Raw genomic sequence first — 72,089 nt, forward strand, 5'->3', positions numbered from 1 at the left:
AGTGGATTAGACAGGAAATCAAAGAGGAAATCAAAAGATTCCTAGAAACGAATGAAAATGAGAACACGAGTTACCAAAACTTATGGGACACAGCAAAGGCTGTGTTAAGAGGAAAGTTTATAGCTCTACAAGCATTCCTCAGGAAGGAGGAGCGAGCACACATAAGTAACCTAACCTCACAGCTTAAGAGCTTGGAGAAGGACCAAAAAAAGGAGCACAACCCGAACAGGAGAAAGGAAATAATAAAACTCAGAGCAGAGATTAACGAGATGGAAACCCAAAAAACAATCCGAAAGATCAATGAAACCAAGAGCTGGTTCTTCGAGAAAATTAACAAGATCGATAAGCCTCTAGCAAAACTCACAAAGAAAGGGAGAGAGAAAACCCTAATAAACCGAATCAGAAATGAAAAGGGGGTCATTACAACAGAAACCACAGAAATTCAGAGGATCCTCAGGGAGTACTTTGAGAAGCTTTATGCCACGGAACATCAAAACCTCGAGGAAATGGATAAATTCCTAGACTCCTACAGACTCCCAAGGCTGAACCAAGAAGACCTGGAATACCTGAACAGACCTATCACCATCAAGGAAATTGAAATGGTAATAAAAAGTCTCCCCAAGCACAAAAGTCCTGGCCCGGATGGATTCACTAGTGAATTCTTCCAAATCTTTAAAGAGGACTTACTCCCAATGCTCTTTAAGCTTTTCCACGAAATTGAAGTATCAAAAACACTTCCAAACAGTTTCTACGAAGCAAATATCACACTGATACCAAACGCAGACAGAGATACCACAAAAAAAGAGAATTACAGGCCGATATCCCTGATGAACACAGATGCAAAGATCCTCAACAAACTACTAGCAAATAGAATCCAACTACTCATTAAAAAGATCATACACCATGACCAAGTAGGATTCATCCCAGGGATGCAAGGAAGGTTTAACATTCGGAAATCAATCAACATAATCCACCATATCAACAAAAGAAAAGATAAAAAGCATATGATCATATCAATAGATGCAGAGAAAGCATTTGATAAGATCCAGCACCCCTTTATGATGAAAACCCTAGCCAAAATGGGTATAGAGGGGACCTTCCTCAACATAATTAAAGCCATCTACCACAAGCCTACAGCAAGCATCATCCTCAATGGGGAAAAACTGAGAGCCTTCCCTCTAAGATCAGGGACGAGACAGGGATGCCCACTCTCTCCACTGCTGTTCAATATAGTACTGGAAGTACTTGCAATAGCGATTAGGCAGGAAAAAGATATTAAGGGCATTCAGGTAGGAAAGGAAGAAATCAAGCTCTCACTATTCGCAGATGATATGATACTCTACTTAGAGAACCCAGTAACTTCCACCAAAAAACTCCTAGAAACAATAGACTCGTATAGTAAAGTTGCAGGTTATAAAATCAATACCCAAAAGTCCATGGCTTTCCTATACGCAAACAGTGAGAGAGAAGAAAGCAACATGAAAAAAACAATCCCATTCACAATTGTGCCCCAGAAAATCAAGTACCTAGGAATCAGCTTAACTAAGGAAGTAAAGGACCTGTACAAACAAAACTACAAAACGCTACTTCAGGAAATAAAAGAGGACATGAGGAAATGGAAAGATATCCCCTGCTCATGGGTTGGGAGACTTAACATTGTCAAAATGGCAATACTACCGAAAGCATTGTATAAATTCAATGCAATCCCTATAAGGATACCCATGACATTCTTCAAAGAAATGGAGCAAACACTCTTGAAATTTATATGGAACAATAAGCCCCCACGAATAGCTAAAGCAATTCTTGGGAAAAAGAAAATGGGAGGAATCAACCTCCCGAACTTCAAACTGTACTACAAAGCAGTAATAATTAAAACAGCATGGTACTGGAACAAAGGCAGAACTGCAGACCAATGGAACAGGGTTGAATACACTGACATCTCTCCTCAATCATATGCTCATCTAATCTTTGATAAAGGTGCAAGTAATGTGAAGTGGAGTAAGGAAAGCCTCTTTAATAAATTGTGTTGGCATCACTGGACGGCTACATGCAAAAAAATAGGCTCAGAACTCTGCCTAACACCATGTACAAAAGTAAGATCAAAATGGATTAAAGACCTCAACATCAGACCAGAAACCATAAGGTACATTGAAGATAAAGTTGGCAAAACCCTCCATGACATTGAAGCTAATGGTATCTTCAAAGATGCCACGCCACTGGCCGAGCAAGTGAAAACAGAGATAGATAAATGGGACTATCTTAAACTAAGAAGCTTCTGCACCTCCAAAGAAACAGTGACCAAAATACAAAGACAGTCTACAGAATGGGAAAGGATATTCGCCGAATACACATCTGACAAGGGGTTGATATCCAGGATATACAAAATACTGGTTAAACTCCACAAGAAGAAAACATCCAACCCCATCCAAAAATGGGGCAATGAAATGAACAGAAACTTTCTCAAAGAAGAAATCCGAATGGCAAAAAAGCACATGAGAAAATGCTCTACATCATTAATCATCAGGGAGATGCAGATCAAAACCACAATGAGATACCATCTCACACCTCAGAGACTGGCCCACATTCAAAAGAACAAAAGCAACCGATGCTGGCGTGGATGTGGCGAGAAAGGGACACTCCTTCACTGTTGGTGGGAATGTCCACTGGTTCAGCCCTTCTGGAAAACAGTATGGACAATTCTCAAAAAATTAGAAATTGAGCTCCCATTTGACACAGCAATACCACTCCTGGGAATATAACCCAGAGAGGCAAAAATGTATAGTCGAAGTGACATCTGCACTTGTTTGTTCATTGCAGCACTCTTTACAATAGCCAGAAACTGGAAGAAACCTGAATGCCCAAGAACAGATGACTGGTTAAAGAAACTTTGGTACATCTACACAATGGAGTACTATGTAGCTCTTAGAAAAGATGAAGTCATGAAATTTACATACAAGTGGTACAATATGGAAAGTATCATGCTAAGCGAAATGAGTCAGAAAGAGAGGGATAGACATAGAAAGATTGCATTCATCTGGGGGATATAAAGTAACAAAGTATGAGATTAATACCCAAGAATAGCTGAGATCAGCACCAGGAGGATTACTCCATAACTTAGAGGCCAGCCGGGTATCCTAGAGGTAAGGGCTGTTCAGATAGAGAAGGGAGCACCAAATAAAGGATATTTGGAGGATCCTCCCAGGAGGGGAGATGCATGTCGAAAGTAGACTATGGACTGAACATGTTTGCCACTCAATGCCTCTTTTGCAGACCACAACACCCAAAAGGAGAGAGAGAACACAGGGGATTTCCCTGCCACAGAGACAGGGAGGATGGGGGAATGGGGGTGGGAGGGATATTATCCATGGTGGTGGAAAATGGGCACTGGTGGAGGGATGGGTATCTGATCATTGTATAATCACTTAATCACTTAACTTCCCGTTAGTCGTCGATTTGCTCGAGCGGGCGCCAGTAACGTCTCCATTTGTCCCTGTCGCGTGCTAGTGTAGCCCAATGGCATCTCTTCGCTCTGGGAACATGGAGGGCCTCAAACCGATCGTTCATGATCTTGACAAAGAAGTCTGACCATCTGGTAGGTGGGCGGCCACGCGGTCTCTTGACATCCCGTGGAATCCAATCAGTAACAGCTCTAGTCCAACGGTCGTCTTTAAATCTCATTACGTGACCAGCCCATCTGATTTTCGACACCTTGGCATATGAGACAGCGTCCCTGACCCTTGATCGTCGACGGATGTCAGAACTCCGGATTCGTTCTCTCATTTGAGTGAAACGTGTTATTCCAAGCATAGCTCTTTCTATTCTTCTTTGGGAGACCTGAATGGCGTTCTCATCTTGTTTGCGTAGGGCCCAGGTCTTTGAGGCATATGTTAATGCAGGAAGAACAGTGGAATCAAAGAGATGTGCCCGGAGCCGGAGGTTCTTCATCCTCTTAGCTATTTCTTCGACGTTCTTGAAGGCGTTCCAAGCTGCTCTCTTCCTCCTGCGCAGCTCGGGTGCCAGGTCATTTGTCATGTTGACCTCTCGACCTAGGTACACATAGCTGTTGCATTCGGAGATGGTCGTTCCATTGAGAGCGAATGGGGCGTCAGGAACAAGGCTGTTTCTCATAAACATTGTCTTCGTAAGATTCAGCTGTAGTCCTACCTTTCCACACTCACGGTCAAAGTCGGCCAGCATTTGTGCCGCTTGGCTGATGTTTGCTGTTATTAAAACAATGTCATCAGCAAAGCGGAGGTGGTGTAGTTGCCGACCATCTATCTTCACTCCCATTTCTTCCCATTCCAGTCGTCGCATGATGTTCTCGAGGGTGACACTGAAGAGTTTCGGTGAAATGGTATCACCCTGCCGCACCCCTCTCTTGACATCAACGATCACTTCTTTGTAGAATGGTGAGATCCTGGTAGTGAATCCGCAATATAGCTCACGGAGGATCCTGATGTATTGGGCTTGAATGCCCTGATTGGCTAGGGCTTCAATGACCGCTTCCGTCTCAACAGAATCAAAGGCCTTCTTTAAATCAATGAACGTTAAGCAGAGCGGCATCTTGAACTCCCGAGAAACCTCAATGAGCTTGGTTACCGTGTGGATATGGTCGATGGTGCTGAATCCTTTGCGGAACCCTGCTTGCTCGCATGGTTGTCCTTCATCTAGTGTTCTGCCAATCCTATTCAGGATGACTCGAGTGAACAGCTTGTAGATGACAGACAATAGGCAGATCGGGCGATAGTTGCCAATGTCATGGATGTCTCCCTTCTTGAACAGTAGTACGGTCCTGCTGGTTTTCCATTGGGACGGAACCTTGCATTCAGACAGGTAGCGAGTGAAGAGCCGAGCCAGTGTATTGATGAGTACTGACGGCAGGTTCTTCAGGTGTTCAGGTCTGACCTTGTCTGGGCCGGGTGCTGTTTGCTTCTTTACCGACGAAATGGCGTGTCGGATTTCGGAAGGGAGAACGTTAGGAACGACATACCCATCCTGTGGAATTTGGTATGTTGGCAAGTGGACATGGCTATCGAAGAGATTTGAGTAGAAGTCATGGATAATCTTCTCCATTGCCGTTCTGGAGGATGTGATGGATCCATCAGGACGTCGGAGGGCAGTCATCTTGCTCTTATAGTTGGCGAAGGACAGGCGGGCCTTACGAATACTTTTCCCGGCTTCTGCCGCATCTACCAGTACTTCTGCTCTTCTCTCTTTGAGGTCTTCCTTGATCGCATCTCTGCACTGCTTTGCAAGCTCGGACGTTAGCTTGCGGTTGCCTGAGGCATGTGCCAAACCACGCTGGCGAATTAGCTCAAGAGTGTTCGAAGATAGGCGACTTTTTGTGGCTATCTCTCTCTTGGCGTTCCTCGCACATTCATGGAGGTGCTGAACCAGTCGATCGTATTCCTCGTCAATGTTGTCAACAATGGCATCTTCCCATGTTGCCGCAATAGTACCAAAGAGTTCCCAGTTGGTGGTCATTCTGGGAGTTCTCTTTTTGAACTTTGCAGCCCTTTCTCCCCGCTCTGTGAAGTAGAATTTTGCACGAAGGAGACGGTGGTCCGATCCCGTTCGAAATTTTGGGACAACAGCGACATCAGTCAGGCAAAACCGTCGATTGAATATGATGTGGTCTATTTCGTTGTGGAATCGTCCACCGGGAGACTCCCATGTCCATCGTTTAGATTCTGCCTTCTGGAACTGTGAGTTACCATGGATGGTCTTGGTCGACATGATGAACTCTGACAGTCTCTCACCCTGTTCGTTCCATTCTAGGCCATGGGTCCCGATGTGAAGTTCTTCAGCTGATCTTCTCGGTCCTATCTTGGCATTAAAATCACCCACAATGATCTTGTAGAAGGTGTGGTCTTCTTTATAGAACTTCTCTAGCTCCATGTAGAACTTCTCGATTTCTCTTTCATCATAATGAGATGTTGGTGCGTAGACAACGAAGATAGAAACTGCAGGCAGTGAGCCACATCTATTCAAATGTAAACGTCCGATTCGGGTTGTTAGGCATTCGAATGAATCAATGCTCTTGGCCAAGTTTGTGTTGACAAGGAAACCGACGCCTCCAACACCTCTTTTATCGCATGTTCCGAGGAACAATTCTTCTCCGGTGTCAAAAACAGCATGGTAAGATTCGTGCCTTCTTGTCTCGGTCAGACCAATGATGTCGTACTTGATCATTCGCGCTTGTACCATCAGGTCCTCGATGGATCATTGTATAATTGAAACCAAAGCACAAAAAATTGTAAATCTACAACTTTAAAAAAAATAAAATAAAATAAAGGGAAAAAAAAATCCAGATCCCGGACGAGAGCAGTGCAGTCTCTGCCCCCGCGCCTGGGTGTTCCTTCCCAGAGTCCCTTGGAGGGGAGCGGGTTGAGCTTTCCTCCCCTCCCCGACCAGGGCTACGGCAGCCGAAGACCTCCAGGACCAGCCACCACCATGCTGAGACCACTCTCCGCACACATGAAGGTACTGGCAGAGGGACAAAGCCACGCGGGTGCCGGGGCCAGACCTCCAAGCCTACTCGAATTGGAGTCGAGCATCTTCCACCCAGATCCTCCAAATTCCAGTAGGCGGGGGTCACATCTACCACCTGGCCCCCTGGCGCCGTGTAATCCCATCAGCGGCCAAGACTCAGAGACTATAAAATCCAGATCCCGGACGAGAGCAGTGCAGTCTCTGCCCCCGCGCCTGGGTGTTCCTTCCCGGAGTCCCTTGGAGGGGAGCGGGTTGAACTTTCCTCCCCGCCCCTACCAGGGCTACGGCAGCCGAAGACCTCCAGGACCAGCCACCACCATGCTGAGACCACTCTCCGCACACATGAAGGTACTGGCAGAGGGACAAAGCCACGCGGGTTCCAGGGCCGAGACTTCGAAGCCTACTCAAATTGGAGTCGAGCATCTTCCACCCAGATCCTCCAAATTCCAGTAGGCGGGGGTCACACCCACCACCTGGCCCGCTGGCGCCGTGTAATCCCATCAGCGGCCAAGACTCAGAGACTATAAAATCCAGATCCCGGACGAGAGCAGTGCAGTCTCTGCCCCCGCGCCTGGGTGTTCCTTCCCGGAGTCCCTTGGAGGGGAGCGGGTTGAGCTTTCCTCCCCGCCCCGACCAGGGCTACGGCAGCCGAAGACCTCCAGGACCAGCCACCGCCATGCTGAGACCACTCTCCGCACACATGAAGGTACTGGCAGAGGGACAAAGACACGCGGGTTCCGGGGCCGAGACCTCCAAGCCTACTCGAATTGGAGTCAAGCATCTTCCACCCAGATCCTCCAAATTCCAGTAGGCGGGGGTCATATCCACCACCTGGCCCCCTGGCGCCGTGTAATCCCATCAGCGGCCAAGACTCAGAGACTATAAAATCCAGATCCCGGACGAGAGCAGTGCAGTCTCTGCCCTCGCGCCTGGGTGTTCCTTCCCGGAGTCCCATGGAGGGGAGCGGGTTGAGCCTTCCTCCCCGCCCCGACCAGGGCTACGGCAGCCGAAGACCTCCAGGACCAGCCACCACCATGCTGAGACCACTCTCCGCACACGTGAAGGCACTGGCAGAGGGACAAAGCCACGCGGGTTCCGGGGCCAGAACTCCAAGCCTACTCGAATTGGAGTCGAGCATCTTCCACCCAGATCCTCCAAATTCCAGTAGGCGGGGTCACACCCACCACCTGGCCCCCTGGCGCCGTGTAATCCCATCAGCGGCCAAGACTCAGAGACTATAAAATCCAGATCCCGGACGAGAGCAGTGCAGTCTCTGCCCCCGCGCCTGGGTGTTCCTTCCCGGAGTCCGTTGGAGGGGAGCGGGTTGAGCTTTCCTCCCCGCCCCGACCAGGGCAACGGCAGCCGAAGACCTCCAGGACCAGCCACCACCATGCTGAGACCACTCTCCGCACACATGAAGGTACTGGCAGAGGGACAAACCCACGCGGGTTCCGGGGCCAGACCTCCAAGCCTACTCGAATAGGAGTCGAGCATCTTCCACCCAGATCCTCCAAATTCCAGTAGGTGGGGGTCACACCCACCACCTGGCCCCCTGGCGCCGTGCAATCCCATCAGCGGCCAAGACTCAGAGACTATAAAATCCAGATCCCGGACGAGAGCAGTGAAGTCTCTGCCCCGCGCCTGGGTGTTCCTTCCCGGAGTCCCTTGGAGGGGAGCGGGTTGAGCTTTCCTCCCCGCCCCGACCAGGGCTACGGCAGCCGAAGACCTCCAGGACCAGCCACCACCATGCTGAGACCACTCTCCGCACACATGAAGGTACTGGCAGAGGGACAAAGCCACGCGGGTTCCGGGGCCAGACCTGCAAGCCTACTCGAATTGGAGTCGAGCATCTTCCACCCAGATCCTCCAAATTCCAGTAGGCGGGGGTCACACCCACCACCTGGCCCGCTGGCGCCGTGTAATCCCATTAGCGGCCAAGACTCAGAGACTATAAAATCCAGATCCCGGACGAGAGCAGTGCAGTCTCGGCCCCCGCGCCTGGGTGTTCCTTCCCGGAGTCCCTTGGAGGGGAGCGGGTTGAGCTTTCCTCCCCGCCTCGACCAGGGCAACGGCAGCCGAAGACCTCCAGGACCAGCCACCACCATGCTGAGACCACTCTCCGCACACGTGAAGGTACTGGCAGAGGGACAAAGCCACGCGGGTTCCGGGGCCAGACCTCCAAGCCTACTCAAATTGGAGTCGAGCATCTTCCACCCAGATCCTCCAAATTCCAGTAGGCGGGGGTCACACCCACCACCTGGCCCGCTGGCGCCATTTAATCCCATCAACGGCCAAGGCTCAGAGACTATAAAATCCAGATCCCGGACGAGAGCAGTGCAGTCTCTGCCCCCGCGCCTGGGTGTTCCTTCCCGGAGTCCCTTGGAGGGGAGCGGGTTGAGCTTTCCTCCCTGCCCCGACCAGGGCTACGGCAGCCGAAGACCTCCAGGACCAGCCACCACCATGCTGAGACCACTCTCCGCACACATGAAGGTACTGGCAGAGGGACAAAGCCACGCGGGTTCCGGGGCCAGACCTCCAAGCCTACTCGAATTGGAGTCGAGCATCTTCCACCCAGATCCTCCAAATTCCAGTAGGCGGGGGTCACACCCACCACCTGGCCCGCTGGCGCCGTGTAATCCCATCAGCGGCCAAGACTCAGAGACTATAAAATCCAGATCCCGGACGAGAGCAGTGCAGTCTCTGTCCCGTGCCTGGGTGTTCCTTCCCGGAGTCCCTTGGAGGGAAGCGGGTTGAGCTTTCCTCCCCGCCCCGACCAGGGCTACGGCAGCCGAAGACCTCCAGGACCAGGACCAACATGCTGAGTCCACTCTCCGCACACATGAACGTACTGGCAGAGGGACAAAGCCACGCGGGTTCCGGGGCCGAGACCTCCAAGCCTACTCGAATTGGAGTCGAGCATCTTCCACCCAGATCCTCCAAATTCCAGTAGGCAGGGGTCAAACCCACCAACAGGCCCCCTGGCGCCGTGTAATCCCATCAGCGGCCAAGACTCAGAGACTATAAAATCCAGATCCCGGACGAGAGCAGTGCAGTCTCTGTCCCGCGCCTGGATGTTCCTTCCTGGAGTCCCTTGGAGGGAAGCGGGTTGAGCTTTCCTCCCCGCCCCGACCAGGGCTACGGCAGCCGAAGACCTCCAGGACCAGGACCAACATGCTGAGTCCACTCTCCGCACACATGAACGTACTGGCAGAGGGACAAAGCCACGCGGGTTCCGGGGCCGAGACCTCCAAGCCTACTCGAATTGGAGTCGAGCATCTTCCACCCAGATCCTCCAAATTCCAGTAGGCAGGGGTCACACACACCAACAGGCCCCCTGGCGCTGTGTAATCCCATCAGCGGCCAAGACTCAGAGACTATAAAATCCTGATCCCGGACGAGAGCAGTGCAGTCTCTGCCCCGGCGCCTGGGTGTTCCTTCCCGGAGTCCCTTGGAGGGGAGCGGGTTGAGCTTTCCTCCCCGCCCCGACCAGGGCTACGGCAGCCGGAGACCTCCAGGACCAGCCACCTACATGCTGAGACCACTCTCCGCACACATGAAGGTACTGGCAGAGGGACAAAGCCACGCGGGTTCCGGGGCCAGACCTCCAAGCCTACTCGAATTGGAGTCGAGCATCTTCCACCCAGATCCTCCAAATTCCAGTAGGTGGGGGTCACACCCACCACCTGGCCCCCTGGCGCCTTGTAATCCCATCAGCGGCCAAGACTCAGAGACTATAAAATCCAGATCCCGGACGAGAGCAGTGCAGTCTCTGCCCCCGCGCCTGGGTGTTCCTTCCCGGAGTCCCTTGGAGGGGAGCGGGTTGAGCTTTCCTCCCCGCCCCGACCAGGGCTACGGCAGCCGAAGACCTCCAGGACCAGCCACCACCATGGTGAGACCACTCTCCGCACACATGAAGGTCCTGGCAGATGGACAATGCCACGCGGGTTCCGGGGCCAGACCTCCAAGCCTACTCGAATTGGAGTCGAGCATCTTCCACCCAGATCCTCCAAATTCCAGTAGGCGGGGGTCACACCCACCAACTGGCCCCCTGGCGCCGTGCAATCCCATCAGCGGCCAAGACTCAGAGACTATAAAATCCAGATCCCGGACGAGAGCAGTGAAGTCTCTGCCCCCGCGCCTGGGTGTTCCTTCCCGGAGTCCCTTGGAGGGGAGCGGGTTGAGCTTTCCTCCCCGCCCCGACCAGGGCTACGGCAGCCGAAGACCTCCAGGACCAGCCACCACCATGCTGAGACCACTCTCCGCACACATGAAGGTACTGGCAGAGGGACAAAGCCACGCGGGTTCCGGGGCCAGACCTCCAAGCCTTCTCGAATTGGAGTCGAGCATCTTCCACCCAGATCCTCCAAATTCCAGTAGGCGGGGGTCACACCCACCACCTGGCCCCCTGGCGCCGTGTAATCCCATCAGCGGCCAAGACTCAGAGACTATATAATCCAGATCCCGGACGAGAGCAGTACAGTCTCTGCCCCCGAGCCTAGGTGTTCCTTCCCGGAGTCCCTTGGAGGGGAGCGGGTTGAGCTTTCCTCCCCGCCCCGACCAGGGCTAAGGCAGCCGAAGACATCCAGGACCAGCCACCACCATGCTGAGACCACTCTCCGCACACATGAAGGTACTGGCAGATGGACAAAGCCACGCGGGTTCCGGGGCCAGACCTCCAAGCCTACTCGAATTGGAGTCGAGCATCTTCCACCCAGATCCTCCAAATTCCAGTAGGCGGGGGTCACACCCAACACCTGGCCCCCTGGCGCCGTGTAATCCCATCAGCGGCCAAGACTCAGAGACTATAAAATCCAGATCCCGGACGAGAGCAGTGCAGTCTCTGCCCCCGAGCCTGGGTGTTCCTTCCCGGAGTCCCTTAGAGGGGAGCGGGTTGAGCTTTCCTCCCCGCCCCGACCAGGGCTAAGGCAGCCGAAGACCTCCAGGACCAGCCACCACCATGCTGAGACCACTCTCCGCACACATGAAGGTACCGGCAGAGGGACAAAGCCACGCGGGTTCCGGGGCCAGACCTCCAAGCCTACTCGAATTGGAGTCGAGCATCTTCCACCCAGATCCTCCAAATTCCAGTAGGCGGGGGTCACACCCACCACCTGGCCCCCTGGCGCCGTCTAATCCCATCAGCGGCCAAGACTCAGAGACTATAAAATCCAGATCCCAGACGAGAGCAGTGCAGTCTCTGCCCCCGCGCCTGGGTGTTCCTTCCCGGAGTCCCTTGGAGGGGAGCGGGTTGAGCTTTCCTCCCCGCCCCGACCAGGGCTACGGCAGCCGAAGACCTCCAGGACCAGCCACCACCATGCTGAGAACACTCTCCGCACACATGAAGGTACTGGCAGAGGGACAAAGCCATGCGGGTTCCGGGGCCAGACCTCAAAGCCTACTCGAATTGGAGTCGAGCATCTTCCTCCCAGATCCTCCAAATTCCAGTAGGCGGGGGTCACACCCACCACCTGGCCCGCTCGCGCCGTGTAATCGCATCAGCGGCCAAGACTCAGAGACTATAAAATCCAGATCCCGGACGAGAGCAGTGCAGTCTCTGCCCCCGCGCCTGGGTGTTCCTTCCCGGAGTCCCTTGGAGGGGAGCGGGTTGAGCTTTCCTCCCCGCCCCGACCAGGGCTACGGCAGCCGAAGACATCCAGGACCAGCCACCACCATGCTGAGACCACTCTCCGCACACATGAAGGTACTGGCAGAGGGACAAAGCCACGCGGGTTCCGGGGCCAGACCTCCAAGCCTACTCGAATTGGAGTCGAGCATCTTCCACCCAGATCCTCCAAATTCCAGTAGGCGGGGGTCACACCCACCACCTGGCCCCCTGGCGCCGTGTAATCCCATCAGCGGCCAAGACTCAGAGACTATAAAATCCAGATCCCGGACGAGAGCAGTGCAGTCTCTGCCCCCGCGCATGGGTGTTCCTTCCCGGAGTCCCTTGGAGGGGAGCGGGTTGAGCTTTCCTCCCCGCCCCGACCAGGGCTACGGCAGCCGAAGACCTCCAGGACCAGCCACCACCATGCTGAGACCACTCTCCGCACACATGAAGGTACTGGCAGAGGGACAAAGCCACGCGGGTTCCGGGGCCAGACCTCCAAGCCTACTCGAATTGGAGTCGAGCATCTTCCACCCAGATCCTCCAAATTCCAGTAGGCGGGGGTCACACCCACCACCTGGCCCCCTGGCGCCGTGTAATCCCATCAGCGGCCAAGACTCAGAGACTATAAAATCCAGATCCCGGACGAGAGCAGTGCAGTCTCTGCCCCCGCGCCTGGGTGTTCCTTCCCGGAGTCCCTTGGAGGGGAGCGGGTTGAGCTTTCCTCCCTGCCCCGACCAGGGCTACGGCAGCCGAAGACATCCAGGACCAGCTACCACCATGCTGAGACCACTCTCCGCACACATGAAGGTACTGGCAGAGGGACAAAGCCACGCGGGTTCCGGGGCCAGACCTCCAAGCCTACTCGAATTGGAGTCGAGCATCTTCCACCCAGATCCTCCAAATTCCAGTAGGCGGGGGTCACACCCAACACCTGGCCCCCTGGCGCCGTGTAATCCCATCAGCGGCCAAGACTCAGAGAGTATAAAATCCAGATCCCGGACGAGAGCAGTGCAGTCTCTGCCCCCGCGCCTGGGTGTTCCTTCCCGGAGTCCCTTGGAGGGGAGCGGGTTGAGCTTTCCTCCCCGCCCCGACCAGGGCTACGGCAGCCGAAGACATCCAGGACCAGCCACCACCATGCTGAGACCACTCTCCGCACACATGAAGGTACTGGCAGAGGGACAAAGCCACGCGGGTTCCGGGGCCAGACCTCCAAGCCTACTCGAATTGGAGTCGAGCATCTTCCACCCAGATCCTCCAAATTCCAGTAGGCGGGGGTCACACCCAACACCTGGCCCCCTGGCGCCGTGTAATCCCATCAGCGGCCAAGACTCAGAGACTATAAAATCCAGATCCCGGACGAGAGCAGTGCAGTCTCTGCCCCCGCGCCTGGGTGTTCCTTCCCGGAGTCCCTTGGAGGGGAACGGGTTGAGCTTTCCTCCCCGCCCCGACCAGGGCTACGGCAGCCGAAGACATCCAGGACCAGCCACTACCATGCTGAGACCACTCTCCGCACACATGAAGGTACTGGCAGAGGGACAAAGCCACGCGGGTTCCGGGGCCAGACATCCAAGCCTACTCGAATTGGAGTCGAGCATCTTCCACCCAGATCCTCCAAATTCCAGTAGGCGGGGGTCACACCCACCACCTGGCCCCCTGGCGCCGTGTAATCCCATCAGCGGCCAAGACTCAGAGACTATAAAATCCAGATCCCGGACGAGAGCAGTGCAGTCTCTGCCCCCGCGCCTGGGTGTTCCTTCCCGGAGTCCGTTTGAGGGGAGCGGGTTGAGCTTTCCTCCCCGCCCCGACCAGGGCTACGGCAGCCGAAGACATCCAGGACCAGCCACCACCATGCTGAGACCACTCTCCGCACACATGAAGGTACTGGCAGAGGGACAAAGCCACGCGGGTTCCGGGGCCAGACCTCCAAGCCTACTCGAATTGGAGTCAAGCATCTTCCACCCAGATCCTCCAAATTCCAGTAGGCGGGGGTCACACCCACCACCTGGCCCGCTGGCGCCTTGTAATCCCATCAGCGGCCAAGACTCAGAGACTATAAAATCCAGATCGGGAACGAGAGCAGTGCAGTCTCTGCCCCCGCGCCTGGGTGTTCCTTCCCGGAGTCCCTTGGAGGGGAGCGGGTTGAGCTTTCCTCCCCGCCCCGACCAGGGCTACGGCAGCCGAAGACATCCAGGACAAGCCACCACCATGCTGAGACCACTCTCCGCACACACGAAGGTACTGGCAGAGGGACAAAGCCACGCGGGTTCCGGGGCCAGACCTCCAAGCCTACTCGAATTGGAGTCGAGCATCTTCCACCCAGATCCTCCAAATTCCAGTAGGCGGGGGTCACACCCAACACCTGGCCCCCTGGCGCCATGTATTCCCATCAGCGGCCAAGACTCAGAGACTATAAAATCCAGATCCCGGACGAGATCAGTGCAGTCTCTGCCCCCGCGCCTGGGTGTTCCTTCCCGGAGTCCCTTGGAGGGGAGCGGGTTGAGCTTTCCTCCCCGCCACGACCAGGGCTACGGCAGCCGAAGACATCCAGGACCAGCCACCACCATGCTGAGACCACTCTCCGCACACATGAAGGTACTGGCAGAGGGACAAAGCCACGCGGGTTCCGGGGCCAGACCTCCAAGCCTACTCGAATTGGAGTCGAGCATCTTCCACCCAGATCCTCCAAATTCAAGTAGGCGGGGATCACACCCAACACCTGGCCCCCTGGCGCCGTGTAATCCCATCAGCGGCCAAGACTCAGAGACTATAAAATCCAGATCCCGGACGAGAGCAGTGCAGTCTCTGCCCCCGCGCCTGGGTGTTCCTTCCCGGAGTCCCTTGGAGGGGAGCGGGTTGAGCTTTCCTCCCCGCCCCGACCAGGGCTACGGCAGCCGAAGACATCCAGGACCAGCCACCACCATGCTGAGACCACTCTCCGCACACATGAAGGTACTGGCAGAGGGACAAAGCCACGCGGGTTCCGGGGCCAGACCTCCAAGCCTACTCGAATTGGAGTCGAGCATCTTCCACCCAGATCCTCCAAATTCCAGTAGGCGGGGGTCACACCCAACACCTGGCCCCCTGGCGCCGTGTAATCCCATCAGCGGCCAAGACTCAGAGACTATAAAATCCAGATCCCGGACGAGAGCAGTGCAGTCTCTGCCCCCGCGCCTGGGTGTTCCTTCCCGGAGTCCCTTGGAGGGGAGCGGGTTGAGCTTTCCTCCCTGCCCCGACCAGGGCTACGGCAGCCGAAGACATCCAGGACCAGCCACCACCATGCTGAGACCACTCTCCGCACACATGAAGGTACTGGCAGAGGGACAAAGCCACGCGGGTTCCGGGGCCAGACCTCCAAGCCTACTCGAATTGGAGTCGAGCATCTTCCACCCAGATCCTCCAAATTCCAGTAGGCGGGGGTCACACCCAACACCTGGCCCCCTGGCGCCGTGTAATCCCATCAGCGGCCAAGACTCAGAGACTATAAAATCCAGATCCCGGACGAGAGCAGTGCAGTCTCTGCCCCCGCGCCTGGGTGTTCCTTCCCGGAGTCCCTTGGAGGGGAGCGGGTTGAGCTTTCCTCCCCGCCCCGACCAGGGCTACGGCAGCCGAAGACATCCAGGACCAGCCACCACCATGCTGAGACCACTCTCCGCACACATGAAGGTACTGGCAGAGGGACAAAGCCACGCGGGTTCCGGGGCCAGACCTCCAAGCCTACTCGAATTGGAGTCGAGCATCTTCCACCCAGATCCTCCAAATTCCAGTAGGCGGGGGTCACACCCACCACCTGGCCCCCTGGCGCCGTGTAATCCCATCAGCGGCCAAGACTCAGAGACTATAAAATACAGATCCCGGACGAGAGCAGTGCAGTCTCTGCCCCCGCGCCTGGGTGTTCCTTCCCGGAGTCCCTTGGAGGGGAGCGGGTTGAGCTTTCCTCCCCGCCCCGACCAGGGCTACGGCAGCCGAAGACCTCCAGGACCAGCCACCACCATGCTGAGACCACTCTCCGCACACATGAAGGTACTGGCAGAGGGACAAACCCACGCGGGTTCCGGGGCCAGACCTCCAAGCCTCCTCTAATTGGAGTCGAGCATCTTCCACCCAGATCCTCCAAATTCCAGTAGGCGGGGGTCTCACCCACCACCTGGCCCGCTGGCGCCGTGTAATCCCATCAGCGGCCAAGACTCAGAGACTATAAAATCCAGATCCCAGACGAGAGCAGTGCAGTCTCTGCCCCCGCGCCTGGGTGTTCCTTCCCGGAGTCCCTTGGAGGGGAGCGGGTTGAGCTTTCCTCCCCGCCCCGACCAGGGCTACGGCAGCCGAAGACCTCCAGGACCAGCCACCACCATGCTGAGACCACTCTCCGCACACATGAAGGTACTGGCAGAGGGACAAAGCCACGCGGGTTCCGGGGCCAGACCTCCAAGCCTACTCGAATTGGAGTCGAGCATCTTCCACCCAGATCCTCCAAATTCCAGTAGGCGGGGGTCACACCCAACACCTGGCCCCCTGGCGCCGTGTAATCCCATCAGCGGCCAAGACTCAGAGACTATAAAATCCAGATCCCGGACGAGAGCAGTGCAGTCTCTGCCCCCGCGCCTGGGTGTTCCTTCCCGGAGTCCGTTGGAGGGGAGCGGGTTGAGCTTTCCTCCCCGCCCCGACCAGGGCTACGGCAGCCGAAGACATCCAGGACCAGCCACCACCATGCTGAGACCACTCTCCGCACACATGAAGGTACTGGCAGAGGGACAAAGCCACGCGGGTTCCGGGGCCAGACCTCCAAGCCTACTCGAATTGGAGTCAAGCATCTTCCACCCAGATCCTCCAAATTCCAGTAGGCGGGGGTCACACCCAACACCTGGCCCGCTGGCGCCGTGTAATCCCATCAGCGGCCAAGACTCAGAGACTATAAAATCCAGATCCCGGACGAGAGCAGTGCAGTCTCTGCCCCCGCGCCTGGGTGTTCCTTCCCGGAGTCCCTTGGAGGGGAGCGGGTTGAGCTTTCCTCCCCGCCCCGACCAGGGCTACGGCAGCCGAAGACATCCAGGACCAGCCACCACCATGCTGAGACCACTCTCCGCACACATGAAGGTACTGGCAGAGGGACAAAGCCACGCGGGTTCCGGGGCCAGACCTCCAAGCCTACTCGAATTGGAGTCGAGCATCTTCCACCCAGATCCTCCAAATTCCAGTAGGCGGGGGTCACACCCAACACCTGGCCCCCTGGCGCCGTGTAATCCCATCAGCGGCCAAGACTCAGAGACTATAAAATCCAGATCACGGACGAGAGCAGTGCAGTCTCTGCCCCCGCGCCTGGGTGTTCCTTCCCGGAGTCCCTTGGAGGGGAGCGGGTTGAGCTTTCCTCCCCGCCCCGACCAGGGCTACGGCAGCCGAAGACATCCAGGACCAGCCACCACCATGCTGAGACCACTCTCCGCACACATGAAGGTACTGGCAGAGGGACAAAGCCACGCGGGTTCCGGGGCCAGACCTCCAAGCCTACTCGAATTGGAGTCGAGCATCTTCCACCCAGATCCTCCAAATTCCAGTAGGCGGGGGTCACACCCACCACCTGGCCCCCTGGCGCCGTGTAATCCCATCAGCGGCCAAGACTCAGAGACTATAAAATCCAGATCCCGGACGAGAGCAGTGCAGTCTCTGCCCCCGCGCCTGCGTGTTCCTTCCCGGAGTCCCTTGGAGGGGAGCGGGTTGAGCTTTCCTCCCCGCCCCGACCAGGGCTACGGCAGCCGAAGACATCCAGGACCAGCCACCACCATGCTGAGACCACTCTCCGCACACATGAAGGTACTGGCAGAGGGACAAAGCCACGCGGGTTCCGGGGCCAGACCTCCAAGCCTACTCGAATTGGAGTCGAGCATCTTACACCCAGATTCTCCAAATTCCAGTAGGCGGGGGTCACACCCAACACCTGGCCCCCTGGCGCCGTGTAATCCCATCAGCGGCCAAGACTCAGATACTATAAAATCCAGATCCCGGACGAGAGCAGTGCAGTCTCTGCCCCCGCGCCTGGGTGTTCCTTCCCGGAGTCCCTTGGAGGGGAGCGGGTTGAGCTTTCCTCCCTGCCCCGACCAGGGCTACGGCAGCCGAAGACATCCAGGACCAGCCACCACCATGCTGAGACCACTCTCCGCACACATGAAGGTACTGGCAGAGGGACAAAGCCACGCGGGTTCCGGGGCCAGACCTCCAAGCCTACTCGAATTGGAGTCGAGCATCTTCCACCCAGATCCTCCAAATTCCAGTAGGCAGGGGTCACACCCAACACCTGGCCCCCTGGCGCCGTGTAATCCCATCAGCGGCCAAGACTCAGAGAGTATAAAATCCAGATCCCGGACTAGAGCAGTGCAGTCTCTGCCCCCGCGCCTGGGTGTTCCTTCCCGGAGTCCCTTGGAGGGGAGCGGGTTGAGCTTTCCTCCCCGCCCCGACCAGGGCTACGGCAGCCGAAGACATCCAGGACCAGCCACCACCATGCTGAGACCACTCTCCGCACACATGAAGGTACTGGCAGAGGGACAAAGCCACGCGGGTTCCGGGGCCAGACCTCCAAGCCTACTCGAATTGGAGTCGAGCATCTTCCACCCAGATCCTCCAAATTCCAGTAGGCGGGGGTCACACCCACCACCTGGCCCCCTGGCGCCGTGTAATCCCATCAGCGGCCAAGACTCACAGAGTATAAAATCCAGATCCCGGACGAGAGCAGTGCAGTCTCTGCCCCCGCGCCTGGGTGTTCCTTCCCGGAGTCCCTTGGAGGGGAACGGGTTGAGCTTTCCTCCCCGCCCCGACCAGGGCTACGGCAGCCGAAGACATCCAGGACCAGCCACCACCATGCTGAGACCACTCTCCGCACACATGAAGGTACTGGCAGAGGGACAAAGCCACGCGGGTTCCGGGGCCAGACCTCCAAGCCTACTCGAATTGGAGTCGAGCATCTTCCACCCAGATCCTCCAAATTCCAGTAGGCGGGGGTCACACCCATCACCTGGCCCCCTGGCGCCGTGTAATCCCATCAGCGGCCAAGACTCAGAGACTATAAAATCCAGATCCCGGACGAGAGCAGTGCAGTCTCTGCCCCCGCGCCTGGGTGTTCCTTCCCGGAGTCCGTTTGAGGGGAGCGGGTTGAGCTTTCCTCCCCGCCCCGACCAGGGCTACGGCAGCCGAAGACATCCAGGACCAGCCACCACCATGCTGAGACCACTCTCCGCACACATGAAGGTACTGGCAGAGGGACAAAGCCACGCGGGTTCCGGGGCCAGACCTCCAAGCCTACTCGAATTGGAGTCAAGCATCTTCCACCCAGATCCTCCAAATTCCAGTAGGCGGGGGTCACACCCACCACCTGGCCCGCTGGCGCCGTGTAATCCCATCAGCGGCCAAGACTCAGAGACTATAAAATCCAGATCCCGGACGAGAGCAGTGCAGTCTCTGCCCCCGCGCCTGGGTGTTCCTTCCCGGAGTCCCTTGGAGGGGAGCGGGTTGAGCTTTCCTCCCCGCCCCGACCAGGGCTACGGCAGCCGAAGACATCCAGGACAAGCCACCACCATGCTGAGACCACTCTCCGCACACATGAAGGTACTGGCAGAGGGACAAAGCCACGCGGGTTCCGGGGCCAGACCTCCAAGCCTACTCGAATTGGAGTCGAGCATCTTCCACCCAGATCCTCCAAATTCCAGTAGGCGGGGGTCACACCCAACACCTGGCCCCCTGGCGCCATGTATTCCCATCAGCGGCCAAGACTCAGAGACTATAAAATCCAGATCCCGGACGAGAGCAGTGCAGTCTCTGCCCCCGCGCCTGGGTGTTCCTTCCCGGAGTCCCTTGGAGGGGAGCGGGTTGAGCTTTCCTCCCCGCCCCGACCAGGGCTACGGCAGCCGAAGACATCCAGGACCAGCCACCACCATGCTGAGACCACTCTCCGCACACATGAAGGTACTGGCAGAGGGACAAAGCCACGCGGGTTCCGGGGCCAGACCTCCAAGCCTACTCGAATTGGAGTCGAGCATCTTCCACCCAGATCCTCCAAATTCCAGTAGGCGGGGGTCACACCCAACACCTGGCCCCCTGGCGCCGTGTAATCCCATCAGCGGCCAAGACTCAGAGACTATAAAATCCAGATCCCGGACGAGAGCAGTGCAGTCTCTGCCCCCGCGCCTGGGTGTTCCTTCCCGGAGTCCCTTGGAGGGGAGCGGGTTGAGCTTTCCTCCCCGCCCCGACCAGGGCTACGGCAGCCGAAGACATCCAGGACCAGCCACCACCATGCTGAGACCACTCTCCGCACACATGAAGGTACTGGCAGAGGGACAAAGCCACGCGGGTTCCGGGGCCAGACCTCCAAGCCTACTCGAATTGGAGTCGAGCATCTTCCACCCAGATCCTCCAAATTCCAGTAGGCGGGGGTCACACCCAACACCTGGCCCCCTGGCGCCGTGTAATCCCATCAGCGGCCAAGACTCAGAGACTATAAAATCCAGATCCCGGACGAGAGCAGTGCAGTCTCTGCCCCCGCGCCTGGGTGTTCCTTCCCGGAGTCCCTTGGAGGGGAGCGGGTTGAGCTTTCCTCCCTGCCCCGACCAGGGCTACGGCAGCCGAAGACATCCAGGACCAGCCACCACCATGCTGAGACCACTCTCCGCACACATGAAGGTACTGGCAGAGGGACAAAGCCACGCGGGTTCCGGGGCCAGACCTCCAAGCCTACTCGAATTGGAGTCGAGCATCTTCCACCCAGATCCTCCAAATTCCAGTAGGCGGGGGTCACACCCACCACCTGGCCCCCTGGCGCCGTGTAATCCCATCAGCGGCCAAGACTCAGAGACTATAAAATACAGATCCCGGACGAGAGCAGTGCAGTCTCTGCCCCCGCGCCTGGGTGTTCCTTCCCGGAGTACCTTGGAGGGGAGCGGGTTGAGCTTTCCTCCCCGCCCCGACCAGGGCTACGGCAGCCGAAGACCTCCAGGACCAGCCACCACCATGCTGAGACCACTCTCCGCACACATGAAGGTACTGGCAGAGGGACAAAGCCACGCGGGTTCCGGGGCCAGACCTCCAAGCCTACTCGAATTGGAGTCGAGCATCTTCCACCCAGATCCTCCAAATTCCAGTAGGCGGGGGTCACACCCACCACCTGGCCCGCTGGCGCCGTGTAATCCCATCAGCGGCCAAGACTCAGAGACTATAAAATCCAGATCCCGGAAGAGAGCAGTGCAGTCTCTGCCCCCGCGCCTGGGTGTTCCTTCCCGGAGTCCCTTGGAGGGGAGCGGGTTGAGCTTTCCTCCCCGCCCCGACCAGGGCTACGGCAGCCGAAGACATCCAGGACCAGCCACCACCATGCTGAGACCACTCTCCGCACACATGAAGGTACTGGCAGAGGGACAAAGCCACGCGGGTTCCGGGGCCAGACCTCCAAGCCTACTCGAATTGGAGTCGAGCATCTTCCACCCAGATCCTCCAAATTCCAGTAGGCGGGGGTCACACCCAACACCTGGCCCCCTGGCGCCGTGTAATCCCATCAGCGGCCAAGACTCAGAGACTATAAAATCCAGATCCCGGACGAGAGCAGTGCAGTCTCTGCCCCCGCGCCTGGGTGTTCCTTCCCGGAGTCCCTTGGAGGGGAGCGGGTTGAGCTTTCCTCCCTGCCCCGACCAGGGCTACGGCAGCCGAAGACATCCAGGACCAGCCACCACCATGCTGAGACCACTCTCCGCACACATGAAGGTACTGGCAGAGGGACAAAGCCACGCGGGTTCCGGGGCCAGACCTCCAAGCCTACTCGAATTGGAGTCGAGCATCTTCCACCCAGATCCTCCAAATTCCAGTAGGCGGGGGTCACACCCAACACCTGGCCCCCTGGCGCCGTGTAATCCCATCAGCGGCCAAGACTCAGAGAGTATAAAATCCAGATCCCGGACTAGAGCAGTGCAGTCTCTGCCCCCGCGCCTGGGTGTTCCTTCCCGGAGTCCCTTGGAGGGGAGCGGGTTGAGCTTTCCTCCCCGCCCCGACCAGGGCTACGGCAGCCGAAGACATCCAGGACCAGCCACCACCATGCTGAGACCACTCTCCGCACACATGAAGGTACTGGCAGAGGGACAAAGCCACGCGGGTTCCGGGGCCAGACCTCCAAGCCTACTCGAATTGGAGTCGAGCATCTTCCACCCAGATCCTCCAAATTCCAGTAGGCGGGGGTCACACCCACCACCTGGCCCCCTGGCGCCGTGTAATCCCATCAGCGGCCAAGACTCAGAGAGTATAAAATCCAGATCCCGGACGAGAGCAGTGCAGTCTCTGCCCCCGCGCCTGGGTGTTCCTTCCCGGAGTCCCTTGGAGGGGAACGGGTTGAGCTTTCCTCCCCGCCCCGACCAGGGCTACGGCAGCCGAAGACATCCAGGACCAGCCACCACCATGCTGAGACCACTCTCCGCACACATGAAGGTACTGGCAGAGGGACAAAGCCACGCGGGTTCCGGGGCCAGACCTCCAAGCCTACTCGAATTGGAGTCGAGCATCTTCCACCCAGATCCTCCAAATTCCTGTAGGCGGGGGTCACACCCAACACCTGGCCCCCTGGCGCCGTGTAATCCCATTAGCGGCCAAGACTCAGAGACTATAAAATCCAGATCCCGGACGAGAGCAGTGCAGTCTCTGCCCCCGCGCCTGGGTGTTCCTTCCCGGAGTCCGTTGGAGGGGAGCGGGTTGAGCTTTCCTCCCCGCCCCGACCAGGGCTACGGCAGCCGAAGACATCCAGGACCAGCCACCACCATGCTGAGACCACTCTCCGCACACATGAAGGTACTGGCAGAGGGACAAAGCCACGCGGGTTCCGGGGCCATACCTCCAAGCCTACTCGAATTGGAGTCAAGCATCTTCCACCCAGATCCTCCAAATTCCAGTAGGCGGGGGTCACACCCACCACCTGGCCCGCTGGCGCCGTGTAATCCCATCAGCGGCCAAGACTCAGAGACTATAAAATCCAGATCCCGGACGAGAGCAGTGCAGTCTCTGCCCCCGCGCCTGGGTGTTCCTTCCCGGAGTCCCTTGGAGGGGAGCGGGTTGAGCTTTCCTCCCCGCCCCGACCAGGGCTACGGCAGCCGAAGACATCCAGGACAAGCCACCACCATGCTGAGACCACTCTCCGCACACATGAAGGTACTGGCAGAGGGACAAAGCCACGCGGGTTCCGGGGCCAGACCTCCAAGCCTACTCGAATTGGAGTCGAGCATCTTCCACCCAGATCCTCCAAATTCCAGTAGGCGGGGGTCACACCCAACACCTGGCCCCCTGGCGCCGTGTAATCCCATCAGCGGCCAAGACTCAGAGACTATAAAATCCAGATCCCGGACGAGAGCAGTGCAGTCTCTGCCCCCGCGCCTGGGTGTTCCTTCCCGGAGTCCCTTGGAGGGGAGCGGGTTGAGCTTTCCTCCCCGCCCCGACCAGGGCTACGGCAGCCGAAGACATCCAGGACCAGCCACCACCATGCTGAGACCACACTCCGCACACATGAAGGTACTGGCAGAGGGACAAAGCCACGCGGGTTCCGGGGCCAGACCTCCAAGCCTACTCGAATTGGAGTCGAGCATCTTCCACCCAGATCCTCCAAATTCCAGTAGGCGGGGGTCACACCCAACACCTGGCCCCCTGGCGCCGTGTAATCCCATCAGCGGCCAAGACTCAGAGACTATAAAATCCAGATCCCGGACGAGAGCAGTGCAGTCTCTGCCCCCGCGCCTGGGTGTTCCTTCCCGGAGTCCCTTGGAGGGGAGCGGGTTGAGCTTTCCTCCCCGCCCCGACCAGGGCTACGGCAGCCGAAGACATCCAGGACCAGCCACCACCATGCTGAGACCACTCTCCGCACACATGAAGGTACTGGCAGAGGGACAAAGCCACGCGGGTTCCGGGGCCAGACCTCCAAGCCTACTCGAATTGGAGTCGAGCATCTTCCACCCAGATCCTCCAAATTCCAGTAGGCGGGGGTCACACCCAACACCTGGCCCCGTGGCGCCGTGTAATCCCATCAGCGGCCAAGATTCAGAGACTATAAAATCCAGATCCCGGACGAGAGCAGTGCAGTCTCTGCCCCCGCGCCTGGGTGTTCCTTCCCGGAGTCCCTTGGAGGGGAGCGGGTTGAGCTTTCCTCCCTGCCCCGACCAGGGCTACGGCAGCCGAAGACATCCAGGACCAGCCACCACCATGCTGAGACCACTCTCCGCACACATGAAGGTACTGGAAGAGGGACAAAGCCACGCGGGTTCCGGGGCCAGACCTCCAAGCCTACTCGAATTGGAGTCGAGCATCTTCCACCCAGATCCTCCAAATTCCAGTAGGCGGGGGTCACACCCAACACCTGGCCCCCTGGCGCCGTGTAATCCCATCAGCGGCCAAGACTCAGAGACTATAAAATCCAGATCCCGGACGAGAGCAGTGCAGTCTCTGCCCCCGCGCCTGGGTGTTCCTTCCCGAAGTCCCGTGGAGGGGAGCGGGTTGAGCTTTCCTCCCCGCCCCGACCAGGGCTACGGCAGCCGAAGACATCCAGGACCAGCCACCACCATGCTGAGACCACTCTCCGCACACATGAAGGTACTGGCAGAGGGACAAAGCCACGCGGGTTCCGGGGCCAGACCTCCAAGCCTACTCGAATTGGAGTCGAGCATCTTCCACCCAGATCCTCCAAATTCCAGTAGGCCGGGGTCACACCCACCACCTGGCCCCCTGGCGCCGTGTAATCCCATCAGCGGCCAAGATTCAGAGACTATAAAATCCAGATCCCGGACGAGAGCAGTGCAGTCTCTGCCCCCGCGCCTGGGTGTTCCTTCCCGGAGTCCCTTGGAGGGGAGCGGGTTGAGCTTTCCTCCCCGCCCCGACCAGGGCTATGGCAGCCGAAGATATCCAGGACCAGCCACCACCATGCTGAGACCACTCTCCGCACACATGAAGGTACTGGCAGAGGGACAAAGCCACGCGGGTTCCGGGGCCAGACCTCCAAGCCTACTCGAATTGGAGTCGAGCATCTTCCACCCAGATCCTCCAAATTCCAGTAGGCGGGGGTCACACCCAACACCTGGCCCCCTGGCGCCGTGTAATCCCATCAGCGGCCAAGACTCAGAGACTATAAAATCCAGATCCCGGACGAGAGCAGTGCAGTCTCTGCCCCCGCGCCTGGGTGTTCCTTCCCGGAGTCCCTTGGAGGGGAGCGGGTTGAGCTTTCCTCCCCGCCCCGACCAGGGCTACGGCAGCCGAAGACATCCAGGACCAGCCACCACCATGCTGAGACCACTCTCCGCACACATGAAGGTACTGGCAGAGGGACAAAGCCACGCGGGTTCCGGGGCCAGACCTCCAAGCCTACTCGAATTGGAGTCGAGCATCTTCCACCCAGATCCTCCAAATTCCAGTAGGCGGGGGTCACACCCAACACCTGGCCCCCTGGCGCCGTGTAATCCCATCAGCGGCCAAGACTCAGAGAGTATAAAATCCAGATCCCGGACGAGAGCAGTGCAGTCTCTGCCCCCGCGCCTGGGTGTTCCTTCCCGGAGTCCCGTGGAGGGGAGCGGGTTGAGCTTTCCTCCCCGCCCCGACCAGGGCTACGGCAGCCGAAGACATCCAGGACCAGCCACCACCATGCTGAGACCACTCTCCGCACACATGAAGGTACTGGCAGAGGGACAAAGCCACGCGGGTTCCGGGGCCAGACCTCCAAGCCTACTCGAATTGGAGTCGAGCATCTTCCACCCAGATCCTCCAAATTCCAGTAGGCGGGGGTCACACCCAACACCTGGCCCCCTGGCGCCGTGTAATCCCATCAGCGGCCAAGACTCAGAGACTATAAAATCCAGATCCCGGACGAGAGCAGTGCAGTCTCTGCCCCCGCGCCTGGGTGTTCCTTCCCGGAGTCCCTTGGAGGGGAGCGGGTTGAGCTTTCCTCCCTGCCCCGACCAGGGCTACGGCAGCCGAAGACATCCAGGACCAGCCACCACCATGCTGAGACCACTCTCCGCACACATGAAGGTACTGGCAGAGGGACAAAGCCACGCGGGTTCCGGGGCCAGACCTCCAAGCCTACTCGAATTGGAGTCGAGCATCTTCCACCCAGATCCTCCAAATTCCAGTAGGCGGGGGTCACACCCAACACCTGGCCCCCTGGCGCCGTGTAATCCCATCAGCGGCCAAGACTCAGAGACTATAAAATCCAGATCCCGGACGAGAGCAGTGCAGTCTCTGCCCCCGCGCCTGGGTGTTCCTTCCCGGAGTCCCTTGGAGGGGAGCGGGTTGAGCTTTCCTCCCCGCCCCGACCAGGGCTACGGCAGCCGAAGACATCCAGGACCAGCCACCACCATGCTGAGACCACTCTCCGCACACATGAAGGTACTGGCAGAGGGACAAAGCCACGCGGGTTCCGGGGCCAGACCTCCAAGCCTACTCGAATTGGAGTCGAGCATCTTCCACCCAGATCCTCCAAATTCCAGTAGGCGGGGGTCACACCCACCACCTGGCCCCCTGGCGCCGTGTAATCCCATCAGCGGCCAAGACTCAGAGACTATAAAATCCAGATCCCGGACGAGAGCAGTGCAGTCTCTGCCCCCGCGCCTGGGTGTTCCTTCCCGGAGTCCCTTGGAGGGGAGCGGGTTGAGCTTTCCTCCCCGCCCCGACCAGGGCTACGGCAGCCGAAGACCTCCAGGACCAGCCACCACCATTCTGAGACCACTCTCCGCACACATGAAGGTACTGGCAGAGGGACAAAGCCACGCGGGTTCCGGGGCCAGACCTCCAAGCCTACTCGAATTGGAGTCGAGCATCTTCCACCCAGATCCTCCAAATTCCAGTAGGCGGGGGTCACACCCACCACCTGGCCCGCTGGCGCCGTGTAATCCCATCAGCGGCCAAGACTCAGAGACTATAAAATCCAGATCCCGGACGAGAGCAGTGCAGTCTCTGCCCCCGCGCCTGGGTGTTCCTTCCCGGAGTCCCTTGGAGGGGAGCGGGTTGAGCTTTCCTCCCCGCCCCGACCAGGGCTACGGCAGCCGAAGACATCCAGGACCAGCCACCACCATGCTGAGACCACTCTCCGCACACATGAAGGTACTGGCAGAGGGACAAAGCCACGCGGGTTCCGGGGCCAGACCTCCAAGCCTACTCGAATTGGAGTCGAGCATCTTCCACCCAGATCCTCCAAATTCCAGTAGGCGGGGGTCACACCCAACACCTGGCCCCCTGGCGCCGTGTAATCCCATCAGCGGCCAAGACTCAGAGACTATAAAATCCAGATCCCGGACGAGAGCAGTGCAGTCTCTGCCCCCGCGCCTGGGTGTTCCTTCCCGGAGTCCCTTGGAGGGGAGCGGGTTGAGCTTTCCTCCCCGCCCCGACCAGGGCTACGGCAGCCGAAGATATCCAGGACCAGCCACCACCATGCTGAGACCACTCTCCGCACACATGAAGGTACTGGCAGAGGGACAAAGCCACGCGGGTTCCGGGGCCAGACCTCCAAGCCTACTCGAATTGGAGTCGAGCATCTTCCACCCAGATCCTCCAAATTCCAGTAGGCGGGGGTCACACCCAACACCTGGCCCCCTGGCGCCGTGTAATCCCATCAGCGGCCAAGACTCAGAGACTATAAAATCCAGATCCCGGACGAGAGCAGTGCAGTCTCTGCCCCCGCGCCTGGGTGTTCCTTCCCGGAGTCCCTTGGAGGGGAGCGGGTTGAGCTTTCCTCCCTGCCCCGACCAGGGCTACGGCAGCCGAAGACATCCAGGACCAGCCACCACCATGCTGAGACCACTCTCCGCACACATGAAGGTACTGGCAGAGGGACAAAGCCACGCGGGTTCCGGGGCCAGACCTCCAAGCCTACTCGAATTGGAGTCGAGCATCTTCCACCCAGATCCTCCAAATTCCAGTAGGCGGGGGTCACACCCAACACCTGGCCCCCTGGCGCCGTGTAATCCCATCAGCGGCCAAGACTCAGAGAGTATAAAATCCAGATCCCGGACGAGAGCAGTGCAGTCTCTGCCCCCGCGCCTGGGTGTTCCTTCCCGGAGTCCCGTGGAGGGGAGCGGGTTGAGCTTTCCTCCCCGCCCCGACCAGGGCTACGGCAGCCGAAGACATCCAGGACCAGCCACCACCATGCTGAGACCACTCTCCGCACACATGAAGGTACTGGCAGAGGGACAAAGCCACGCGGGTTCCGGGGCCAGACCTCCAAGCCTACTCGAATTGGAGTCGAGCATCTTCCACCCAGATCCTCCAAATTCCAGTAGGCGGGGGTCACACCCACCACCTGGCCCGCTGGCGCCGTGTAATCCCATCAGCGGCCAAGACTCAGAGACTATAAAATCCAGATCCCGGACGAGAGCAGTGCAGTCTCTGCCCCCGCGCCTGGGTGTTCCTTCCCGGAGTCCCTTGGAGGGGAGCGGGTTGAGCTTTCCTCCCCGCCCCGACCAGGGCTACGGCAGCCGAAGACATCCAGGACCAGCCACCACCATGCTGAGACCACTCTCCGCACACATGAAGGTACTGGCAGAGGGACAAAGCCACGCGGGTTCCGGGGCCAGACCTCCAAGCCTACTCGAATTGGAGTCGAGCATCTTCCACCCAGATCCTCCAAATTCCAGTAGGCGGGGGTCACACCCAACACCTGGCCCCCTGGCGCCGTGTAATCCCATCAGCGGCCAAGACTCAGAGACTATAAAATCCAGATCCCGGACGAGAGCAGTGCAGTCTCTGCCCCCGCGCCTGGGTGTTCCTTCCCGGAGTCCCTTGGAGGGGAGCGGGTTGAGCTTTCCTCCCCGCCCCGACCAGGGCTACGGCAGCCGAAGATATCCAGGACCAGCCACCACCATGCTGAGACCACTCTCCGCACACATGAAGGTACTGGCAGAGGGACAAAGCCACGCGGGTTCCGGGGCCAGACCTCCAAGCCTACTCGAATTGGAGTCGAGCATCTTCCACCCAGATCCTCCAAATTCCAGTAGGCGGGGGTCACACCCAACACCTGGCCCCCTGGCGCCGTGTAATCCCATCAGCGGCCAAGACTCAGAGACTATAAAATCCAGATCCCGGACGAGAGCAGTGCAGTCTCTGCCCCCGCGCCTGGGTGTTCCTTCCCGGAGTCCCTTGGAGGGGAGCGGGTTGAGCTTTCCTCCCTGCCCCGACCAGGGCTACGGCAGCCGAAGACATCCAGGACCAGCCACCACCATGCTGAGACCACTCTCCGCACACATGAAGGTACTGGCAGAGGGACAAAGCCACGCGGGTTCCGGGGCCAGACCTCCAAGCCTACTCGAATTGGAGTCGAGCATCTTCCACCCAGATCCTCCAAATTCCAGTAGGCGGGGGTCACACCCAACACCTGGCCCCCTGGCGCCGTGTAATCCCATCAGCGGCCAAGACTCAGAGAGTATAAAATCCAGATCCCGGACGAGAGCAGTGCAGTCTCTGCCCCCGCGCCTGGGTGTTCCTTCCCGGAGTCCCGTGGAGGGGAGCGGGTTGAGCTTTCCTCCCCGCCCCGACCAGGGCTACGGCAGCCGAAGACATCCAGGACCAGCCACCACCATGCTGAGACCACTCTCCGCACACATGAAGGTACTGGCAGAGGGACAAAGCCACGCGGGTTCCGGGGCCAGACCTCCAAGCCTACTCGAATTGGAGTCGAGCATCTTCCACCCAGATCCTCCAAATTCCAGTAGGCGGGGGTCACACCCACCACCTGGCCCGCTGGCGCCGTGTAATCCCATCAGCGGCCAAGACTCAGAGACTATAAAATCCAGATCCCGGACGAGAGCAGTGCAGTCTCTGCCCCCGCGCCTGGGTGTTCCTTCCCGGAGTCCCTTGGAGGGGAGCGGGTTGAGCTTTCCTCCCCGCCCCGACCAGGGCTACGGCAGCCGAAGACATCCAGGACCAGCCACCACCATGCTGAGACCACTCTCCGCACACATGAAGGTACTGGCAGAGGGACAAAGCCACGCGGGTTCCGGGGCCAGACCTCCAAGCCTACTCGAATTGGAGTCGAGCATCTTCCACCCAGATCCTCCAAATTCCAGTAGGCGGGGGTCACACCCAACACCTGGCCCCCTGGCGCCGTGTAATCCCATCAGCGGCCAAGACTCAGAGACTATAAAATCCAGATCCCGGACGAGAGCAGTGCAGTCTCTGCCCCCGCGCCTGGGTGTTCCTTCCCGGAGTCCCTTGGAGGGGAGCGGGTTGAGCTTTCCTCCCCGCCCCGACCAGGGCTACGGCAGCCGAAGATATCCAGGACCAGCCACCACCATGCTGAGACCACTCTCCGCACACATGAAGGTACTGGCAGAGGGACAAAGCCACGCGGGTTCCGGGGCCAGACCTCCAAGCCTACTCGAATTGGAGTCGAGCATCTTCCACCCAGATCCTCCAAATTCCAGTAGGCGGGGGTCACACCCAACACCTGGCCCCCTGGCGCCGTGTAATCCCATCAGCGGCCAAGACTCAGAGACTATAAAATCCAGATCCCGGACGAGAGCAGTGCAGTCTCTGCCCCCGCGCCTGGGTGTTCCTTCCCGGAGTCCCTTGGAGGGGAGCGGGTTGAGCTTTCCTCCCTGCCCCGACCAGGGCTACGGCAGCCGAAGACATCCAGGACCAGCCACCACCATGCTGAGACCACTCTCCGCACACATGAAGGTACTGGCAGAGGGACAAAGCCACGCGGGTTCCGGGGCCAGACCTCCAAGCCTACTCGAATTGGAGTCGAGCATCTTCCACCCAGATCCTCCAAATTCCAGTAGGCGGGGGTCACACCCAACACCTGGCCCCCTGGCGCCGTGTAATCCCATCAGCGGCCAAGACTCAGAGAGTATAAAATCCAGATCCCGGACGAGAGCAGTGCAGTCTCTGCCCCCGCGCCTGGGTGTTCCTTCCCGGAGTCCCGTGGAGGGGAGCGGGTTGAGCTTTCCTCCCCGCCCCGACCAGGGCTACGGCAGCCGAAGACATCCAGGACCAGCCACCACCATGCTGAGACCACTCTCCGCACACATGAAGGTACTGGCAGAGGGACAAAGCCACGCGGGTTCCGGGGCCAGACCTCCAAGCCTACTCGAATTGGAGTCGAGCATCTTCCACCCAGATCCTCCAAATTCCAGTAGGCGGGGGTCACACCCACCACCTGGCCCGCTGGCGCCGTGTAATCCCATCAGCGGCCAAGACTCAGAGACTATAAAATCCAGATCCCGGACGAGAGCAGTGCAGTCTCTGCCCCCGCGCCTGGGTGTTCCTTCCCGGAGTCCCTTGGAGGGGAGCGGGTTGAGCTTTCCTCCCCGCCCCGACCAGGGCTACGGCAGCCGAAGACATCCAGGACCAGCCACCACCATGCTGAGACCACTCTCCGCACACATGAAGGTACTGGCAGAGGGACAAAGCCACGCGGGTTCCGGGGCCAGACCTCCAAGCCTACTCGAATTGGAGTCGAGCATCTTCCACCCAGATCCTCCAAATTCCAGTAGGCGGGGGTCACACCCAACACCTGGCCCCCTGGCGCCGTGTAATCCCATCAGCGGCCAAGACTCAGAGACTATAAAATCCAGATCCCGGACGAGAGCAGTGCAGTCTCTGCCCCCGCGCCTGGGTGTTCCTTCCCGGAGTCCCTTGGAGGGGAGCGGGTTGAGCTTTCCTCCCCGCCCCGACCAGGGCTACGGCAGCCGTAGTTATCCAGGACCAGCCACCACCATGCTGAGACCACTCTCCGCACACATGAAGGTACTGGCAGAGGGACAAAGCCACGCGGGTTCCGGGGCCAGACCTCCAAGCCTACTCGAATTGGAGTCGAGCATCTTCCACCCAGATCCTCCAAATTCCAGTAGGCGGGGGTCACACCCAACACCTGGCCCCCTGGCGCCGTGTAATCCCATCAGCGGCCAAGACTCAGAGACTATAAAATCCAGATCCCGGACGAGAGCAGTGCAGTCTCTGCCCCCGCGCCTGGGTGTTCCTTCCCGGAGTCCCTTGGAGGGGAGCGGGTTGAGCTTTCCTCCCTGCCCCGACCAGGGCTACGGCAGCCGAAGACATCCAGGACCAGCCACCACCATGCTGAGACCACTCTCCGCACACATGAAGGTACTGGCAGAGGGACAAAGCCACGCGGGTTCCGGGGCCAGACCTCCAAGCCTACTCGAATTGGAGTCGAGCATCTTCCACCCAGATCCTCCAAATTCCAGTAGGCGGGGGTCACACCCAACACCTGGCCCCCTGGCGCCGTGTAATCCCATCAGCGGCCAAGACTCAGAGAGTATAAAATCCAGATCCCGGACGAGAGCAGTGCAGTCTCTGCCCCCGCGCCTGGGTGTTCCTTCCCGGAGTCCCGTGGAGGGGAGCGGGTTGAGCTTTCCTCCCCGCCCCGACCAGGGCTACGGCAGCCGAAGACATCCAGGACCAGCCACCACCATGCTGAGACCACTCTCCGCACACATGAAGGTACTGGCAGAGGGACAAAGCCACGCGGGTTCCGGGGCCAGACCTCCAAGCCTACTCGAATTGGAGTCGAGCATCTTCCACCCAGATCCTCCAAATTCCAGTAGGCGGGGGTCACACCCACCACCTGGCCCGCTGGCGCCGTGTAATCCCATCAGCGGCCAAGACTCAGAGACTATAAAATCCAGATCCCGGACGAGAGCAGTGCAGTCTCTGCCCCCGCGCCTGGGTGTTCCTTCCCGGAGTCCCTTGGAGGGGAGCGGGTTGAGCTTTCCTCCCCGCCCCGACCAGGGCTACGGCAGCCGAAGACATCCAGGACCAGCCACCACCATGCTGAGACCACTCTCCGCACACATGAAGGTACTGGCAGAGGGACAAAGCCACGCGGGTTCCGGGGCCAGACCTCCAAGCCTACTCGAATTGGAGTCGAGCATCTTCCACCCAGATCCTCCAAATTCCAGTAGGCGGGGGTCACACCCAACACCTGGCCCCCTGGCGCCGTGTAATCCCATCAGCGGCCAAGACTCAGAGACTATAAAATCCAGATCCCGGACGAGAGCAGTGCAGTCTCTGCCCCCGCGCCTGGGTGTTCCTTCCCGGAGTCCCTTGGAGGGGAGCGGGTTGAGCTTTCCTCCCCGCCCCGACCAGGGCTACGGCAGCCGAAGACCTCCAGGACCAGCCACCACCATGCTGAGACCACTCTCCGCACACATGAAGGTACTGGCAGAGGGACAAAGCCACGCGGGTTCCGGGGCCAGACCTCCAAGCCTACTCGAATTGGAGTCGAGCATCTTCCACCCAGATCCTCCAAATTCCAGTAGGCGGGGGTCACACCCAACACCTGGCCCCCTGGCGCCGTGTAATCCCATCAGCGGCCAAGACTCAGAGACTATAAAATCCAGATCCCGGACGAGAGCAGTGCAGTCTCTGCCCCCGCGCCTGGGTGTTCCTTCCCGGAGTCCCTTGGAGGGGAGCGGGTTGAGCTTTCCTCCCCGCCCCGACCAGGGCTACGGCAGCCGAAGATATCCAGGACCAGCCACCACCATGCTGAGACCACTCTCCGCACACATGAAGGTACTGGCAGAGGGACAAAGCCACGCGGGTTCCGGGGCCAGACCTCCAAGCCTACTCGAATTGGAGTCGAGCATCTTCCACCCAGATCCTCCAAATTCCAGTAGGCGGGGGTCACACCCAACACCTGGCCCCCTGGCGCCGTGTAATCCCATCAGCGGCCAAGACTCAGAGACTATAAAATCCAGATCCCGGACGAGAGCAGTGCAGTCTCTGCCCCCGCGCCTGGGTGTTCCTTCCCGGAGTCCCTTGGAGGGGAGCGGGTTGAGCTTTCCTCCCTGCCCCGACCAGGGCTACGGCAGCCGAAGACATCCAGGACCAGCCACCACCATGCTGAGACCACTCTCCGCACACATGAAGGTACTGGCAGAGGGACAAAGCCACGCGGGTTCCGGGGCCAGACCTCCAAGCCTACTCGAATTGGAGTCGAGCATCTTCCACCCAGATCCTCCAAATTCCAGTAGGCGGGGGTCACACCCAACACCTGGCCCCCTGGCGCCGTGTAATCCCATCAGCGGCCAAGACTCAGAGAGTATAAAATCCAGATCCCGGACGAGAGCAGTGCAGTCTCTGCCCCCGCGCCTGGGTGTTCCTTCCCGGAGTCCCGTGGAGGGGAGCGGGTTGAGCTTTCCTCCCCGCCCCGACCAGGGCTACGGCAGCCGAAGACATCCAGGACCAGCCACCACCATGCTGAGACCACTCTCCGCACACATGAAGGTACTGGCAGAGGGACAAAGCCACGCGGGTTCCGGGGCCAGACCTCCAAGCCTACTCGAATTGGAGTCGAGCATCTTCCACCCAGATCCTCCAAATTCCAGTAGGCGGGGGTCACACCCAACACCTGGCCCCCTGGCGCCGTGTAGTCCCATCAGCGGCCAAGACTCAGAGAGTATAAAATCCAGATCCCGGACGAGAGCAGTGCAGTCTCTGCCCCCGCGCCTGGGTGTTCCTTCCCGGAGTCCCGTGGAGGGGAGCAGGTTGAGCTTTCCTCCCCGCCCCGACCAGGGCTACGGCAGCCGAAGACATCCAGGACCAGCCACCACCATGCTGAGACCACTCTCCGCACACATGAAGGTACTGGCAGAGGGACAAAGCCACGCGGGTTCCGGGGCCAGACCTCCAAGCCTACTCGAATTGGAGTCGAGCATCTTCCACCCAGATCCTCCAAATTCCAGTAGGCGGGGGTCACACCCACCACCTGGCCCCCTGGCGCCGTGTAATCCCATCAGCGGCCAAGACTCAGAGACTATAAAATCCAGATCCCGGAACCGCGCGGCCGCATTTGCGGCCGCGCGACATCTTATTGCCTCATTCCTACTTTGGACAAACTTGCAGGCTATCCGAATGTAGCCTGCCCACAGGGCAGAGTCTGGCAAACTCCCCGTGGCCTACCAAATATGCCAAATACCAGTAACAATGATGGTTCTCATTCTCCTAAAGAGCCGTGAATATAATCTCAGGGCTAGGATGAAAGAGACGTTACTGGGGACTGCTCGAGGCAATCGACGATTAACAGGATGATGAAATGAAATGAAATGATGCACTGAGAATAGAAGTGAATCACACAGAGACACGGAGAACCCAATCAAAATACTGGAAATTAAACAATTCAATGATGAACAACAAGTGGATCAGGAAGGATGTCAAGGAAGAAATCAAAAGATACTTGGAGACAAATGAGAATGAATACACAAGCTACCAGAACTTATGGAATGCAGCGAAAGCCTTATTAAGGGGAAAATTTATAGCTCTGCAAGCATATCTCAAGACAGAAGAAAGGATGCACATAAACAACTTGACTTCACAGCTCAAGATCTTAGAAAAGGATCAACAGAAGGAGCCCAAATCAGGCAGAAGGAAAGAGATCGAAAAACTTAGAGCAGAAATCAACGACATGGGAAACCAAAGAAACAATCCGAAAGATCGATGAAACCAAGAGCTGGTTCTTCGAGAAAATAAATAAGATAGATAAACCACTAGCAACACTCATAAAGAAACAGAGGGAGAGAACGCTACTAAATCGAATCAGAAATAAGAACGGGAATATCACAACAGAAACCAAAGAAATTCAAACGATCATCAGAGACTACTTTGAAAGTCTGTATGCCACAAAACAAGAGAACCTAGAAGAAATGGATAAATTCCTGGATTTCTATCATCTTCCAAAGCTGAATCAAGAAGATATAAAGTACCTGAATAGACAGATTAACATCACGGAAATTGAAATTATAATCAAAAGTCTTCCCAAAAACCAAAGCCGAGGTCCAGACGGATTCACTAGCGAATTTTTCCAAACATTTAAAGAGGACCTACTCCCAGTCCTTCTCAAGATTTTCCAGGAAATTGAAAAAACGAAAACTCTCCCAAACAGTTTCTCTGAAGCCCATATCTCTCTAATAACAAAAGGAAACAAAGGCTGGTTTAACACTCTGAAATCATTCAACATAATCCATAATATCAACAAAAGAAAAGATAAAATTATATGATCATATTAATAGATGCAGAGAAAGCATTTGACAAGATCCAGCGCCTGTTTATGATGAAAACCCTTGCCAAAATGGGGATAGAGGGAACTTTCCTCAATATAGTTAAAGCCATCTACTACAAGCCTACAGCAAGCATCATTCTCAATGGGGAAAAACTGAGAGCCTTCCCCCTAAATCAGTTTCGAGACAAGGATGCCCACTCTCTCCACTACTGTTCAATATAGTACTGGAATTACTTACAATAGCGATTAGGCCAGAAAAAGATATTAAGGGCATCCAGGTAGGGAAGGAAGAAATCAAGCTCTCATTATTTGCAGATGATATGATACTATACTTAGAGAATCCTAAAACCAAGAACCTTCTAGAAACAATAGACTTGTATAGTAAAGTGGCAGGCTATAAAATCAATACCCCAAAGTCCATATCTTTCCTATACACAAATAGTAAAAGAGAAGAAAGTGACATGAAGAAAACAATCCCGTTCACAATTGTGCCCCAGAAAATCGAGTACCTAGGAATCAGCTTAACTAAGGAAGTAAAGCACCTGTACAAAGAAAACTACAAAATGCTACTTCAGGAAATAAAAGAGAACACGAGGAAATGAAAAAATATCCCCTGTACATGGATGGGGAGAATTGCCAAAATGGCAATACTTTCCAAAGCACTGTACAAATTCAATGAGATCTCTATTATGATACCTGTGACATTCTTCAAAGAAATGGAGCAAACACTCTTGAAATTTATATGGAACAATGAGCCCCCACGAGTAGCTAAAGCAATTCTTGGGAAAAAGAAAATGGGAGGAATAAACCTCCCTAACTTCAAGCTCTACTACAAAGCAGTAATAATTAAAACATCATGTTACTGGAACAAAGACAGAGCTGTAGACCAATGAAACAGGTTTGAATATACTGACATTTCTCCCAAAGTATATGATCATCTAATCTTCGATTAGGGGTCAAGAAAAGTGAAGTGGATCAGGGAAAGCCTCTTTAATAAATTGTGCTGGCAAAAATGGACAGCTACATTCACAAAAGTGGGCTCAGGTCTCTGCCTAAAACCATGTATAAAAGTAAGATCAAAATGGATTAAAGACCTCAACATCAGACCAGAATCCATAAAGTTCATTGAAGACAAAGTTGGCAAAACCCTCCATGACACTGAAGCTAATGGTATCTTCAAAGATGTCACGCCACTGGCCAAGCAAGTGAAAACAGAGATAGACAAATGGGACTTTCTTAAACTAAGAAGCTTCTGCACCTCAAATGAAACAGTGACCAAAATACAGACAGTCTACAGAAGGGGAAAGGATATTTGCCAAATACACATCCGACAAGGAGTTGATATCAAGGATATACAATGTACTGGTTGAACTCCATAAGAAGAAAACATCCAACCCCATTAAAAAATGGGGTGATGAAATGAACAGAATTTTTCTCAAAGAAGAAATCCGAATGGCACATGAGAAAAATCCGAATGGCACATGAGAAAATCCTCCACATCATTAATAATCAGGAAGATGCAGATCAAAACCACCATGAGATATAATTTCACACCATCGAAAATTTTGAGCAATATTCATCTATGTATGTATATGGGAGTACTTATATATGCGTATATATACCCTCAGTTTTATTGAGAACACAGTTTATATATAACACTGTGTAAGTTTGTGGTGTTAATCTGATATTTTTCTATTGAAAAATAGTTATCATTGTAACCTTATCTAAAAATCTACATTCCATCGCATAATTCTCATTTATTTATTGTGGGGAGAATATTTAAGATATATTCTGTTATGAAGATTCATGTATGTAATAGTACTGTTAATTATAATCTTAAATTATAAATTAGAGCACTAGTATGCATTAATTTTTGCGGGGGGCCCCGCCACACCACTCTCCGGCCCGCGGAGGTGGCCCTAGGATCCGTAGGTGCAGGGAAGGACTGACCGAATGAACACGAGACACAAGAGACAGAATGCAGCTCAGAAACAGAGAGAAAAAGGGACAGACTTTATTGGGGGCAATCAGGGTATATATCCTTTAGCGAGGCAGCTACACAGAAGGTCGTGCCCATATATGGTTAGGGAGGTTTGTTACACAAAGGGCCATGTCCATATGATTTATATGCATCACATACTAGACATGAGATAGTTACATCTTGTTATCACCATACCTCAAGGTAACCATACATAGCACTGGCCTTGCCTGTTGCTGGTCACGTAGCACAGGGTGTGCCTGTTGCAGGTCACGTAGCACAGGCACTTAGGCCTTGGTCAGTTAAAGGGCCAGCTTCCCACATCTCCCCCTTCCTTTATTATAAAAGACGCCAGCTAGGGGGAGCATTGACTGGGCCCCTCCAAAATATCCAGAATACCTCTGTTTTGCGGAGGGGAGGAGAGTAGACAAAGCCCGTTTTCCCCTGATCACCCTAATAGGGAGCCGCGGAAAAGGGCCAGCGCTATGCAGAGGAAACCTCCATGCAGGCCCAGTGTTCTCCACAGGGAGTCGGAATCAGCCATGAGGCCTCCCTTGCAGTGCTTTGCCAGACACCTAGCGGCTGAACAAAATTGAATAGGGTAAAGTCCTATTCTTTCATACCCAGAGTGTCAGATCAGAGAGGGGCAGGGGAGCTGGCCAAGAACAACTCAAGGATGTGTCCAACTAAATACGACCTGCGAGCCGTCCTCTGTAGCAGGAGAATGTGTGGCCGCATGGTCTAGGGGAGCATCTTCCATTGCCAGGCGGTGATAACCTATACGGGTTGGTAGCTAGAGAAGCTATCCGCTGTCTAACAAAAGCGGTAATTCGGTTAAAAATGAGGGGCCCACAGTAGCAATCAATAAAAGGGCAGTCAGGGGACCCAAGAGTGGCAACAAGTAAGGAAGTAGAGTGTGCAGGGCCCACCCAGAGCTAGAAGACTCGCATTCCTGACGTCTCCGCTCTAAACCTTCCCTTAATTCTCGCATGGAGTTTTTAATCACTCCACTGTGGTTAACATAAAAGCAACACTCCTCCCCCAAGGCAGCACACAATCCCCCTTTTTTCATAAAGAGCAAGTCCAGTCCTCTGTGGTTTTGAAGAGCAACGTCCGAAAGAGATGTCAGAGAATCCTCAAGGTGAGAGATGGATTGTTCAAGGCGCTCTATGTCGGTATCCACGGCGACACGAAGTGTAGCTAAACCGGAGTGCTGTGAGGTCAGGGTGGTGATACCCGAACCGGCGCCCGCAAAGCCAAGGATGAACAGGGCAGCGATGATGAGGGCGGCGACAGGCTCCTAGTGGAGTCGGTGGGGTGTAGCAACATCGGCTGGGACCAGTAATCATAAAGGGTGGAAGTTTGGTGGTACAAATTACGAGGACCACCAGAACAGTCATACAGAACTGTGAAGAGGAGTCGAAAACAGAGGCAGCGAGATGAGGAGTCAGGCCTGTCACTGAGCAGAGCTACCAGGCATCCTTGGTCGGGGTCAAAGGAGGGGTCGGGGTCAAAGGAGCTGACCACTAGGGCCCAGAGGGCGTCTGCAAAACCAGATTGGAGAGGAGGCAGAAATGGTGCTGACCTGATCTTAATCTCACTTAACAAAAACTGTACTCTGCAATGCTTCCATAAGTATTCAAATAGCCTTAAAAATGCTCAATTAAAGCTCTTACAAGGTACATTTAATGGGCAAAAGATCACTTTATATTAGACATTAACCAGAAGACATCTTAAAATTCTGATTTCCAGGAAAACACAAATACAAAAGATTAAAGCACTCAGATTATGAAATATTAAGTATTTCACACTTGATTACAACACTTTCTGAAGAGCAGGGCCAGGTTGATACCTGGTGACAAGGCTTTGCATGAAATAAAGTTATCAAAATAATAACATGTACTTTCAAGCACTGGACAAGTTGATTAACAATGTAATTAGTAAAATTTCCCACATTTTCCATGAAATTCTCCATTCTCAGAGACCATTACAGAAGGCTGACATCTGAGACTATCCCACTTTATAACTCTTAGTAGTTCTAGAAATTTTAGTTACCAAGAGTCTCAGAGATCAGATATGGCACTGGTAGGACAAATTTTGCAACCAATTTTATAACTCTAGAAACTCATGCTTAAAGTAATCCATTACCTTTTTGAACCTGTTTTCATGTGTCATAGTTATTTTAGCTCCTTCTAGATCAAATATTCTAATCCAAGGCAGATACAAACATGTACATTAACATAACAACATAAGACCTATGATCAATTTTTATAAAACATGATAAAAACTTCTTTGGCTTAATTTCAATAGTTCTTGTACCTTAATTATTTAAAATCATGAGCTTTCTATACCAGATATTTTTAACAATTCAACAGAAATACAAACGTGCTTTCAGACACAGAAAAAGCCCTTTGGATTTTTTACTAAACTTTGATATTAGCATAAGAAAATATTTGAATTGCTGTGTGAACACAAAAGGGATGGCAACAATCTATCTTTCCCACCACCCGCATTCGGTAGTTTCCCTGACTCCAGGGAGGTGGATGGCGATGGGCAGGAAAAGGGAGGAAACCTTATGGCCAGGCTGCTTGACCTTAATTGCAGTTTATTCCAATCCTCTCTCCATTCACTCTCGTATCTCTTCTGCCTCTCCTAGCCCATTCTTACAGTCTCATTATATCCCATAAAAGAAACTCAGGTTCTCTCAAGCATGTTTTCCCCTGTTCTCTCAGACCTCCTAGTAGAGAGCCCTGGAATCTCCTCATATAGATCATGGTATCTCTAAAGGGGCAATACAGTGATGTCATCAAAAGGAGAAAGAACCTTGAGGTAGCAAAACATACATTGCTTCTTTGCATCTGCAGGCCAGTAATTTTGGCCTCACCTTTTACAAGCTACAAGCACTTGGATTATCACATCAAAGACCAATCTACATCTTAAAGCCTTCCTGGAGCCTGGCATCTACATCCCAAAGATCAGGCCTGGCCAGCACCTGAGATCTAAGAGAAGCTGCCTCTAACAGCAAGGTTTCTGTGAGATAAGGGAAGCTGCCTCTTGCAGTATACTGAGATTATTTACTTAAGGCCATTTGAAAGGGAAAAATGTTTAGCCTCATCCAAAATAGTCAGGACATTCTTCTAGGACAGATTCTCACTTACCAGATCGACTCACAATTTACAATACAAGTTCTGTGTCCTAGAAGGATCTGATCTTACAAATTAACAGATTCTGACTAGGGGGAAAGCTGATTAACTGGTTGGAGGGGAGAGCATAGAGAAGTGGTTACAGAAAAACAAAGGAATGGAAGTGACTCAGGAGCATTGTGATGGGTGTAAACTGATAAACCTTAGCTCCTTGTGTCAAGGGAGAATGGACAAATCCAATTGTTATCCTATAAATTGCCACTGTTTAGGAAAATAAGCAAACTTAATGGCTTCTGTACCTATGTAGTTTGTAAAAGCGGCCTAGTTTTTCATAAAAGTTAGCTGAGGCTTGTAAGATAAGGTCTTGCTTTCTCTGAACTCTTATTTCACTTTAGTTTCAGGCTCTAGTTCCATAGCTCTTCTAGATAGTACAAGATTCTTAAGTTCAAAAGGATTTCAACTGTTAATCACATAATCATTAATGTTATTCTACCAAGAAATTTAGATTGAGAATTCTGCTTTCTCTATAGGCTCAACCTTCTGATAAGGATTAACCCTTGTCTAACAGGTTCCAAAACCAACTGCATTTCTTAAATCACTGGGTTGTATATCACTAACTTCTCTAAAATTTCTACTTTTGATTTCAGCCTGGTTCTAACACTCGAGTGTTCCACATAGACAGATATACAGACAGACAGACAAGACAAACAGACATACAGACAATGAACTGACTAAAACACCAAACATACATGTTCACACATCTGCAATTGATCGATCAATCTGACCCTTCAAAAAATGACAGGGAGAAACTGATGGTCTGAGAAAGGAAGGGACAGTCCCCAGGGCAGAGAAACACTGCTCCCCATTTCCCAGCCTGACCAACCAGTAAAAAGAACTAGGAGAAAGATATTAAGACAATGCACATACTAGGAACACACACACAGATCACACTCCTACACTCGCTCGGACCGGTCCTCCACTTACACGGGCGTGCACCACACTCACCAGTCACACAGAGATTTCCGAATTTGCCCAAAGGGCGATTTTCACCTTCGGGTTTCCGTTCTTCCAAGTCTTCTCCTGGCGCCAGGTTTTCCAGATCAAGTTACTAAGTTACTAAGTGCATAACTCTGGAATTCTTCAGCCAAAGAGAGGTCAATTTTCTCTTGCAAATACATTTTAGGGTTGTAAGGGGAAGGTCAGGAAGAAAAGGTAGGGAGGTGTGGGGGCCATTTGGGCTCTTGATATCGGGCAGCCTCCTGCTGGAGGTCTGCCTCATCTCTGGGGATAGGAAAGAAGGGGAGTCATGGTGGGGAGCAAAGGGTGGATCTGTGGGATTGTCCTTAAGAAATGGGTATAAATAAGGAACATTAGCCTCAGAAACAGGCATGAGGATTGTAACCGAGGGGCACTGGGACATGGGCTTCTTCACGGGAGAGGAGACCCGAGAGGCTTCTCTCTTAAGAATGCCTCTGAATCTTTCACAGCATCCTCTACATCCGATTCAAAATGCCCTACAATCCACAAGGCTCCGGGGAGCACTCCTGGGCCGAGGGTCAGATAGAACTCATTCAGGCACTCCCAAGTTTTCTTTTTTTTTCAATCTCATTTAACATGACAAAGCTACTCTGTAGTGCTAGTAACTTGAACCCAGAGAGAGTCCTTAAGACCCACAACAAAGAGTTCTCTTTTGCTAAGCGAATTTCCCAAGGTCCTCAGAAAGGACTACTAAGGAAGAAGGAAGAGGGAAAGAGAAAGGTGGCGTTTTCAAATGTGTGGACGTGGATGTGCTTAATGACGAGTACCTAAAGTCGCACAGTTTTTTCTTCTGCGGGGTACGTGATTTTATTCTGGGAATCGTGGCTGTGACCCCCTCATCCTGTCACAGGAGTCTTCTAGCGGTGAGCGCCCTAGCGGCCTTTAAGTGCTCGACCCGTGCCCACAGGGAGGAAACGCCTGAAAAGGGAGACAGGGGTGAGGAGCGGAGAAAGTGACTGAGAGAGTGAGAGGGAGAGAGATTCCACTAACCAGGCCTCCAGAAACAAGATTGGGCTGATAGAGGGGGAGGGGATAGAGGGAGACCGAGAGCCGGGGACTGTGGAGCAGAAGGGCCGTAGCCCTTTAAGAAGGTCTCTAAGTTTTATTGCCAGTAGGAAAAGGCCAGGATGGGGATTTAAGACAGTCACAGCCCCTACGTTTCCTATATACACATTTTCAAGAAGAAAGAAATTGACAAGGTCCTTTTTCTTTATCTAGATTCCTTGGTGCTTAATGGAGGTCTTTAAACCACAAACAAACAATTCCTTCTTGCTTAGTTCAGAGAAACAAATACACATGAATAGAAAATGAGAAATATAGGAAGGAGAGAAGGAGTAAGACAGATGAAAAGAAATAGTAGGCAGACAAGACTTAAAGAGAAATGAGACAGGAGATGGGTCACTGGAAGGCTGTCCCCTGCGTGAATACCTGGGAGAAACAGACGCAAGACACGGGGGAGGCCCGACAAAGGGGCCCACTCGGGTGCTTGTCTGGCGAATGGGAAACTTAGCCGTAGTGGATCAGCCAAAGGTGACTTACGGCCAACGTCTAAGTCAGCACCACCATAGACCATATGTTTCCCGTGGAACAACAGACAGCCCAACCGGATTCCATAGCCTTTCGGGGACCTTAAGGGTGCCCAGCCGTGGAACCACAGACTCGATTCAGAAATAAGGACGCCTCTGACTGCTCATTCACTCGCACACACATTCCACAACGGACACGACAAAGGGGCACAGGAGGGGCCTTATCCAACCCAGTGACCATCTCATATACCTCAAATGAGACTGAACACTCAATTGTGACACAGACAGAAGGACTAGAAGGCAGAAAAGAAAAAACATGAATAGAGACGAGACAGGAGATGGGTCACCGGAAGGCTGAAGCCCTGCGTGTACACCTGGGAAAAACAGACGAGAGACATGGGGGAGGCCCGACAAAGGGTCCCACTCAAGTGCTTGCCTGGCCAGTGGGAAACTTAGCCGTAGTGGATCAGCCAAAGGTGACTTGTGACCAACGTCTAAGTCAGCACCACCATAGACCATATGTTTCCCGTGGAACCGCAGGCAGCCCAACCGGGTTCCGTAGCATTTTCGGGGACCTTAAGGTTGCCCAGCCGTGGAACCACAAACTCGAATCAGAGGCGAGAACGCCCCTGACCGCTCATTCACTCACACACACATTTCACAAAGGACACGACAAAGGAGCACGGGGGAGCCTTATCCAAGCCAGTGACCGTCTTATATACCTCATATGAGACTGAACACTCAATTCTCCCCTTATCCCACCCTGTCGACCTCTATAACGAGGCAGGGGCTAGTACCCACTCGGCCTCGAATGAGACGGGGATCTTCCCACTCGGCCTCGAATGAGACGGGGATTTTTGATTAGGCGCGCACTTACTTTTCCGTGCGTCCCGGTGGCCACTGCTTCCTGAAGGGGAGTTTGGAGGTCTTCTCCCAGACACCCCCCCGCGTGGGTGCCAGTTGCGGGGGGCCCCGCCAGACCACTCTCCGGCCCGCGGAGGTGGCCCTAGGGTCTGTAGGTGCAGGGAAGGACCGAGACACAAGAGACAGAATGCAGCTCAGAAACAGAGAAAAAGGGACAGACTTTATTGGGGGCAATCTGGGTATATATCCATTAGCGAGGCAGCTACACAGAAGGTCGTGCCCATATATGGTTAGGGAGGTTTGTTACACAAAGGGCCATGTCCATATGATTTATATGCATCACATACTAGACATGAGATAGTTACTTCTTGTTATCACCATACCTCAAGGTAACCATACATAGCACTGGCCTTGCCTGTTGCTGGTCACGTAGCACAGGGTGTGCCTCTTGCAGGTCACGTAGCACAGGCCTTGGTCAGTTAAAGGGCCAGCTTCCCACAAATTTTATAAAGAGAGTATTTTTTTCTCCAGTGTTTTCCATTTTTCTCCATTTTCTCCACCTTCCAACTACTGGAAACCATACCTTTACTGTTTTTCTAGTTCTTTGAGTTATTGTTTTTTAAAGTATCCATATACGTAAGATAATATAGTATTTGTCTTTCACTGTCTGACTTCATTTACCACAGCATCCTCTAATTCCATTCAAGTTGTCACAAATGATGGGATTTCCTTTTTCTCCCTGGCCGAATAACCTAGGCTATTGTGAATAATGCTGCAAACAAATATGGGAATAAATCTATATCTTTGAGATCCTGATTTAAATCTTATTCAATATATATCAAAATTTTGATTTGGTCCCTTGAGCACCGCCATGAGTAACTCCTGAGTTCACAGCCAGGAGTAACTCCTGTGCATCGCCAGTTGTGACCCAAAATGCAAAAAAAAAAAATTTATTTAAATTCCATTTTCCCAGAAGTGGAATTGCTGGATCATATGGTACTTTTATTAATATTAATTTTTTAATAACACCTGGAAGTACATAGGAATTACTCTTGGCTCTATGCTTGGTAGCTCTCAGAGGACTATAATGTTGGTCTGCCACATGTAAAGCATGTGCTCCATATCTTTGAAATATATCATTCACCTGGTGTTTTTATTTTTAATTTTTTGAGAAATATAATACTGTGTTTTATATCACTCACTTGGTGTTTTTATTTTTAATTTTTTGAGAAATATAATACTGTGTTTTATAGTATGGTAATAATTTATATTCAAAAAATTTCAAGTTCACAGGGTTCCTTTCCCTAAAAGTTTTTACTAACATTTGTAATTGTTTATCTTTTTGGTGATACCATTCTAACAAGTGTGATATTGTATCTCCTAGTAGATTTACTTTGTAGTTCAATGATGGTTGGTGATGTCAAGCATCTTTTCTTTTTTTTTATGTAGGAGTACAGCTATTTATTCAGCCACTGATTAGGCTGATTGAATTGTGCATGAATTCCACCTTACATTTTTATTCCATTTTTATAAGTTTATTTATTGAATCACCGTGAGAGCAGTTACAAAGCTTTCAGGTTTAAGTCTCAGTCATACAATGAAACACCCGTATCTTCACCAGTGCCCATTCTCCACCACCAAAAACCCCAGTATGCCCCATCCCACTCCCTCCCCCTACCTGTGGGGCAGATGATTTCCTAATTACTATTTCTCTACTTTGATTGCATTCAATATTTTGACACCAGACCCACCATTATTATTTGGGATTTTATCCCAACACTCAGATCTGCTGAAAAGGCAACAGTAGACAGTTTGTTTTCTATTGCTGGTTATGAATAACATATGATGTCGCGTGGCTGCACTAGTGGTTGCGCAATTTTGAGATTTCGAAATTTTAACAAATAAATCTGGAGGGATTTCTTGCCAAAACCTGCTGTTTTCCGAGATTTGTTCCTTTGTCTCTTGGATAATGGCCATTAAGAAGCTTGACTAGGAGCCAGAGGCTGTTTGTGGGCAGTGACTCGGGGTCTTGTTAGGATGGGGAGGAAAGGGCTGTATCCACCCCATCCCATGAGCCCCCACATGTCTCGTCACTTCGGGCCCAAACTTGACTGTCCAATATCCTCTGGAGGATGGCAGCCACTGAACTGCCAGGGGTAGCAGGAGGAGGGACAGCAGCTTTCCCCGTGGGGTGGCCCGGCAACAGTAACCTACTGCGGGGTCCAGACAAATATCTGCCAAACCTTCTGGGTTCCGAGATTTGTTTCTGAGTCTCTGGGATCATCGCCGTTAAGCAGCTTGATCAGGAGCCAGAGAGGCCTTTCGTGGGTGGCGACTCTCATTGGGGTGGGGAGGAAAGGGCCGGCTCCACCCCCATCCTGTGAGGCCCCTCATGTCTCATCACTGTGGGACCAAACTTGATGGTCCAGTGGCCTCTGGAGGAGGACAGCCACCCAGCCGCCAGAGGGAACTGGCCAAGACAGAAAAGCTATTCCCACCTGGGGTGTCCCGGTGCCAGTAACCTACTGCGGAGATCAAACGCCTTTCTGCCAAAAACCGTTGGGTTTCGAGATTTGTTTCAGTCTGTGGGATGATGGCCGTTAAGCAGTTCAATCAGGAACCAGAGAGGTCATGCCTCCAATTATATACCTGAGCCAGAGGTGGTTGTGAGTTTGTCTCCACAAACCTAACTTTCGATCATTTACTTTCTTGGTAAACTTTGCCCCAAGTTTTTGGGGTCTGGCCAAAAGCAGCAATTTTGGGGTATCTGGAAGTCTGAAGGCGCCATCAGGCTTCTGATGCACTTGCCTCACAGGTACAGATTGACTGCTGGCGGAACCATACCCCCGGTCAAGCATCTTTTCAAATCATAAACTTTTTTTTGAAAAAGGAACACACTTAGTAAATAATGATTTTCTGTTAAAATTTGTCAACATATTTATATGGTTATATACATATATATATAGAGAGAGAGAGAAGGAGAGAGAATTGGCACTACTAGATTGGCTTTCTTGGGAAAGGCATTGAGAAAGTGGCTTGTTTTCATGCTAAATGTTTTCAAATTTGTATCGTTGTCTTGTACTGCCATACAAGATAAAATTACTATTGTAATTTTGAAAGAACTGGTAAGGCTTGATGAACCTTATTTAAGTCTTCCTTAAAAGATTGCAATGGTGTTTTCAGTGATGATTTCATTGGTAAAGCAGAAACAAATCAACTAATGGTACTAATTATTTGCATTGCAAAATAAGCATGAGCTTAAAAGAAAAGACACCCAACTTAATGGGAAAGAATGTTTTCCTCAAACATATCAGATCTAATATCCAAGATATATAAAGAGCTCCCAAAGATAAACAACAACAAAACAAAAAAATCTTATAAAAACAGGGAAAGCAAATGAACAGATATTTCTTTGAAGAAGACAGAAGGATGATCCATGGAAAAGTGCTCTTCACCATCACTTATTTTCAGGAATATACAAAACAAGATAATAATGAAATATTATTTCAAATAAGAAACAATGGCTTATATTTTTAAAAATCCACAGAACGTGGTGACAATCTTTGTTTTCAGGATATGGTGAAAAAGGAACTCTCATCCACTGCTGATGGAAATGTTTTCTGGTCCACATTTATGGAAAACAGTACACAGGGTTCTCAGTATACTCAGAATTGAGCTGGCATATGACCCAGCAATTCTTCTTTGGGGTCTTTATCTCCAAGACAGAAAAGCATTCATTCAAAAGAAGACTATGTACACCATTATTCATTGCAGCACTCAGTACAATAGCTAACAAAGACAAATGTATCATGAAGATGTGGTATATATGCACAATTGAGTTCTACAACATCTGTTAGAAATGATAAAATCATGCAATTCACTGCAACATGGATAGAACTGGAAGATACGTTAAATGAACTAAGTCAGAAGAAGAATAAACACAGGATAATATCACTTATATATGGTATTTAGAATAACTAAATGGAGGGTATGGTGCCACCAACAGATCAACCTGCACCTGCGGAGCGAGTACATCAGTAGCCTGATGGTGCCTTCAAGCTTCCTGACACCCCAAAATTGCTGCTATGTCTTTACCCCAACAACTGGGGACCAAGTTTACCAAGAAATTATACAGCAAAAAGTTAGGTATGTGGGAGCCATGCCAACAAACCAACTCCAGTCCAGCTCATTTATTGGCCTTATTTCAGAGACCCATAGATAAATCCCGAAAGAGATCAAAAGCCAGTTAATCTAGGACTGTGCATGGCTGAACAGGCTGGAGTAAATCAGAGGGGGGCAGGTTAGCCTGTGCCTGCCCAAGCAGAGCCCCCTGCTTGCTTTCACAATCCAAAATCGCCACCATACTCCTGACTCCACCGTCTCAGTACGGATCTCACCAAGATCACGGTCACAGTCCTCACGGGCATGGTCCTCCTGTTGTTCATCGATTTTTTCTAGCGAGCCCAGTAACGTCTCCATTGTGAAACTTGTTGTTACTGTGTTTGGCATATCAAATATGTCATGGGTAGCTTGCCAGACTCTGCCGTGCGGGCGAGACACTCTCAGTAGCTTGCCGGGCTCTCCGAGAGGGGCGGAGGAATCGAACTCAGGTTGGCCATGTTGGCTGCGTGCAAGGCAAATGCCCTACCCTCTGTGCTATCGCTCCAGCCCTCTCAACAAGATATACTATACTGTCCTCCCGTTTTTCATGGAGTGGGCCTAGTAACGTCTCCATTATGTGACTTGTTATTGTGTTTGCCATATATTGAATACGTCATGGGTAGCTTGCCAGGCCTTGCCATGTGGGTGAGATACTCTCTGTAGCTTGCTGGGCTCTCCAAGAGGGGTGGAGGAATCGAACCTGGGTTGGCCAGGCTGCTGGGCTGGCCGGGCCAGCCACGTGCAAGGCAAACACCCTACCTCTGTGCTATCGCTCCAGCTCACCAAGATATAGTCGGCTGAAAATTTGGATATATGGGCTTTGTGACTGAAATATCCAGTCTTTCACGGAGTTGTGGTGGGCTACCTCCCCCCACTTCCCAATATACATGGAAGCACTGGCAGTCACCCACACAAACCAACTGTAGCAACACCCTGTGAACTCTATTATTGGCCTTGTAGCAGAGACGCATAAATTAATCTTGAAAGAGATTAAAAGCCGAACATAGAGCTGTGAGGGACAGGAAATGGGAATGCTGCAGGAACTGCCGTTTGTTCTCCTCTCATCCAGTCCAGGTATCCCCGCTGCACAGGGAACCTTTCTGGGTCCGTGGGACTGAGAAGACATGCGCTAAGCCGGTTCCTAACATAGAGCTGCGAGGGGTGGGGAAAGGGCAAGGCAGATGGCCATGGGAACTGGTCTTTGTCCTCCTCTCATCCAATCCAGGTATTCCCAGGCACAGGGGGATCTTTATTCTCCCCCTCAATACCTCATAAGAACCATAAGTTAACCTCTAAAGTAGAAACTTCACTAGGGCATCTTAATCAACAAAAACACATTACACCAATAAGTCATTACCATTACCCACATATCAGCTAATATCACACCAAAATCACAATAGTAACAGTGAGCATGAAGGTATAAACCACCCAGATCACAATGGTAAAGCAACACAGAAGCCTATCAAGGTTACTTAGTGAAGAGACTAGCCCAGATGACCCCAACAGTAATGAAATGCTAGACAACCTCTCTGACAAGGAATTTAGAAGGGAAATACAGAGGATGAATAGGGAGCTAAAAGATGCAATGGAATGCATCGCCAATAAAATAAAGATGATTTTAAAGTAGAAATGGGGAAATGCAAACAAAACTACAAACGGAAATGACAGATATGAAAAACCTGGTAAGTGAATTGAAAAACTCAATGGAAGGCCTCAGCAGGAGAGTAACAGCTGCTGAGGATAGAATGACATCGAGTATCAAGTGCAGAGTATCTCCAGAAAAGAACAGAAAATGGAAAAGAGACTCACAATCAGAGAACAGATATCAAGAGAAGATAGGGATGAAGCCAAGAGGAATAATATTAAAATTACCAGAGTCCCAGAGGACAAGAAAAAAACCCTAATGAAGAAGAAACTGTCAAAGATAACCATTGCTACAACATTTACAGAGCTGAAGAAGACATGCCACCACATTCAGGAGGCCCGAAGGGTACCACCTAGAAATAAAAAATACCCCAAGACACATCCTTATCAAAATGTCAAAAACCTTAGACAAAGTCAAAATTCTGAAAGCAGCAAGATCAAAGACAGAAATTGCCTATAAAGGAGAATCCTTAAAATTCACAGCCAACTTGTCTGATGAAACCCTCAGGACCCGAAAACAGTGGTAAGATATAGTGAAAAAACTCTACAAAATAAATGCCTCATCAAAAATACTTTACCCAGCTAGTCTCTCATACATATAAGAAGGAACAACACACAGTTTCACAGACAAACAAAAGCTCAGAGAATTCATAGACTCAAAACCATGGTAACAAAACAACTAAACAGGCTAATTTAAGACAAGATCACGATCACAATCATCCTGTTTTTCGTCGATTGCCTCGAGCAGTCCCCAGTAACGTCTCCTTCGTCCTAGCCCTGAGATTTTTAAAAAGTGCCATATTCAAGGCTCTTTCAGGATTAGGAGAATGAGACCCATCATTGTTACTGGTATTTGGCACATTGGGTACGCCACGGGGAGTTTGCCAGATTCTGCCGTATGGGCAGGTTACATTCTGTAGCCTGCCAGTTTGTCCAAAGTAAGAATGAGATAATAAGATAATAAGATAACAAGATAAGCCCCTCAAATATACCAAACTTTGGCAGAAAGATGGGACAAAACCCAATAACAAACCCAATCTCTCTGAACACCAATGGGCTAAATGCACCAATTGAAAAATACAAAGTGGCAGGATGGATCAGAGAATTGAACAATTGAACCCAGCATTCTGCTGCCTGCAAGAAACACATCTGGACAGTCAGACCACAAAAAGACTCAGAGTCAAAGGCTGGAAAACAATTCTATAGGCAAACAACCCCAATAAAAATGCTTAGGTGGTCACTCTGGTATCAGACCACATTGATTTCAGACTGAAGAAAGTCACAAGAGACAGTGAAGGTCATTCTTATTAACCAAGGGAAATGTACAGCAGGAAGAACTTACACACACACACACACACACACACACACACACATATATATACATAATGAAGGATCAGCAAAGTACTTAAAGCAACTAATTTTAGACTTGAAGGAAGACATCGATAGCAACACAAAACTAGTGCGAGATTTCAACACCGCTTTATCACCTCTCGATAGATCAACCAGACTCAAGCTTAGCAAGGATATATTTTATCTGAAAGAAGAAATGGAAGAAAGGAGTTTAATAGATATATGCAGGACACCCCATCCTCAAAAAGCTGAATAAACATTCTTCTCAAGTGTGCATGGGACATTCTCCAAGATAGACCACATACTGAGACACAAAACATACCTTCATAAAATTAAGAAGATAGAGATTGTATCAAAGGTCTTCTCAGACCATGATGCTCTGAAAATATAAATAAATCACACACACAAACAGAAAATCAAATCAGACACCTGGAAATTCAACATCTCACTACTGAACAATGAGTGGCTTAGAAAGGGAATCAAAGAGGAAATAAAAAAATTCCTGGAAACGAATGAAAATGAGGACACTAGTTACCAAAACTTATGGGACATGGCAAAAAACTGTGTTAAGAGGAAGCTCTACAAGCATTTCTCAGGAAGGAAGATTGAGCCCACATAAATAATCTACTATATCAGCTCAAGAGCTTGGAGAAGAACCAACAAAAGGAGCCCAATCCATGGCAGGAAGAAATAAATGATAAAACTCAGAGCATAAATAAATGAGATGGAAACCAAAGAAAACAATTTGAAAGATCAATAAAAGCAAGAACTAGTTCTTTGAGAAAATAAACAAGATCATTAAACCTCTAGCAAGACTTACAAAAAAAGGGAAAGAGAAACCCCCAATAAACCGAATCAGAAATGAAAAGGGGACATTACAACAGAAACTACAGAAATTCAAAGGATCTTCAGAAATTACTTTGAGAAGCTTTATGCCACAAAACACGAAAACCTTGAGGAAATTAATGAATTCCTAGATCCTTATAGTCTCCCAAGGCTGACCCAAGAAGACCTGGAATATCTCAACAGACCTATCACCATCATGAAAATTGAAACAGCAATAAAAATTTTCCCCAAGAACAAAAATCCTTGGATGGATTTACTAGTAAATTCTTCCAAATATTCAAAGAGGAATTACTCCCGAACCTCTTTAAACTTTTCCATGAAATTGAAGTATCAAAAACACTTCCGAACAGTTTCTATGAAGTAAATATGACCCTGATACCAAAAGCATACAGAGATACCACAAAGAAAGAGAATTACAGGCAAATATCCCTGATGAACACAGATGCAAAGATCCTCAACAAACTATTAGCAAATAGAATCCAAAGACTCATCAAAAAGATCATACACCATGACCAGGTAGGATTTATCCCAGGGATGCAAGGATGGTTTAACATTCACAAGTCAATAACATAATTCATCATATCAATAAAAGAAAAAAAACCATATGATCATATCAATAGATGCAGAGAAAGAATTTGGCAAGATCCTGCACCCATTGATGATGAAAACTCTCAGCAAAATGGGTATCGAAGGAACTTAACTCAATATAGTCAAAGACATCTACCACAAGCACATGGCAAGTATCATTCTCAATGGGAAAAAACTAAAAACCTTTCCTCTAAGATTGGGCACAAGGTTGCCTACTTTTGCCACTCCTATTCAATATAGTACTGGAAGTCCTGGCCATAGCAGGTAGGCAAGAAAATGATATCAAGGGCACAAAGATAGAAATGGAAGAGGTCAAGTTATCACTATTTGCAGATGATATGATACGATACTTAGAAAACCCTAAAGACTATACATAAAAACTCCTAGAAACAATAGGTCAATATAGTAAAGTGGCAGCTACAAGATCAACACCCAAAAGTCCATGGCTTTCTTATATTGCAAATAACAAAAGAGAAAAAAGAGACATTAAAAAAACAGTCCCATTCACAATACTCAGAAAATCAAGTACCTTGGAATCAGCCTAACCAAAGAGTTGAAGGACCTATACAAGGAAAATTACAAAACACTTCTTCAAGAAATAAAAGAAGACACCAGAAAATGGAGACACATCCCCTGGTCATGGATAGGGAGGATTAGCATTATCAAAATGGCAATACTGCCCAAAACACTATACATATTTAATGTGGTCCCAATCAGGATACCCATGACATTTTTCAAAGAAATAGACAAAACAGTCCTCAAATTCATCATTGATCACTTGACATCCTGTTATTCATCAATTTGCTCGAGCGGGCGCCAGCAACATCTCCATTCCTCCCTGTTGCATGCTGATGGAGCCCAATAGCAAGGAACACGAAGAGAATCAAATTGATCGTTCAGGCTCTTTACGAAGAAGTCTGAGCACCTCATAGATGGGCGGCCACGTGATCTTTTGACGTCCCATGGAATCCAGTCAGTAATGGCTCTAGTCCAGCGGTAATCTCCAAATATAATTATGTGTCCAGCCCACCTGATTTTCGACACCTTGGCAAATGAGACAGCGTCCCTGATTCATGAACGTCGATGAAGGTTGGAACTTCGGATTTTTTCTCTCATTTGAGTGAAGCGTGATACTCCAAGCATAGCTCTTTCGATTCCTCTTTGGGAGACCCAAATAGCGTTCTCATCCTGTTTTCATAGGGCCCAGGTCTCTGAGACGTATGTTAATGCAGGAAGAACAGTGGAATCAAAGATATGTGTCTGGAACTGGAGGTTCTTCATCCTTTTAGCTATTTCTTCAATGTTCTTGAATGCGTTCCAAGCCGCTCTCTTTATCCTGCGCAACTCAGGTGCCAGGTCATTCGTCATGTTGACTTCTTGACCTAGGTACACATAACTGTTGCATTCGGAGATGTTCATCCCATTGAAAGTGAATGGAACGTCAGGAATGAGAACATTTCTCATAAACATTGTCTTTCTTAGATTCAGCTGTAGTCCGACCCTTCCACACTCATGGTCGAAGTCGGCTAGCATTTGTGCCGCTTGGCTGATGTTTGGTGTTATACGAACGATGACATCAGTGAAGAGTAGGTAGTGTAGTTGCCGACTGTGTATCTTCATTCCCATTCCTTCCCATTCCAGTCATCACATGACGTTCTTGAGGGTGGCACTGAAGAGTTTCTGTGAAATAGTATCACCCTGCCGAATCCCTCTCTTGACATCAATGGTCACCTCCCTGTATAGTGAGATCTTGGTAGTGAATCTGCATTACAGTTAACGGAGGATTCTGATGAATTGAGTTTGAACACCCTGTTTGGCTAGGGCCTCGATAACCGCTTCAGTCTCAACAGAATCAAAGGCTTTTTTTTTTTAATGATCGTTAGACAGAGTGGCATCTTCAACTCCGGAGAAACCTCAATGGGCTTTGTTATCATGTGGATATGGTCAATCTTGCTAAATCCTTTTTTGGAAACTGGATTGCTCACATGGTTGTTCTTCATCTAGTGTTCTACTAATCCTATTCAGGATAACTCTAGTGAACAGCTTATAGACGACAAACAGCAGGCAGATCGGGCGATAGTTGCCAATGTTGTGGATGTCTCCCTTCTTGTACAGTAGTACAGTCCTGCTGGTTTTCCATTGGGATGGAACCTTGCATTCAGACAGGTAGCATGTGAAGAGCCGAGCCAGTGTATTGATGAGTACTGACGGCAGGTTCTTCAGGTGTTCTGGTCTGACCTTTTCTGGGCCAGGTGCTGTTCGATTCTTTACTGACGAAATGGCATGTCGGATTTCAGAAGAGAGAACCTTGGGAATGACATATCCATCCTGCAGAATTTGGTATGTGGGCAGGTGGATGTGGCTATCAAAGAGATCCGAGTAGAAGTCATGGATAATCTTCTCCATTGCCCTTCTGGAAGATGTGGTAGATCCACCAGGACGTCGGAGGGCAGTCATCTTGGTCTTGTAGTTGGAAATGGACAGGCGGGCATTGCGAATGCTTTTCCCAGCTTCTGCAGCATCTGCCATCACTGCTGCTGTTCTCTCTTTGAGGTCTTCCTTTATTGCTTCTCTGCACTACTTTGCGTGCTCAGACATTCGCTTGCAGTTGCCTGAGGCCTGTGCCAAGTCACGTTGGCAAATGAGCTCGAGAGTTTTCGAAGACAGTCATCTTTTTGTGGCTATCTCTCTCTCAGCGTTCCTCGCACAATCGTGGAGGTGCTGAATCAGTGGATTGTATTCCTCATCAATGTTGTCAACAATGGCATCTTCCCATGTTTCTGCAATAGTGCCAAAGAGCTCCCAGTTGGTGGTCATTCTGGGAGTTCTCTTCTTAATCTTTGCAGCCCTTTCTCCATGCTCTGTGACGTAGAATTTTGCACAAAGGAGACGATGGCCTTATCCCATTTGGAATTTTGAGACAACAGCGACATCGGTCAGGCAAAACTGTCGATTGAATATGATGTGGTCAATTTCGTTGTGAAACCATCCACCAGGAGACTCCCATGTCCAACATTTAGATTTAGCCTTCTGGAATTGTGAGTTACCATTGATGGTCTTGGTGGACATGACAAACTCAGTCTCTCACCCTGTTCATTCCAATCTGGGCCATGGGTCCTGATGTGTAGTTCTTTGACTGATCTTCTTGGTACTATCTTGGCATTAAAATCACCCACAATGATCTTGTAGAAGGTGTGGTCTTCTTTATAGAACTTCTCCAGCTCCATGAGGAACTTCTCAATTTCTCCTTCATCATAATTGGATGTTGGTGAGTAGACAACAGAGATAGAAACTGCCGGCAGTGAGCCACATCTATTCAAGTGTAATAGTCCAATTTGGGTTGTTAGGCATTCGAATGAATCAATGTTTATGGCCAAGTTCATGTTGACAAGGACACCGACGCCTCTTTTATCACGTGTTCAGAGGAAAAGTTCTTCCCCACTGTCAAAAATAACATGATGTGATTGATGTCTTCTTGTCTCAGTCAGACCAATTATGTCATACTTGATCTTTTGCGCTTGCACCATCTAGTCCTCAGTGGATTCTTCCAATGCCAGCATACGGACATTGAAAGTACAACCCCAGAGATCCAGGGAAGCGGAACTCTGTGACCGCAGACTCCAGGCTCAGCAGACCCAAGAGCAGAGATCCTCTGCCTGCTCCCAGCAGCCTGTCAGACCTCAATTAACTCCAATACCTCCACTACCCAGCTGCGGACGACCTCCAGGACACTTTCCGGTCCCCGTGACCACATTACAGCCGCGTGACACATCATAAAACACAAAATACAAGATTACCGCACCATATTTGAATGCGTTGAAATATGGTTTGAAGCATTGGAACACCTGTAAGGGTGATTAGAAACTGCCCTAAAAGCCTCTATCCCTCTCAAAGAGCCTGGCAAGCTACTGAGAGTGTTTTGCCCACACGGCAGAGCCTGGCAAGCTACACATGGTATGTTTGATATGCCAAAACCAGTAAGTACAATGAGTCCCATTCTCCTGACCCTTAAAGAGCCACCAATATGGCAGCGTTAACAAAGATGAGGAAGGAGAGGTTCATAAAATCTCAGAGCCTACCTAGGCTGCCAAAATGGAAAAGGACAAAAATGACTGATTCAAATTCATATGGAACAATAAACCCCCACGAATAGCTAAAGCAATCCTTGGGAAACAGATGATCGGTGGCATCATCTTCCCCAACTTCAAACTCTTCTACAAAGCAGTAGTAATAAAAACATCATGGTATTGGGCTAGAAACAGACCTGCAAACCAATGGAACAGAGTTGAATATTCTGAAAAAGACCCCCATATATATGGCCACTTAATTTTTGACAAAGTAGCAACAAATGTGATATGGAACAAGGAAAGCCGCTTCAACAAGCAGTGCTGGGAAAACTGGATAGCTTCCTGCAAAAAAATGAACTCTGACCTCTGTCTAATGCGAGACAAAAAATCAGATCAAAGTGGATTAAAGACCTTAATATCAGACAGGAATCCATGAGGTACATAGAGGAAAATGTAGGCAGAAAATTCCATGATATTGAAGCTAAAAGCATCTTTAAGGATGAACCAGCACTGACTATGCAAGTGGAAGCAAACATAAAAAAATGGGACTTCATAAAACTAAGAATCTTCTGCACTTCAAAAGAAACAGTGACCAAAATACAGAAAGATCCCAGAGAATGGGAAAGAAGATTTACCCAGGGGGGTATGGTGCGACCAGCAGGTCAATCTGTACCTGTGAGGCAAGTGCATCAGCAGCCTGATGGCACCGTCAGACTTTCAGATACCCCAAATTTGCTTCTGTGCCTTTGGCCAGACTCCAAAAACTTGGAGCAAAGTTTGCCAAGAAAGGAAATGGCCAAAATTTAAATATGTGGGAGACACACCCACAGACCACCTCTGGCTCAGCTATATAATTAGAGGCATGGTCTCTCTGGTTCCTGATCGAACTGCTTACCGGCCCTGATCCTAGAGACTCAGAAACAAATCTCGGAACCCAAATGCTTTTGGCAGAAATGCGTCCTGTTCCTGCAGTAAGTTACTGACGCTGGGCCAATCCAGGTGGGAATAGGTTTCGTTCCTTGGCCTGTTCCCTCTGGCAGCCTGGTGACTGCCATCCTCCAGAGGCCACAGGACAGTCAGGTTTGAGTCTGCAGTGACGAGACACGCAGGGCCTCACCAGAACGGGGTAGAACCGGCTCTTTCCTCCCCATCCCAACGAGACCCTGAGTCGCCACCTACAAACAGCCTCTATGGCTCCTGATCAAGCACATTAACGGCCATGATCCCAGAGACTCAGAAACAAATCTCAACTTTTGGCAGAAATGCATCTAGACCACATACAAGGTAGCCGCTGCCACAGAGCTTATTGGAAAGCCAGGTGTGAGCCGGCGGTGATGGGGCAACTGCAGTCTCATTGTAAGGGGGACGATACCGGCTATTCCTTCATGCCCTACCGAGGTCACGAGTTGCCCGCCATGAGCAGCTCTCCAGCATGGCCATGGATCCAGAGGCAAAAGGACTTAATCCAGAGACTGGCAACTGGCAGAAAAGTGAATGGAACATGCATTAAACTCTGGCACCATGCCTCCCCGGGAGGGAAAGGGTCTTGCTCCCTTCCACCTTTCCCCGCACCCCCTGACAGCAATTTGGCCGCCGCCTTGGAGCTTAATGTAAAGCCAGGTATGAGCCGGCAGTGACGGGGCAACTGCAGTCTCATGGAAAGGGGGAACGATACCAGCTTGTCTTTCACGCCCTACCGAGGTCACGAGTTGCCCCCTACCAGTGGCTCTCTGGTATGGCCATGGCTCCAGAGGCAAAAGAACTTAATCCAGAGCCCAGCAGCTTGCAGCAGAAAAGTGAATGGACTATGCATTAAACTACAGTGCAATGCCTCCCCGGGAGGGAAAGGGTGTTGCTCCCTTCTGCCTTCCCCCCACCCTCAGCAGCAAGGTGGCCGCAGCCTCAGAGCTTATAGGAAAGCCAGGTATGAGTCGGTGGTGACGGGGCAACTGCAGTCTCGTGGGAAGGGGGGCGGTACCGGCTTGTCCTTTACACCCTACTGAGGTCATGAGTTGCCCCCATGAGTGGCTCTCCGGCACAGCCATAACACCAGATGCACAGAAACCAATCTCATAATTATCTGGCTCTTTGCAGAAATCCAAAATCGTGAGGCCACTATTGCAGCCACGCAAGATTATATGATTTTCATAACCAGCTATGGAAAACAAAGTATTTCACAATGCTTTTTCATAAATTCTGATTGTTGGGGGGGATTCTAAACAATATTGGTGCATCTTTTTTCGAAATAATGAATGTAATCAATGTAGAGAAGAGTTAAGTCGTAATCATCTGCCTCACAGGCATTGAGAGGGGTGGGGGGGTATACTGAGGTTCTTGGTGGTGAAAAATGAGTACTGGTGAAGGGAAAGGTGTTTGACCATTGTATGACCGAGATGTAAACCTGAAAGTTTTGTAACTTTTCCCACAGTGATCCAATAAATAAATATAAGAAGAAAAAGAAATAAATAAAATTATGAAAAAAAGATTTACCCAATATGATAATCGATTAATATCCAGGATATACAAGACACAAGAAAAAACCTCCAACCCCATCAAAAATGGGGAGAAGAAATGAACAGAAGTTTCCTCAAAAAAGAAATACAAATGGCCAAAAGGTACATGAAAAAGTGCTCCACATCGCTAGCCATCAGGGAGATGCAAATCAAAACAACAATGAGATAACATCTCACACCACAGAGACTGGCAGACATTCAAAAGAACAAAAGCAAGCAGTGCTGGTATGGATGTGGGGAAAAAGTGATGCTCTTTCACTGTTGTTGGGAATGCTGACTGGTCCAGCCTTTCTGGAAAACAATATGGACAGACGCAGTCCTTTCAAAAACTAGAAATTTAGATCCCATATCACCCTGCAATACCTCTTCTGGGAATATATCCTGAGGAGCAAAAAAAGCACAGTTAGAAATGATATCTGTACCTATATGTTCATTGCAGCACTGTTCACAATAGCCAAAGTCTGGAAACAACCCAAGAGCCCTAGAACAGATGACTGGTTAAAGAAACTTTGGTACATCTACACAGTGGAATACTATGGAGCTGTTAGGAGAGACAAATTTATGAAATTTGCTTATAAGTTGATAGACATGGAGAGTATAATCTTTTAAGTGAAATGATTCAGAAATAGAGGGAAGACATGGAAGGACTGCACACATTTTTGGAGTATAGAATAATATTACATGAGGCTGACATCCAAGGATAATAGATACAAGGTCCAGGAGGATGCCCCATAACTGAAAGCCTGCCTCATGATCAGAGAAGGGAGATGGAACAGAGTAGGGATCACTAAAAAATGATGACTGGAGGAATCAGTCGGGATGAGAGATGTGTGCTGAAAGTAAATAATGGACCAAACATGATGACCTCTCTCTCTGTTCTGCAAACCAAAATGCCCAAAAGTAGAGAGAGAGTTTGGGGAATATTGTCTGCCATGGAGGTGGAAGGAAGAGGGGAAGTGAGCTATATTGGGGAGATTCATGGTGGGGAATGTGCACTGGTGGATGGATGGGTGTTTGATCATTGTGTGATTGTAACCCAAACTTGAAAGTTTGTAACTTTCTCATGGTGATTCAATAAAATTAAAAAAAATAAAGAGATCAAAAGCCAAAGACACAGCAGCAGGTCCCAGAAGATACCACAGTGCAGGAGATCTCTCCGGGCCTCTTACTGAGCCAATTTCACCGGGGCACCCTAGATGGGGCAGGTGCATGCTTTCTGCATATTCCAGATGGAATCTGGGAAACCAAGAGCTTCCACAAGTAAGGCCCAGGTATGAAGGTTCCAGGACTTAATCTCCATGCTTCACTGTGGCAGAGATTCCAGGCTTCACCTCCCTGGCTTCCCGCCCACTCATCACCTGGCTGTCACACTCACAATGTGCCTCCATCTCCAACAGTGCACTAATACCCCTGGCCCAGAGATGCCCAGTTGAATCCCAAAATGGATTAGTGGCCCACAGAAATGTCTCTGGAACCCAACCATTTACAATCTAGGATTCCAGAAGGGTATGGCTGCAGCACCCATGATATTCAAAATGAGCAATGGTCAATAAATCATCTAGCATCTGCCCCTGGCAGCAGGCTTCAATGTTGATGGGAAAGTTTGAGCACAACACAATGCCCAAAAGTAGAGAGAGAGTACTGGTGAAATTGCCTGCCATGGAGGCAGGGTGAGGACTGGGATGGCGGGGGCATATACTGAGGACACTGGTGGTGGAAAGTGTGCACTGTTGGAGAGATGGGTGTTTAATCATTATATGGATGAATCTTGAACATGAAAGCTTTGTAACTGTATCTCACGATGATTCAAAAAATGAAAAGTAATGTGGAGTTCATACCCAATTCTTTCAGCTTAATCAATGTCTGAATAACTAGCAGTACTCCTACATTAAAAAAAAAATAACTAGGTGAAGGGGCTGGAGCGATAGCACAGCGGTAAGGCATTTACATTGCGTGCAGCCAGCCTGGCCAAGCCGGGTTCGGTTCCTCCGCCCCTCTCGGAGAGCCCGGCAAGCTACCAAGAGTATCTAGCCCGCATGGCAAAACCTGGCAAGCTACCCGTGACATACTCAATATGCCAAACACAGAAACAATGCTCAATATGCCAAACACAATAACAACAAGTCTCAAAATGGAAACGTTACTGTGCCCGCTCGAGCAAAATCAATGAACAATGGGAGGACAGTGTAACTAGATGAAGGACTGCAATCGTTTAAAGAAAGGATGCCTAGCTAACCCTTGGCCCTAGAGAATAGAGATAAGGAAAAATCAGAGTGGGGTGGGGGTGGGGATAAGAGATAGATGAGAAGCATTGTGAGGCAGGGATTAAGGAGATTCAGGTATATTACTGGTGTTCAAGAATGATATAATTAAACACTCAAACCACAGAGTCAACAACACTGAATTCATAAGACTCAAACTTTAACAACAGAACTTAAAATGGTGCCATTCAAAATGGCAGGCTAGGTTGGTAGGGGAGCGAAGGGAACCTCGGAACATTGGTGGAGAAAAGTTGAAACTGGAGGTGGGATCGCTGCTAGAACATTCTATGCCTAAAACTCAATGATGAATATATTTGTAAATCACAGTGCTTTAACAGAATAAAAATTTTTAGAAAGTATATGCAGAAGAAAACAGATGATTCACTCTAAGAACCTCTACATCAGGTATTTATTTGGAGACCCAATTCCATTGTCAAAGGAAACAAAAGCAAGAACAACTGGTACTAGATGAAATTAAAAAATATTTTTGTAGTATAATAAACTCACAAAATAAATAGGTAATCTAGCAATTTGAAGATTATATTTGCACGTCATATAACTGATGAAGGTTTAGTAGCCAAAAATAAACATAAAAACCCTCACAATTCAATAACAAAAGCAAGTAATCCATTAAAATGATATGCAAAAGAATAGCCATTTCTCCAAAGTAGATGTACAAACATACAAATGACCCATTGACATATAAAAATTCTCAGCATATCTTATTGTTATCAAAATTAAAATAAAAATTATGATGAGGCCCAGGTTAACTCACCCACTGGCTCTGTTCTACTGATTCATAATTAAATCTCTGAGGAGATGCAAATCAAGCAGCTAAAATTAATGGACGCACAGGTCCCCCTGGCTAAAAATTCTGGTGTGCCCACAGGAGGGGCACAGGCAGTGTCTTAACAAATCTGTAGTGAGATATAACAATTTTATATAAAATTTATTTTTGAACTTAATTGATTTTAATATTGGAACTTTGATAACTACTAAATTTCAACTCTAGAATTGTATCAACTGTTGTGTATTTTGACATTATTTAAAAATAAAAATCAATAAATAAAAATGAGCAAAAAACCATCAGAAACTTAGTTCAATGGGTATAGCATATGATTTGCATGTAAGAGGTCCTGGTTCAATACCCAGAATCCTATAGCTCCCCCCCACAGCACTACCAGGAACTAATTCACAGAGCTGGGAATAGCTCCTGAGTAACTCTGGGTGTAATTTCTTCAAACAAAAATATATCAACTCAACTCAGTGGAAAAGGACTTTATAAAAAAAGATTATAAACAACAAATGTTGGCAAGGATATGGAGGAAAACGAAGTCTATTATTGGCAGGAGTGCAAATAAGCGTAACTTTGTTTAGAACAGTATGAAAATTGCTTACAATGTAAAAAATTGTATATTTCTACAATTAAGTAAAATGTGATATGGTGATACTACTCTTAAGCATTTTTCTGAGAATATGAACTCATTAATTTGACATATATAGAGAAATCCCTAGTCTCATAGCAGAAATGATAACAAGAATCAAAAAATATAATATCTATGGACAGATAACTGGATAGATTGCACAATGCAACACGACATCTCATACCATTCACAATAAGCAATACAAAATAAATTATTTAGCATCTGTCTATGAGGCAGGCTTGGGTGGTGGTGTGAATATTCGAGATAATGGTGGTGAGGAGGTGTAGTGTGTTAGGATTGATGTTGAAATGTTGAATGTAAACAATTATTGTGAACAACTTTATGAAAATAAAATTAATTTTTTAAAATATTGCAAAATATCAAAAACAATGAAATAATATTATATTTTGAGATAAAATGAATGGGATTTGAGGTTATATCTAGTAAAATAAGTAAGGCAAAAGACAGTTGTTGCATGGCCTCACTCATCAGTGACATGCAAATAACTAAAATAAATGAACTGCAAATCGATGAACAATGGGAGTACCGTAACCGTGACTGTGAATGAACTGCAAAAAAGAGAATTATACAAACAAAAAATCAACTTGACCTTGTGAAATTATGTTACCAGAGAGAAAGTGGAGATGAGATAGAGAACAGCTAGAGTATCTTTTTGGTATTGGAATTGCTCTGCAACTTGGATGGTTGGAGAATTGAGTCATTTACACCTATAGAGGTGGATATATATGCTCTTGAGTCCACCATGACATTGAAGCTAAAGCCATCTTCAAAGATGAAACACCACTGATCAAGCGAGTAGAAGCAAAGATAAAGAAATGGGACTACACTAAGCTAAAAAGGTTCTGCACTTAAAAAGAAACAGTGACCAAGATACAAAGACAGTCCACAGATTGGGAAAAAATATTTACTCAGTACCCATCTAATAAGGGGTTAATATCCAAGTTATACATAAGGCACTTATAGAACATTACAAGAAAAAAATCCTCCAGCCCCATCAAAAAATTGGGAGATGAAATGAAGAAAAACTTTCTCAAGAAGAAATACAAGTGACCAAATAATCACTTAATCACTTAATCACTTAATCTCCGTTATTCATCGATTTACTCAAGCGGGTGCCGGTAACGTCTCCATTCATCCCGGTTGCGTGCTAGCGTAGCCCAATGGTATCTGTTCATTCTAGGAACATGCAGAGCCTCAAACTGATCATTCAGGGTCTTGACAAAGAAGTCTGACCATCTTGTAGGTGGGCGTCCACGTGATCTTTTGATGTCCCGTGGAATCCAATCAGTAATGGCTCTAGTCCAGCGGTTGTCTATAAACCTCATTATGTGCCCAGCCTATCTGATTTTTGATGTCTTGGCAAATGAGACAGCATCCCTGATTCTTGAGCGTTGATGAAGATCAGAACTCTGGATTCTATCTCTCATTTGAGTGAATCGTGATATTCCAAGCATAGCTCTTTCGATTCCTCTTTGAGAGACCCGAATAGCGTTCTCATCCTGTTTTCGTAGGGTCCAGGTCTCTGAGGCACATGTTAATGCAGGAAGAACAGTGGAATCAAAGAGATGTGCTCTTAGATGGAGGTTCTTTGTCCTTTTAGTTATTTCTTCAACGCTCTTGTAGGCTTTCCAAGCTGCTCTCTTCCTCCTGCGCAACTCAGGTGCCAGGTCATTCATCATGTTGATTTCTCGACTTAGGTATATATAACTGTTGCATTCAGAGATGGTGGTTCCATTGAGAGCGAATGGAGCGTCAGGAACAAGGCTGTTTCTCATAAACATTGTCTTTGTAATATTCAGCTGTAGTCCGACCTTTCCACATTCACGGTCAAAGTCGTTCAGTATTTGTGCCGCTTGGCTGATGTTTGGTGTTATTAGAATGATGTCATCAGCAAAGCGGAGGTGGTGTAGTTGCCGACCATCTATCTTCACTCCCATGCTTTCCCATTCCAGTCGTCGCATGATGTTCTCGAGGGTGGCACTGAAGAGTTTTGGTGAAATGGTATCACCCTGCCGAACCACTCTCTTGATAGGGATGATTACTTCTTCGTAGAATGGTGAGATCTTGGTAGTGAATCCGCAATAGTGACCAAATAGCATATTAAAAACGTTCTACATTGCTAATCATCAGGGAAATGTTAATCAAAACAACAATGAGATTTCATCTCACATCACAGAGACTGTGGGTCACATCAAAGAACAGAGCAACCAATGCTGGCACGAATGTGAGGAGAGACAGACTCTTCATTGTTAATGGTAATGCTGACTGGTCCAGTCTTTTTGAAAAACAATATGGGTATTCCTCAAGAAGCTAGAAATTGAGCTTCTATATGACCCAGCAGCACCTCTTCTGGGAATATACCCCACTGGGCCCAAAAATACAATACAAAGCATAAATTCTATCTGCACTTCTATGTTTCTTGATGCACTATTCAAAATAACCAGAATCTAGAAACAACCTGAGTGCTGTGCCCAAGAATAGACAACTGGTTAAAGAAACTATGGTACATCTACACAATGAAGCTGTTAGGAAAAATGAAGTTATGAAATTTGCTTATAAATGGATCACTATAGTCCTCTCCTCCCATTCATCAATTTGATCGAACGGGCCCAGTAACGTCTCCATCGTGAGACTTGTTGTTACTGTGTTTGGCATATTGAATACCTCACAGGGAGCTTTCCAGGCTTTGCAATGCGGGTGAGATACTCCCAGTAGCTTGGCAGGCTCTACAAGAGGGGTGGAGTAACCGAACCTGGCTTGGCCAGGCCAACTGGATGCAAGGCAAATGCTCTACCGCTGTGCTATTGCTCCAGTCCTTATAAATGGATGGACATAGAAAATATCATGCTGAGTGAAATGAATCATAAGGAGAGGAATAGACACAGAATGATTGGACTCATTTGTGTGATATTAAAAAAAATTCCTAATATGAGACCAATACCCACGGACAGTAGAAACAGGGACCAGGAGTCCATGGTTGGAAACCTACCTCAAATGCTGGAGGAGAATGCAGCTGGGATAAAGAAGGGGTCACCATGACAAAGATCATTGGAAATGATCACTCTGGATAACAACTGCATGCTGAAAGTAGGTAAAGAAACAAACATGATAACTTATCAGTACCTGTATTGCAAACCATAGTGCCCCAAAGGGGAGAAAAAGAGAGAGAGAGGGAGGGAGGGAGAGCAATATATAGATAGAGAAATAGCTAGAGAATGAAAGTGCCTGCCATAGAGATAGGTGGGGTGAGAGTGGGGAATGGGAAACTGGGGACATTGGTAGTAGAAAATACACACTGGTGGAAGGATCGGTTTTGGAACAACTCTTACTAAAACCCGATCATGATCAGCTTTGTAACTCTGTTTCTCATGGTGACTCAATAAAAATATTTTTAAAAAAATCTATGCCCTTAAAACTCTATATTATTGTCAGCCAATGAAATAAGAAGCCTAGGGGGCTAAAGTGATAGTACTGGTAGTGGGGAAAAGGTGCTTGCCTTGCATGTGCTTAATCAACCCACCTCAATTCCAGCATATGGTCCCTTGAGTACCACTAGGAGTGATCCCTAAATACAAAACTCTTGAACACACATAAACAAAAAACACAATAAGCATGAAAATATGAAACGTTTTAATAGAAAGAAGGTATTCTGAAGAATATGAAGAAATAAAACTTCAGAAAAGACTTCGGTTTTTACTATGAAATTTTACAAATCTCTTAAGAACTATAGACTTCATCCAAGAAAAATTACACAAAATTCTAAACACATCATCAGGTTTAGATATCATACTGATGCCTTTTGGGAGTCCTAGTTCAAAAATGTCATATTTTTAAGATGCCTATAAGACATCTGTTTTATTTATTAAAGAATTGTGGCATAAATAGTTTTATGACACAAAAGATAAAAAAATGAGAATTTTATCAGCCTTAAGTGATTAATATCTCTTTGGGCAATTATTCTTATTATTAACATGTATTTCGAGATTATTTTCTAGTTCCCATTTGCGGGGGGCCCCGCCAGACCACTCTCTGGCCCGCGGAGGTGGCCCTAGGATCCGTAGGTGCAGGGAAGGACCGACCGAATGAACACAAGACACAAGAGACAGAGCACAGTTTAGAAACAGAGAGAAAAAGGGACAGACTTTATTGGGGGAAATCAGGGTATATATCCATTAGTGAGGCAACTACACAAAAGGTTGTGCCCATATATGGTTGGGAAAGTTTGTTTTCACATATCACGCATAAAGTTTATGTGTATCTTGTACCAGACACGAGGTAGTTACACAAAGGGCCATGTCCATATGATTTACCAGAAATGAGGTAGATACACAAAGGGCCATGTCCATATGATTTATAAAATTTATATGCATCACGTACCAGACACGAGATAGTTACTTCTTGTAATTACTGACAGTCATGACAGATGTTCTCTCAGGATAACCATACATCAAGATAACCATACATAGCACTGGCTTTGCCTGTTGCGGGGTCACATAGGTCAAGATGACCATACATAGCACAGGCACTTAGGCCCTTGGTCATTTAAAGGACCAGCTTCCCACATCTCCCCCTTCCTTTATTATAAAAGACGCCGGCTAGGGGGAGCATTGACTGGGCCCCTCCAAAATATCCAGAATACGTCTGTTTTGCGGAGGGGAGGAGAGTAGACAAAGCCCATTTTCCCCTGATCACCCTACTAGTGGAGGGGAGCCACGGAAAAGGGCCAGCGCTAGGCAGAGGAAACCTCCATGCAGGCCCAGTGTACTCCACAGGGAGTTGGAAGCAGCCATGAGGTCTCCCTTGGAGTGCTTTGCCAGACATCTAGCAGCTGAAAAAGAAATTGAATAGGGTAAAGTCAGACTCTTTCATACCCAGAGTGTCAGATCAGAGAGGGGCGGGGGAGCTGGCCAAGAACAACTCAAGAATGGGTCCAATCAACCACGACCCGCCAGCTGTCCTCTGCAGCAGCAGATTTTGTGGCCGCCCAGTCCAGGGAAGCATCTTCCATTGCCAGGAGGGGGTAATGTACTTGTATGGGGTTGGCAGAGAGAGAAGCTATCTGCTGTCTAACAAAGGCGGTAATTCGGTTAAAAATGCAGGGGCCCACAGTAGCAATCAATAAAAGGGCAGTCAGGGGACCCACGAGTGGCAACAATTAAGGAAGTAGAGTGTGCAGGGCCCACCCAGAGCTAGAAGACTCACTTTGCCGATCTCTCTGCTCCAAACCTCCCCTTAATTCTCGCATGGAGTTTTTAATCACTCCACTGTGGTTAACATAAAAGAACACTCCTCCCCCAAGGCAGCACACAATCCCCCCTCTTTCTTAAAGAGCAAGCCCAGTCCTCAGTGGTTTTGAAGAGCAACCTTCGAAACAGAGGTCAGCAAATCCTCCAGGTGAGAGATGGATTGTTCAAGGCGCTCTAAGTCGGTATCCATGGCGACACGAAGTGTAGCTAAACCAGAGTGCTGTGAAGCCAGGGCGGCGATGCCTGTGCCAGCGCCCGCAAGGCCAAGGGTGAACAGGGTGGCGATGGTGATGGCGGAGACAGGTTCACGGCGGAATCGGTGGGGTGAGGCAACATTGCGCAGGGACCATTAATCATAAAGGGTGGAAGTTGGGTGGTACAAAATATGGGGACCAGCAAAACAGTCATACAGAACTGTGAAGAGGAGTCGAAAACAGAGGCAGCGAGATGAGGAGTCAGGCCTGTCACTGAATAGAGCCACCAGGCATCCTCCGTCAGGGTCAAAGGAGGCGATCACTAGGGCCCAGAGGGCGTCTGCAGAGCCAGACTGGAGAGGAGGCAGAAATGGTGCTGACCTGATCTTAATCTCACTTAACAAAAACTGTACTGGCAATGCTTCCATAGATATTCAAAAAGCCTTAAAAAACGCTCAATTAAAGCTCTTCCAAGGTATATTCACTGGGCAAAAGATCACTTTACATTAGAAATCAACCAGTAGACATCTTAAAATTCTGATTTCCAGGAAAACAAATACAAAAGATTAAAGCACTCTTACATTATTATGAAACATTAAGTATTTCACACTTGTGTACAAAGCTTTCTGAAAAACAGGGCCAGGTTGATACCTGGTGACAAGGCTTTGCATGAAATAAAGTTATCAAACTAATAGCATGTACTTTCAAGCACTGTACAGGTTGATTAACAATGTAGTTAGTAAAATTTTCCACATTTTCCATGAAATTCTCCATTCTCAGAAACCATTACCGAAGACTGACATCTGAGATTATTCCACTTTATAACTCTTAGAAGTTCTAGAAATTTTAGTTACGAAGAGTCTCAGAGATCAGATAGAGCACTGGTAAGACAAATTTTGCAACCAATTTTATAACTCTAGAAACTCATGTATAAACTAAACCATTACATTTCTGAACCTGTTTTCATGTGTCATAGTTATTTTAACACCTTCTAGATCAAATATTCTAATCCAAGGCAGATACAAACATGTACATTAACATAACAACATAAGACCTATGATCAATTTTTATAAAACATGATAAAAAATTATTTGGCTTAATTTCAATAGTTATTGTAACTTAATTATTTAAAATTATGAGCTTTCTAAACCAGATATTTTTAACAATTCCACAAAAATACAAACATGCTCTCAGACACAGAAAAAACCCTTTGGAATTTTTAACCAAACATTGATTTAGCATAAGAAAATATTTGAATTGCTGTGTGAATTCAAAAAGGATGGCAGCAATGTATCTTTCCCACCGCCCACGTTAGGTAGTTTTCCCCAGTCCAGGGAGGTGGATGGCGATGGGCAGGAAAAGGAAGGAAACCTTATGGCCAGGCTGTTTGACCTTAGTAGCAGTTTATTCCAATCCTCACTCCATTCACTCTCGTATCTCTTCTGCCTCTCCCAGCCCATTCTTAGAGTCTCATTCACTTAATCACTTAATCACTTAACTTCCCGTTAGTCATCGATTAGCTCGAGCAGGCGCCAGTAACGTCTCCATTTGTCCCTATCGCTTGCTAGTGTAGCCCATTGGCATCTGTTCGCTCCGGGAACATGAAGAGCCTCAAACTGATTGTTCATGATCTTGACGAAGAAGTCTGACCATCTGGTAGGTGGGCGGCCACGCGGTCTTTTGACATCCCGTGGAATCCAGTCGGTAACAACTCTAGTCCAGCGGTCGTCTTTAAATCTCATTACGTGACCAGCCCATCTGATTTTCGACACCTTGGCAAATGAGACAGTGTCCCTGATTCTTGATCGTTGACGGATGTCAGAACTCCGGATTCTTTCTCTCATTTGAGTGAAACGTGATATTCCAAGCATAGCTCTTTCTATTCTTCTTTGGGAGACCTGAATAGCGTTCTCATCTTGTTTGCGTAGGGCCCAGGTCTCTGAGGCATATGTTAATGCAGGAAGAATGGTGGAATCAAAGAGATGTGCCCGGAGCCGGAGGTTCTTCGTCCTCTTAGCTATTTCTTCAACGCTCTTGAAGGCGTTCCAAGCCGCTCTCTTTCTCCTGCGCAGCTCGGGTGCCAGGTCATTTGTCATGTTGACCTCTCGACCTAGGTACACATAGCTGTTGCATTCGGAGATGGTCGTTCCATTGAGAGCGAATGGGGCGTCAGGAATGAGGCTGTTTCTCATAAACATTGTCTTCGGAAGATTCAGCTGTAGTCCTACCTTTCCACACTCACGGTCAAAGTCGGCCAGCATTTGTGCTACTTGGCTGACGTTTGGTGTTATTAAAACAATGTCATCAGCAAAGTGGAGGTGGTGTAGTTGCCGACCATCTATCTTCACTCCCATTCCTTCCCATTCCAGTCGTCGCATGATGTTCTCGAGGGTGGCACTGAAGAGTTTCGGTGAAATGGTATCACCCTGCCGCACCCCTCTCTTGACATCAACGATCACTTCTTTGTAGAATGGTGAGATCCTGGTAGTGAATCCGCAATACAGCTCACGGAGGTTCCTGATGTATTGGGCTTGAATGCCCTGATTGGCTAGGGCTTCAATGACCGCTTCCGTCTCAACAGAATCAAAGGCCTTCTCATTATATCCCATAAAAGAAACTCAGGTTCTCTCAAGCATGTTTTCCCCTGTTCTCTCAGACCTCCTAGTAGAGAGCCCTGAAATCTCCTCATATAGATCACGGTACCCCCAAAGGGTCAATACAGTGATGTCATCAAAAGGAGAAAGAACACCAAGGCTGCAAAACACACATTGCCTCTTTACATCTGCAGGCCAGTAATTTTGTCCTCACCTCTACAAGCTACAAGCACTTGGATTAGCACATTAAAGACCAACCTACATCTCAAAGATCAGCCTTCCTGGAGCCTGGCATCTACATCCCAAAGATCAGGCCTGGCCAGCACCTGAGATCTGCTCTGCGAGATAAGAGAAGCTGCCTCTAACAGCAAGCTTTCTGTGAGATAAGGGAAGCTGCCTCTTGCAGTATACTGAAATTATTTACCGAAGGCAGTTTGAAAGGGAAAAATGTTTAGCCTCATCCAAACTAGTCAGGACATTCTTCTAGGACAGATTCTCACTTAGCAGATCGACTCACAATTTACAACACAAGT

This window comes from Sorex fumeus, unplaced genomic scaffold (genome assembly GCF_029834395.1).
Source record: "Sorex fumeus unplaced genomic scaffold, SorFum_2.1 ptg000086l, whole genome shotgun sequence".
Classification (NCBI taxonomy): domain Eukaryota; kingdom Metazoa; phylum Chordata; class Mammalia; order Eulipotyphla; family Soricidae; genus Sorex; species Sorex fumeus.